This window comes from Erithacus rubecula (genome assembly GCF_903797595.1).
Source record: "Erithacus rubecula genome assembly, chromosome: 9".
In the NCBI taxonomy this organism is placed as follows: domain Eukaryota; kingdom Metazoa; phylum Chordata; class Aves; order Passeriformes; family Muscicapidae; genus Erithacus; species Erithacus rubecula.
The window spans coordinates 17960639-18032727 of NC_136660.1; the positions used below are offsets into that span (position 1 = coordinate 17960639).

General features: G+C 39.0%; 2 protein-coding genes across 3 annotated transcripts in view; both read right to left on the reverse strand.

Moving 5' to 3' along the window:
- The window catches only part of LOC306805390 (bone morphogenetic protein 5-like), a 5894-nt gene extending 3140 nt beyond the window's left edge, over positions 1-2754 (reverse strand). Inside the window, exons 1-4 of the mRNA XM_079313112.1 lie at positions 2272-2754; positions 2063-2202; positions 1211-1327; positions 1-63 (exon numbers count right to left, since the gene is read on the reverse strand). The exon at positions 1-63 is cut by the window's left edge and continues 139 nt beyond it. Coding sequence (XP_079169238.1) covers positions 1-63; positions 1211-1327; positions 2063-2202; positions 2272-2560 — 609 coding nt within the window. The 5' untranslated portion in view covers positions 2561-2754. The remainder of the gene's footprint in view (positions 64-1210; positions 1328-2062; positions 2203-2271) is intronic.
- Positions 2755-8877: 6123 nt separating this feature from the next.
- ERCC6 (ERCC excision repair 6, chromatin remodeling factor) lies at positions 8878-53110 on the reverse strand (the record flags this gene model as incomplete). Of its 2 annotated transcripts, XM_079312872.1 has the most annotated exons (21): positions 8879-11248; positions 11669-11747; positions 12072-12273; positions 12857-13543; positions 13631-13776; positions 15555-15649; positions 16630-16749; positions 17182-17292; positions 18001-18219; positions 20016-20111; positions 21498-21614; positions 22887-23063; positions 23513-23683; positions 30199-30334; positions 34012-34170; positions 37915-38040; positions 44511-45234; positions 46895-47003; positions 48942-49062; positions 51391-51824; positions 52923-53110. In XM_079312872.1, the coding sequence occupies 20 exons, from the start codon at positions 51819-51821 to the stop codon at positions 10820-10822; spliced, it is 4455 nt and encodes a 1484-aa protein (XP_079168998.1). In that variant the 3' UTR covers positions 8879-10819. The 2 variants fall into 2 exon arrangements, with proteins under 2 accessions (XP_079168997.1, XP_079168998.1); XM_079312871.1 differs by lacking the exon at positions 52923-53110 and having other exon boundaries at positions 8878-11248; positions 51391-51887.
- Positions 53111-72089: the final 18979 nt, after the last annotated feature.

Genomic DNA, 72089 nt, shown 5'->3' on the forward strand with positions numbered 1-72089 from the left:
AACGTGTGTCGTCCTTATCCAAAAACCATGGTTGGAGCTTCTGTTTCCAACCCACTTGGAAACCTGGTGAACATAGGGAAAAGAAAAAATATTGTTTCAATATTCTAATTACAGCATAGTGATTAAGCAATGTTTATATTAGGAAAAGAGAATAGGCAACAAGCTATGAGATCATAAGGACATATATTACAACAGAATGAAATAACTGTATAGCTGAGGCTCCATTGAGTTTAATATTTAAACCAGTAATTCGGCACTTAAAAATACAAAATAGCATATGCATTCCCCAAAGCTACATTTACAGAAAGATAATTAATTTCAGAGAACTTACCAGTGAACACTTGAGTGTAGAAGTTAATATTAAAATAAACTCTCTCTGACTTTCAGAAATTTATTCTTCATAGCAATCTCAACACAGTTATATGAACTCTCCAGACTTTTCACACCATTGAGACTCATGTAAATCTAAAAACCATGGCATTTGAAGAAATTCACAATCAAGCAAATTTACTTACTTAGCTGTTATAAGTACACACTGATAGATAAGGCCAGGTCTTATCATTCCCTAGCAGGAATATCATGACTTGAGACAGAACTCAACCAATCATCCAAGCATGCTCTTCAGTCTGATCTTAAAGCTTAGGCAACAAAAAACACTGTCACAGAGTAGAGTTTTAAACCATGTGTGGGCTCTTTTGTTATGGAGTGCATTCACCTACTTTAACAATTTATGGAAAAAAACCTTGAGGCTCACAAATACAGAAGTCTATGGAGGAAACTGAATGACAGGCAATCCAACCACGATAAACTCCAGAAACAATGCTGAAGCATACTGCTGTACAGAAATGTTGCCAGAATAAAAAGGAGAAATGAAAATCTACTCTTAGTATACAACCAATGCCAATTCTTTGGCAGTTTAAGGACTAACACAAGGCTTTAATCACAACGACATACTTGGTCTGACTTCCCTCCATCGATTAGTTTTGGCTTACTCGATTTCCACCATGCTTGTGCTCCTAGCAGCTCATAAACACTTCTTTAATTCAGGTAGCACCAGGTGTACTTATAAGGGTAGAGAGAAAGCTTCTCCCTCTGCTGCTGTCCTTCTGTTTGAATTAACCTCAAAACCCAGCTTAATGGCAGTGCTGGAGTTATAAGGTGACACCTTAAAAGTTTTAGAAATAAAATTAAGCCAGACTTCTCTGCTTACTGTCTGTGTGACGTTGAAGACTTCCCAGCCTTCTCCGTAGAGGGACAATAATCTTGATGCAATGAGATGTTTTTTCTGTGGCTTGTTTTCACTCTCCAAGAGCTCATACACTTCCACCTAAATAACAACAATACCACAAAACCGATAAGAAATTAATTTGATTGCTCTTACAACAGAAAAGGAGCATGAAGATTATGCAGGTTTCTGCACATCACAGCTGTAAAACCGTACTGTCACTCTAAAAGAGGTAAAAAGTAGATTTTATTCAGTTTAACAGAAAAATAGTCATTGCTACACACATATACTTCTAGATGTGTTCAGAGGCAGGATACCAGACTATCGATACTATAGAAAACAATCCTGACCATTCCTATCCTGTTTTGAACACCGGATACCATCAAAGTCTTCTGTTCTTCCACATATTTGTCTTCAGGTTTGCAAAAAGTCCAATCCTGTCCTTTGTCAGAAGAATAGATACATTCAATTTCCTTACCCGCTCTGTTTTCCCATTAATCCCTGGCTGCTATTACTATTTTTCGGACCAGCTCCAGCAGGTAAATTTCAATTCTAATTTCGAAACATCTCAGATCCCAGGAGAGTACAATTTGATTTGGCATAGGTCTGACATTGATATCTTTAGGGAAAGCTGACTGCCATAGCACAAAGGACAGCGTACTGCCAAAGCCAGAACTTTCCATTACTTCTTTGCATGCTGGAGGCAAAGAAAAAGTGAGGATGACAAAACAAACATAACAATAAAGCAGGTTTGTGTGGTAGGTAGTCGCACTCCTTATTTTCAGTATTAGTAAAAAGAGATAGCAGAATTAAGTGTTTAACTATTTTCCCACTTACTTTGCAGAAGTGTTGCACCTCGGACCTTCTGGACCGCCGTGTCCTCTTGAGCTTGAAGACCCTGAACTCGGCTTTCAGCATCTGCTCGCCTTTCTCCATGGCGCTGATGTCGAAGTAGAAGTGGTGGTGGTCCACGTGAGCTGGAACAGACGGTTCTTTAGGAACCGCGCCAGCCGCCCGCCCGCCAGGCTGGGCCGCCCCGGGCCCACCTCGGTCCTCGAAGCTGCGCACCACGTCCCCCTGCAGCAGCCCCGGCGCGCGGGTGATGCCGTTGGCGTCCGCCACCTTGTTGAAGAGATCCACCATGAACTGGGGCGGCTTCTTGCGGGGCAGCACGTCGGGCGGCAGCTCCTCGATGTCGAAGACCTCCCGCAGGCGCTGCAAGGCCGCCGCCAGCACCTCGTCGCGCGGGTCGGGGCGCAGGGGCAGCGCGCCGGCCGCCCGCAGGCTCAGCAGCCCGGCCAGGCACAGCCACAGGCAGGGCGGGCGGGTCGCCATGGGCCGCTCGCGGCCCCGCGGCCGTGCCCGCGCGGCGTGAGGGGGCGGCGGGCCTGGCGCGGCCCGGCTGGGCGCGGCTCAGCGCCGGCCGCCCTGAGGGCGCAGGGCCGCGGGCAGGGGCGGCCGCGCCGCGCCCGGGCCAGCAGCGGCGCTTAAGGACTCAATGCGCATCGCCGGGCGCTCGCTGCCCGCAGAGCCGCCGCCGGGCCGGCTCGGGGGCTCGGGCCGCCGGGGAAGGGCCAGGTGTCTGCGAAGCACCGCGCTTACGAAACCCCTGTCCTTTACATCGGCCCTCTTCATTTTCAACTCCGAAAAACGCTTTGATTTCGAGACTGCTGAGCCCATGTGCCGTTTCCTGTCGTTTTAGCAGCAATAAAAAGTATACTGGGACGTGGGCGTGAGCTTCTGTACTTCCCTGCCCGGATCCCCCGTCCCTTCCTATCCCACAGCCTGAGGGATGCCCGGGATCCCCAGAATATTCCCATCCCACAGCCTGAGCAACGCCCGGATCCCCTCGCCATTCCCATCCCACAGCCTGAGCAACGCCCGGATCCCCTCTCCATTCCCATCCCACAGCCTGAGGGATGCCCGGATCCCCTCTCCATTCCCATCCCACAGCCTGAGGGATGCCCGGATCCCCTCTCCATTCCCATCCCACAGCCTGAGCAACGCTCGGATCCCCTCGCCATTCCCATCCCACAGCCTGAGCAACGCCCGGATCCCCTCTCCATTCCCATCCCACAGCCTGAGCAACGCTCGGATCCCCTCGCCATTCCCATCCCACAGCCTGAGGGATGCCCGGATCCTCTCTCCATTCCCATCCCACAGCCTGAGGGATGCCCGGACCCCCTCGCCATTCCCATCCCACAGCCTGACGGATGCCCGGATCCTCTCTCCATTCCCATCCCACAGCCTGAGGGATGCCCGGATCCTCTCTCCATTCCCATCCCACAGCCTGAGGGATGCCCGGATCCCCTCTCCATTCCCATCCCACAGCCTGAGCAACGCTCGGATCCCCTCGCCATTCCCATCCCACAGCCTGAGCAACGCCCGGATCCTCTCTCCATTCCCATCCCACAGCCTGAGCAATGCCCGGATCCCCTCTCCATTCCCATCCCACAGCCTGAGCAATGCCTGGATCCCCTCGCCATTCCCATCCCACAGCCTGAGCAATGCCCGGATCCCCTCTCCATTCCCATCCCACAGCCTGAGCAATGCCCGGACCCCCTCGCCATTCCCATCCCACAGCCTGAGCAATGCCCGGACCCCCTCGCCATTCCCATCCCACAGCCTGAGCAATGCCCGGATCCCCTCTCCATTCCCATCCCACAGCCTGAGGGATGCCCGGACCCCCTCGCCATTCCCATCCCACAGCCCGCGGAACCGCCCCGGAGCGGCCCCGGTGCCGGGGCTTGGCCGGGCTGCAGGACGTTGTTCCTGCAGCTGCCCGGGCTCACACTCCGGCCCTACAGCTGCCCAGGGGAGGGGGCTCTAAGGACAGAGTCCGGGGTTCTGCTAGTGCAGCGCAGCAAGGACAGCCAGGCTCGAAGTAATCAGGGATAGGGGCAGGAATGCACATTCCGAAGAGCTATTTTAAGGCTTAACTATTTCCCAGAGTCAACCAGCTTTCAATAATTTGCCTTTTTCCCACCCATTGGTTGATGAAGGTGATTCCACACCCCGCACCCCAGAAGTACTAAAATGGAAAACCAACCCAAGCAAACCCACCCCGGCCCTAAGGATCCTGCATAGTCTTCCTTTTCAAGGCAAGTCCTCAATTTACAGAGCAGCAAATAGACCTTTCTCATGGCTCCTGCAGCAGTCCTTGTTCTGCTTGTGCCACACTGCACTGGGTTCTCTTTTCAGGCAGGAAAGTATTGGGAGGTATTTTCTGGGGCAGATAAAAATGTCTACTGTCTTCTCTGCTTAGCCACACGATGTTAGACTGGAGTACTTGCATTGAGCAAGCAGGTGGACCTACAGGAGAATAAGGTGGGGACAAAGAGGCCACAGCTTCACACAGTCCCATACTTTTGCCCCAAAAAGTGCAAAAGACTAGTGGAGGAAAATGAGGTGCAGTGATGGGTTAATCAAACTAAAGAGCACTGTTGCTGCACGTAAAACTTCAGTCAACTTTGATCCTCAGAATTCTCCAGCTGTCTTCTGAGAGCTGAAGGAATCTCAGCTCATGCCTAACAACAGTGTTGGATAAAATAAACCCATTCAGCTACCTTCCTGAGAGCTCACAAAGAGACTAGTAAGACAAGAGAAATCATCACTAGACTGTTTTTCAGTCAACCCTAAAAAGCTTTGCTTCCACTCCACTCCTTCTTCACATGCTTATCCTCACAAACCCTACCCTCCCCTTGGGTATCTCCATTTACTCCCAGTATCCTCCCTAGGCATATACCTTCATTTTTATTCTCATGGTGCTGCTTCCAGACATTAATGTCTGGGAACACATAGCTAGGGTTCCCAAAGAACCTTAACTCTGCCCCAGAGGCAAAGATTTATGAAAAAAATCCTCTCTGCTTAATATAAGCTGGGACCACAAACAACGAAATGCCTCTATCGTAGTGCAACTGCAGAAATTTCAGCCTACAGTTAGCCAAACGTAACCCACTGAGTGCTGTGTTCTTTTATTTTCATGTTTCTGATTAGGCAAACAACATAATGAAAGCTTCTCTCCCCATTCTTTCGTAAGACTGCATGACTCACCACTTATGTAAGCCTTATGCAGGAGTTGGTCATAGCTCCTCTGGTGATTCTAAGTCCCGGTCTGCAATTAGTGCAAGGCTTCAACCTCCCTGTTCTGTACAATAAAAATAGGTTCTCTCAGCTTACGTGTTGTGAGCACTGTGGCTTTGGGAGCCCAGGAAAAGCTGTGAATCTGAAGGGAACTATGATAGATAGTTAAAATTTTAGGTGGATTCTCTAGAGTTCAGCATTGGCATTGCTTCCCCTTCTCTCTCAAATGACTGGATAAACAGCTTGTTGGGGCTGAAGAGCTCACAATCATTTGGCTTTTGGTATAGTGTATGGGTAAGAATGGGGGTATTTATTAACAGCCTGCCACATCATCTCTGATGCCATTGTGGTGAATATATGATAACAATATTCAAAATGCATGTTACTGCATGGTAGCACTGGTGGGTTGGGAGCCTTCATTGTGCATTTCAGAACTTTACCAAATTTGGACTGAAGGGCAAGTCCAGCCCTTCCATTCAGAAAGGAAGAGCTCAGGTCAGAACTCACCCTCTCTTCTCTCATTTGTGTCACATCAGCATGAACAAGAAGAGCCCGTGGGAAGAGCAGGCTGGAAGCTGCTTCTTTCTTAACACAACTGCCTGACACTTCTTAAGTTTTGTGCTGGTTCTGTAGTTCCTAATTTAATGAATCACTACAGGTCTATTCTTTCAGGGGAAAAGAAGATTACTTTTCTGCTCTGTGAATGAAACAATGACGCTCTGCTGTCTTCCCCAGGTTTTTCAGGCAGGGAGCAAGAACAGGTGTTTCACTGAGTTCCACAGCAGCTTAGGCCCATTTACAAAAAAAAAAAAAAAAAAAAAAAAAAAAAAAAAAAAAAAAAAAAAAAAGCAAGGCACAGGCATGAAAGATGTCAGATTCCTCTTTACTGTTAGTGCTAGGAGAGGCAGCAAAACCACAGTCACCAGGACAAGTTAAGAATTACTAAGGAAAGCTTCATCTACTAGATCTCAGCTGAAGGCACAGGACTGTACCACATCAGCAATACTGTGTGTAGTAGGAGTGGTGACATCACCCCAGAGCCTAGAATAGCAGTCCCGTGAGGGCTGGGTAGATGGAGAGAGCCACTGAGTTAGTAAGCATTTAGTATATTCAGCATTTAGGCTGACTGTTGGAACATGGACATTATAAATGGCCCTAAGTAGCAGAGTGTTTTTACCATGTATCTAATATATAAATACCTCTCCCGGAGGGGAGAAACTCCCCAGTGCAGACTCAACAGCACATCCTGGCTCCTAGACATGTGCCCTATGCAAGCCCTTCAAAAACTGCACTCTCAGCAATTTTCTATTATATTTTTTTTGTGAATTAGAGTTGCTGAATTAATGATCTAGACAGTAAAATGCCATATTACCTGTTTTTCCAACCAGGACTTCTTTGTACTGTGCTGTAATTTATTGAAACATTTTTGAGGGACCTGAAAGATGTATTGCTTCCCTCCCATATCCATCAGATGGAGAAACCAGAGCAGGAATTTGAGTACTGCATCCAAAACTATCCAGAGGTTTACAGCAGGAAATTCCAGATAACCCTGCTCCTAAAAGACCAACCAGGCAGATTACTCTGCATTTTAAATCATCTCAGTGACTATGTTACCCAATGTAAAACAGGAGGAAAAAATAAGAAGAAATTTAGTAATTTCTTATGCCATACATTGGAAATAAGCCAAATTTGCAAAAAGTTACTATAGGGTTTCTTCATATTTAATTTTTTTCACCAACTTTATATGTCTTTTGAGAAGGCACAGCCACCAGTAGCACAAGACATTGCATCATTCTTCCTTGCTGAATCACTGAGATACAGCTGTTCTACTGCTCCTTAACACCTCCTCCCTTCAAGAGAGAAATCTGCTTAAGCTGTAATGACTGGGTTTTGCATATGAATCACAGTAGTATGCAAAAAGAATTCAAGTTAGATATTATCCCACCACTTTAATTATTCATCTACCCAGTTGCTTATTTAAAAAATAAAATTATTTTAGAATAGGAGAAAAAGAAAACATTCAAGTTTGTCCCTTCTGTTATAGCCTATTGAAAGGCAGAGAATTGCAATAGTAGAAGACAGTAAAATTTAGCCAAGTTTAGCAGTACTGGAATCTGAAGTAAAGCTGACCCTATGACTTGAGTACAATGGGTGACTAGCATCTGAAGCCAAAATCTGCAGATGTAAAACCCCACTTCTTTACAGCTTTATTTGGGAGAATGACATTTATAATCCGCAACAGACTCCACTCTACACAGGGTGCAGCTCTTGGAGAAGCGGCTGAGCCACAGACAGGACTCAGGCATTTAAAAATACCTTTTTTAATCACTATTTCTAATCAGTCTAACCATTCAGCATCTTACATTTCTTTTGTGGTGAGTCATTATAGTCCGGAAAAGTCAAAGGCCTTCAACCTTTAGCTAAGTATTTTTTCTCTATGTCAAAATTTAATTCTGTACCAGAGATGTGTTGGTTGGCTATGTATCTTCAGCAAAAGGGTGAACAGAGGAGAGTAATCATCAGGAATAATGTGAAAGGAGGATGGGATGGGAGGATGAGGGGAAACATCTTCATGAACAAGTTTTTTCAGCTCCCTCTTTACAAATTCAGTTTGAAACCAGAAGGAACAATTATGACGTTTTAACTTCTGCTGTTAAAGTATCAATTCAGCGTGTTTTACCTAAGCAGTGCACACAGTTCACACAACTGCTAACAGAGCAACTGAAGTTTCTGCTATTTAGCTTTCTAGATTTGTATTCAAGTGCATTTGTCTGCTCAGCTGTGTGTATGGTAGGTCACATCCCACAGTAGCATGGTGCCCAGATTTTAGCATCTTTACAGGGAAGAAATTTTCAGTAGTTCCCTGTGGTATGCTTTTTTAAATTTGAAGTTTATAATCACTGTTCTATGCTGACACATCTTTCCTTAGTAAGATTTAGTGCTTTTTTCTGAGCTTGATTCCTAAATTAACATCTGTATTTTGATTTCTTTTTATCCCCATTTTTTACTGAGGTAAGAAAACAAAAGAAAACATGCATTGTACATGAGTGGGTTTTGGAATCATGCACAAATGAAGTAGCAACTACCAACTACAGCATTAAGTATTTGGAAACTGAGACAGCTAAAATACAAAATTTGTTTGACTAGCACTGTTAGTAAGGAACTGCTTCAGACATTCTGTCAAAATGTGAAAGGAATTCACTTTACACAGGGAAAGCTAAACAAAAAAAATATCAGATGTTTATGGAATAAAGTAGAATTTTTCTGAAATAACTCTTCTACATTAAAATGTATAGTGTCTGCATTATATTCTAAAAAAACTCTTTACCTACAAATATCATATTCTATTTAATCTCATATACTTTTGATATTAACTATATACAAATATTTTTTGAACATTATATTAGTCTTTAAAGATTTTCAACAAAGGCAAGTACTGGAAAAAAGCTAGTTAGGATCCATAATTTTAAACTGTATGAATAATGGAATGATAATTAAAGATAATATGAATCATTTGGTCAGTACACAGCATACAGGTGAAGATGCATCCCTGCTCACTCTTCCCAGTGCCCAAGGACTTCTAGAACACACTTTTGTTTTTCCTTTTTTAATAAGTTCATAAAAGCCAAGAATTTACAAAAAGTACATGCAAATCTATTTACATTAACAGTTCAAGAAGCTGCAAACTCTCCTTATTACACAGGAACTATACCTTTAAAATTGGGAGCATAAATAAAACAGGACACCAAAACTAACAGATAAGGTGACAACAGCAGCTCTGCTGACTGCTGAATTCCTGGTTTCTAGTTGGGATAGGCAGAGATGCATGGAGACATGACACACAAACCAATTCAAATTCCCTACAGCTTTGAAGAAGACAGAAAAATGGGTTTGTTTTTTCTCTTTTTCTGATCCATTTCAAGTCATATCAACAGCAGTTGCAGCCCAAGTTCCTTGTTTCACTTTTTTTGGAAAGAGGGAATGTAAGTGAATATAAATGGAATAAGAGAAAGAGATGTTAGGAGAAGTTCCATCTTCAAATGCTAGTAGAAAAACAAACATTCTTGAATTGTTTGCCCTGTCCAATTCCAGCTTCTGAAAAGCCAAGAAACATCACTTCTTGCAAATCTCTACAGAACCCTTACCACTGAGCAAAAACAAGAAGAAAAGCCATTGGAAGTCTCTTAAAGGTGTTTTTTTTTTATAAAAAGAAAGTTTGTATTTTTGCTTCACCATTCATCTTTGAATATTTCTACTACCTAAAGTAAACAAGATAATTTCACAGTGAACAAAAAAGCTAAAAGTAGCTCAGCTTTCCATATATTAGGGGTAGGAAGGACATTAGGCATATTTGACTACTCCTAGTTCAAGCCATACAGTAATTTCATGTTGCTGCAACAATGTGGTTTTCTTCTCAAAATCTTCTCACATTTTCCACCTTAAAATTTCTTTATGAAGCACACGAGTGCCTTGAAGACAGACCCAATGCTGTACTTGGATTTGATACCAATAACTAGTATTAGAAATTACCCAACTGTCAGGAAACTAAGTTTTCCCGACCTATAGAAGATGAATGACATAACTTCTATATATGCTCCAACTATGCCCCAAATAGTGAGTAAAATACAGTGACACCCTTCTCCCTCTCAGCAGCTAACACCCAGTCTGTGTTAAGGTATAAAATTTTAAGTGCTAGGAGGTAACTGGCCATAAATCACAGTGAAACATATGAACATTTAATGAGATTTCAAGTCCACAACCTGTGACAAACATAACAGTTATTGTTGCCTCAGTTTTAAGAAATACTGTAGAGCAAGCACTTGCCAGTGTGTATGGGACTGTAACTGGATTGCTGATTATGGTGTTAATTGGTGTCTTGGAATTTAGTAAGTTTTCCATAATTATCAATTGTCAGTTAACTCAGTATCATTTTTGTGATTAAATCCCCATGGCATTAGAATTATTTCCCAAGTCAGTTAAACATTACAACAAAATTCTCACTACTGATGAAAGTTACATAAAATGATTCTGATGCACTTGTCAGTACAAGTGAATCTCTCATGCTAACTGCTATCATCTCCCCCCACCCCTTGTTTTTTCTTTTTTGATGGCACACTATGAGCCCTATGACCATTCAAGTAATAAACAGAAAATCAAGGAATTAGTTTTGTGGAATTTCACAGAAATCAAAGTCTTACAACCCACGGCAACATCCATGGTTCTTACTGTAATAAGAGGTCAGTACACCTTCTTCATCCCATTTATATTAAGATTTCTTTTTCAGAAAAGGTGCTATATTTTGTATTGTTTCATCTATGAGGTAGACGGCACTTTAATATAAATAGTATAAATCAGAAATTAAGTTAGCTTTAAGCCTGCAACGAGTCCTGTACCACTGACTGTTCAAGGCATTAATTAATTCAGGAATACAAAATGCTTCCAAAGTCACACAGTGTTCCTCCTTTGAGAGGAGAACGGCGGTCAGCTGGACACAAGAGGGGCCTTCAGTGGTCACCGGAACTCCGGCTTGAGGCTCCAGACGCCTTCCCCGCCGGGGCTGCGGTGGAAGGTGCAGATGTTGCGCAGCAGCTCCCTGAACACACAGGAGTGCTCTGCGGGCAGCCTGCACTCAAACTCCTGCAGCAGCTCCCGAGTGCTGGCCTGCCCGTCCACGCGCGCCTGGAACGCCAGGAAGTTCCGCAGATCCACCAGCAGCTCATCGTACTCCGCTGAGCCCTGCGCTGGGGCGGGGGCCGGCTGATGATTCTCATCACCATCACTCCTCCTCTGCTGGGGTGAAACAAGGTGGTTCCTTGCCCTCATGCGAGCTAATAAAGATGAAGAGTCCAGAGCACTGGATGACGATTCTCCAGATTTTCCATTGAAGTGCTCACTGGAACTACACTTCTTTATATTTTGTTTCTTTATTGTATCTCCATCCTGCAAATAAACATATAGATTATGGAGAAAGCTGCATTTTGAGACCCACAATCTATTAAACAAAATCTGCCTGTTGTTTAGACTTTAAATAACAAACACTACCACTCAGAACTTGATCATCTGAAATATATAATGAAGAGGTGATGTATTCTCAACTTCAGAACTTAGGAAGTGAAAGAAAAGCATTGCTGGTCTTGAACAGATAAGCAAACCACGGTGCAATTTATGACTCCTGTATCTAACTAGATTTCATCAAAACAAAAAATCAAGTTCCCAGGTAATTAAAAATTCTATAATTCTACATAAGCACACAACAAATGTGTATGCTACGTCCACAGCGTAAGTCAGATGTATCACATACAATGTAACACTTCACATGCATCAGCTATTAAAATAGAAATGTTAGCTTGTGTTCCTTACCTTGTGCTTCTTTGCAGGTGATGCACAAGTGGAATGTGAAGAAAGCAGCATGGAGTTTCTTTTCTGACCAAACCGACTCCTAAAAACCCATGAAAGAATTAACTCCATGAAAAATCCTTCTCAAAATAACTAGGATAGTTTTTTCAAAGACAAAGGGGTTTGTGTTTTAGGGTTCTCAGGAGTTCTCTGCTAAGGTCTCATCTACTGTGCAGCAATAATGCTTTCTTTGTACTTCAGAACCAACTACCTACGTTTGTAATATGCTTTCATGTCTATACTAAATATAAAATATGCACATGACTTTGATGCATGTTACTGCAAATACCAAGATAAAAAATGTAAATCTTTAACATCCTCAGCAACTCCTCTGTTTTTGGGACAGCAGAGTGAGAACTGAACTCACTTTATTCCTGATGGTGCACCTGAAAGACCACTCGTGCCTGTCCAGGTTGGCACACCAGAAGCAGCTCCTAAACACTGCTGACGAGAGAGTCTTAGAGCTCTCAGGGCGTCCTGGGCCACTCTGCTTGCTTCTGCTTCCTCCAGTACATGATCTGCATTGGAAGCGTCCATAATGGCATCATGCTTCATAACACTGTGTACCCCTAAAACCAGAGAACACAAAAGGTGAGGGAGGGCATCTCTTAATTTATGTGAAAATCAAACATCACTTTTTAAGTGAATGCCACAACGGCATTTTTCCTTCTTCAGGGTGATTAGATTAAGCACATCAGTATAGTAATTTCTAATGAGAGAACCCCCTTCTTTATCAGTTAAGTAATCAATCTGACAGCAAATCACTTCTGGTGTGCTGATGAGGTCATTACTCACAACAGATCTGGCAATTATGTGGGCAAATTGATCATTTCCATTGTTATGGACAGGACAGACAGAACTGAAACCCTTGTGTAAATGAAGGTTGATTACATCCTGGAAATATCCAGGAGAAACACTGCATATACTTCTATACCCAGAAATGTGGATCTCTCCGAACAGTTTGTGCCAAGGTAATTAGCAAATGTGTAACTGGAATTAAAGTTAACTGGAATTAAATTTAAATGAACATTTTAACTTCCACTAAAATGAGGATAATAAACATGTTTTGCATTGTAGCTCTAACCATCAGAGTAACAGATCTGCTCTTTCCCTCATTTGCATAGGTTTAGTCAGCAGCCAAACAACTGTTACCTGATTTTTTGAAAAGTTTCTGCAAGACATAGTCATCATTTTTCTTTGAGTCTTGCTCTTCACTGTTCTCCCTTCTGTATTGCTTTTGTTTCACTAGATGAGGAATACGCTTTCCTTCAAATTTGGCATCTTTGTGATGTTTCTTCTTAGACTTATCTCTGCAGGCCTCATGTGACAACATATCCACCTTGTGTTTTGTTTTTGAGATACACTTGGAATGATTATTCTCAAATTGCCCATCTTCAGTTTTAGCACCCTGCTTTTCCCAAGAGCCAGCTGCATCACAAGTAGGGCTAAGATCTGTCCTGGCATCCACAGGAGCTGCTCCATGTCCTTCACCAGCCACCATGGCAGTCAGGCATTCAGCATTCTCTGAAGACCCTGCACTGCATGGCATCGACTGGGACAGGCATTTGTCATCACCTTCCAAGCATTCCTCCTTGCTTTTATTGAGTGAATTTGTATCAGTAGCAGTTTGTGCATTCTCTTTTGCATAGCTATTTTGGTCAAAGGCTTCCAAATTTCCCTTGGTTTCCTCATTTGTCTCTATTGCTTTAGAAGAAGAATCTTTCATGTGTGTGGTGGAATAGGAATTGGAGGACTTGGTTGTCTTTTGTGAGCTGTTTTCTGCAAGATGCATATCACGTTTATCAGCTGGCTTTGGGACTTGAACATCTGAACCAGTACCTGAGGAATGAATTAAATTAGTATCCATTTAATTAACAATTAAGATACTTTTTTCTTCCAAACAAATAGAAAAAAAACCCCACGTACCTGCAAAAATTGCACTTGTTTCTGTCCCCTGAGACACATCTGGGCTGTTCAGAGTAAATAGTTCATAAAGGTCATTGGATTTGAAGAAGCGATTCTGCTTAGGATCTTTCAGCACTCTATTTGTTAAAAACTGTTTGAAGATTTGTCTAAAAAAAAAAAGTATTTCGTGCATGAAACAATGTCTAGCTATGTTTAAGTACTGAGTACAGTACTTACACAGAAAACTATAAGCACAAACATTACCCTGCAGAACAATTAAGCAGTGGGAAGATGATGTTAGCTTCCAAAAGACCATCTTGAGTTAGTAACTTTCAAACAACCAAGTAAATTGTTAAACACAGGGATTTATTATTTTGCAACAACCCCATAACACAACAGGTAACCACCATCCTGAGATGTCCTATGAGGCATCTCTTAACTAAGCAATAAATAACTTCACAGCTAGAAATTTTTTGTCCATTAAAATTGAAAAGCTTGCATATGTAACAATAAAACAACCAGAAAGCTCCTGAAAGAAAAACAAGAGTTTGTTAAAATGACAACATTGTATGGGTTCAGTTGATTGGAGGAATCAAAAGCAGCAGAGTAGCTTAGTCTGATGGTGATAACTGGACAACCACTGAAAAGTGGAATCAGACTTGTGGCTGAGAAGAAAATAGCCCACCTACAGTGAACCAAAAGGAACAAATCTCTAGGAGAACAAAGCTGCAAGAAATCTTCTAGTATTGGTAAAACTGCTTCTGTGCCACATTTGTACTACATAGTGTCTAGAGCAAAAGCTTTTACATTCTGTACAAAAAATACATCCCTAAATGAAACTGAAAATCAGTTCTCTCAAACAGTTTTTATCACACTTTTGGCTGAACTGATATTAAGCAGGGAAACTATTTTAAACCCAGTGGTCAAAAGCTAAGTTTTCATTTGCAGGCAAGAAAACACAGGAAAACAGAAAAGACAACTTCTGAAAGTTCAAGGTCCAGTCCACTGCACTATTCTGGAAATAACTGAATTTCTGATGGCTGTCCTGACTGTTAACAGTCTGATTCCCTGATGCAGTCAGTGTTGTTCAAGCAGAAGTGTGCCAGAGGGACACAAACCAAACAACAGCAGATGCTTTGTGTCCATGTGGCAAAACATACTAAAAAAAGGCATCCAGTAAGTGTGGGCATTTCATTATGTAGAGCTTTTTGTTCATCTCAATTTTCCAAGAGGGTATTTCAGTTCTGAAGAGTGAAGTCTAGACATAGGATTCCCATGTACAATCATCTGGAATTCATGTGAGTGAAGCTAACTACTGAGAAAGCTGAATGGGAAAGCAAACAAAAAAGATTTCATTGATTTTGAAAAACAAACACTTTAAAGGCTTTAGCTACATTTTGGAATAAATAACATGAATATGACTGGTAGTTATTGGGATTTAATTCTTTCACTTTGGAATGAATTGGGAATAAAATCAAATTGGGTTTGCACAATAGTAAATAGATATATGTACCACATACATCTTGATATATCCCAAGGAGAATATAAAGAACTTGATGATTTGAATCTGTATTTCAGACTTGTTGAGTCTCATGTTCTGAATAAGGTGCTCACTGTTTTATGCCTGTGTCTCATACTCTTTTTTACATTGAATTCTGGATGTGCTGGACACAGCTACTGGAACAGACTGATAAGGTACACTTAGAACATGGGACTTGCAGCTAGGGATGGAGCAGTACAGCTGGGAGTCTAGTGTGAGAAAAAGGTTCTCCATTTCTCAGAAGAAACTTTTAAAAGTTTCCCATAATGTGCCCATCATGACCAAGGTTGGGGATTACAAGCAATGCGTGCACATGCATAGGTATGTCACTGTTACACCACCTTGGATTTGCTACAAACATTTTCCTGAGCATGCAGCTGTATCCAAAAAATCATTCTGACTGACCTGTGGTATATCTTCTCCTCAATAGTACCTGCAGTGAGCAGCCTATACACAGTCACCTCTTTCTTTTGGCCTATTCTCCAAGCACGCTCCCGAGCCTGGAACACAAAAGGTTTGGTTACCACACGTGAGCCTCTCAAATGTGTCTGACAGAGCTAATGGTCACAGTCTTCCAAAGTATTTAACAAATACTTAAAGAAGTGGTACTTCTAGAGCATAAGATAACTAACTCAGCAGGAAAGGGAAAAGATCTAGAAAATCTCCAATTGTACCAAGAAATCTATGCAAAAATTATCAAGAGATATGTTAAAATCGGAACTTTAATCTAGAATATGTATTTTATATAGAGTTATTCCAGAAGGAAATTTCACAAGAGAGCTTTAATACACACCTTTCCTTTGAACTTTTCTTCTTTAACTTAACTCAAATCTTTCCTACAAACATCTTGATCCAACCACTCTGTCAGTTACTTGTAGATCTCAGAGCTACACAGGATTTCTATAAAAAAGCTTCTTCCTCTCAAACTTGTAAGCACCATATAACTGCTACATGATTTGATAAATCAGAGTCTTATCACATCATGAGACAGTGAACAACTTCTAAAAGCTTAGAGCAGTTCTCTAAGGTCACAGGTACATATCATTATCTAGTGAGAAAGCCAATTTGAGCAGCATCTGTTGTTCTTTTCTCACCCTGCACTGTCACCACCAACAGTCCTGCCTGTCCAGGAGCTTGCACAGCTGTATTTTCCCTTCAGAAACATCTGGTTTATTTATCTTAAAAACACAGGCTACTAGAACTGTTTGTTTGACTGCACTGTAACTGACTACATGAATCAACAATACTGAAGAGTGATAATGTGTAACAGCATATAGGGGATGTGGTGGGAACCACTTAAATTGGCTTTGCCACAAGCCTAATCATAATGTGGAGCTGCACCCTAAGTGATCATTGCTGGAACAGCAACTTAGGAAAGAGCAGCATAGTGCTTTAACACTGTTTGAGGAGATAAGTGTCATTTCATCTTCAGTTTAATTTCAACTTAGCTGGTAAATGGAATGTAATAAATCAAACTCACCTGTGTGTCTACACTGGGATTCCAGTCAGGATCATAAATAATAACCCGGTCAGCACCGACCAAGTTAACTCCAATGCCACCAACACGAGTTGTTAGAAGAAAAAGAAATATGGATTTGTCCTGTGACACAAGACAGACTTTACTAGAGCAAGAATCACCAAAATGTAACATTAAAATATAATTATTTCCTGGATCATTTTATCAGCATTATATGCTAAGGGCACCAAGAGAAGGAATACATTTCCTTGTCTATCTAGTATTCCTTTTGACAAATAAATGTAGTCTGATCTAAATTTCATTTACTGTTATCCAATAAAATTGCTTTTCCCCCTTCTCAAACTTGTTTCTTTCCTTAACAGAAAACCCAATTTAAATGTGAAATAAGAGATTACTTTTTCCTCCCTCTCACAGAGACAGGAGTTTCATTTCACTGAACTGCCCAGTTTTGTGACTCCAACCTGAAGTAGTATATTTACGAACAGAACAGAAAGAAATGGAAGAACTCAATCATACTCATTAATATGTATCCATATGTGGGATGGAACATCTCACCTCATTGTATTTTGTTACAAGAGGCTGTCTGGAAGCTACTGCTGTGGTGCCATCCATCCTGAGGTAGGAATAGTTTCTGTATCTCACAAAGACTTCAAGTATCTGCATCATCTGTGGGCATGGAGAAGATTGAATGAAATACAGACATGAAGACTGAGCATCTGTGTGATGAACCTATAAGAATTTCAGGTACTAACTGCAGTGTCAATCAAAAATGATGATAATGAAAAACTTGAAACTTTCTTAAATGACAGAAAACCAACTGATGTCAACAGGGAAAAAATTATTTCACAGCTGAATGCAGTGGAATATTTGTGCTTGGTTTGGAAAGCCCAGGGCTATAGCTTTAAGACAATTAAACAGACTGACTGCAGCATCTCAAGGAAATCCACAGAAGGAAGACAAAACTGTGAGAACAAAAGAAAAGCAAAAAAATGGTCACTGCCTGTGCAACTGTCCTGAAGGGAGTGATTCTGAGGATCAGACATGCACAGGCACTACACAGAGCATGCAAACTGACTAACCCTGCAACTACCCAGCAGGAACAGCCTGGTAGCACACGGGCACAGCTGACACAGCTTGGACCCAGTGTACTGAAACTGGGCCACTGCAACAATGCTGTGTCATTCCAGTAAAGCTTATTGAGTTTGGGAACTGATTATTCCAAAGGCATCAGTCATTTCAGCAACTTTTTCAGTAAGATACTAATTTTATGAGAAATACACTACAAAAAGTGGTTCTACTTAAAAGTTTTTTGGAACTGACACACGTTTTAAGTAATAGTAATAGCTAAAACTAAAAGCAATTAGCTCATCTTACCTGTCTTGACTGAGTGAAAAACAGCACTCTGTGACCTTGCTTGTGCCATATTTTCAGCAAGGATTCTACCACTATCATTTTTCCAGAACGTTTCCAATATCCAAACTGATTTGGATCCTCCACTTCAGTATCAGGCACACTCTTCAGAATTCTGGGACTATCAGCAACGAAGTCAGGGTGATTGCAAATCTTTCTCAAAGTTGATAGTCCTAAGAGAATCTAAAGAATACAAGAAAAAAATATTTCAATTTTCATGACAAATACTTGTATCTATATGAGTTGTGGACAAGAAAAATAAACAGCAATAGATTAATCCAATCACCATCAATGTTTGTTTTTAATAATCTTTTGATGCTAATACTTGTTTAAGGGAAACTTTTAGGAAAAATCAGTACAAGAGAAAGTGATTGAAATTTGACGTACTTGTGAAACTATTCTGGTGACAATATTAAGGGAATTCTGCAACAATTTCCACACTTATAAATATCAATACCTCCCTAGCTGTAAGGTCATAGTTTTCCTACTGAAAAGGAAAAATTCCACCAATTTGTTTCTTTAAATTATCATGGCTTTCCTTCCAACTCCCACCATATTAGCAGGTAACTTAAGACAGACCTTGAGGATAGTCAGTATACCCACCAGAATGCATGATAACAAAGAATATATGAGTTAACATATTTGAACAAACATACAAAACTTAAATTATCACTTTTGATGCCATGTTAGAAGGATTCTATACAGTTATTCATTCAGTAATATTACAAGTTTTCTTTATACTTCTGAATATTCTGAAAAAGGAATTGCTTGAAATTAATTTTTTAATTTGAAACTTGAAATGAATAGCTTGAAACAGTGAATCCCTCAAGCATTTTGCACTACAAGCTGGATGAGCCTGCCCATAATTTATGGTTTGTTTATACAATGTTTTTTGGCTGGGATTTGCAGTTGTCATCATAGAATATCTAATAAAAGCATTGAAATTTACTGTTCAAAATTTCAGATAACTAGTAAATATGACAACCCATTCTGTAACATCTTTGAGAAATTTCTGCAGATAGTCTTGTATAAGCCATCTCTAAAAGAACAAGCTGCTTAAAGAAATTTTCACTGGGATAACTAAAATTGCTATGCACTTGAAAAAACTTGCCCACTATACCTTTGTGAAAATTTAAAAAAGTCAAACCAGTAATAAGTGTTCTTCGTATGGGACTGCAATATATATGGTCATGCTGACCATACAACTGACTGGAGGCACTGGGTATGAGGGAGAATGGATTTCACAGTTCACAAGACAAGAAAAGGTGGCAAATTACACATTGCAGCTATCACATAATATCTCTCCTCCTAAAAACAAGGGCTAAAAGGGAAGAGTGACATTGCATACATAAAAATGTCAAACGAACCAGCTGTGTGCAACATAGGAGTCACAGGGAAGAGCAGATTCTACACAGGCAGCAGCAGCCAGCAACTGCAACTGTAGCCACTGGGTACACCTTTCACTTGGCCACAGCAATTTCAATACTTACATTGTGAGATGGAGGTGAAAGATGTTGAGAAGTGACTAGTAAGACAGTAATAAGGATGTCTGCTATTTGCTCTGCTTTCTGTTAATACTGTGAAATCATCAACTGTTGCATAACGAAGTTATCACACCTGAACTGTACTCTCAGGACTAACTATACTTGTCGTTGCTTCACTTGGACATTTAGCTGAAAGCATGCATACTGTTACCTACAACAGGTCTTACAAAAAGCCAGAATTTCTTCCTGAGATCACAAACATATTGTGAAACTCACTCCATCCCTCCTTTTATCTGGTTATATCACTACATATGGATCACTAACTTAAATACATTTCATCTAACATTTTTGAGAAGAAAAAACAACTACAAAAGCTGAACATAGATCAGTGTGTTTGCTTCCCTTACTGCTGAGAATCCAGCTAGAAGAAGGCAAAGGCCAGTCCATGACTTTATCCATCAAACCCTACCTGTCACTATCCTTATTAATGCCCACCTGCATGTCTCCATTGAGAATCTGGTAAACTTCTTTAGAGTTGATGTAATTTTGATAGATTTGACGCTGCTCCTCTGTCAAACGGCAAAAGAGGACCTGCAAAACATATCAACCACTCAAACCCAACCTGTGTGAATTTCAGAATTTTACCTGTGCTACAATGAAACTTCACAGACGTTTGACATACTGAAATTCTAAGTTAAAAGACACTGCATCACTAGAAATTAAAAAAAAGAATTTTTAGAGAATGAACATGATCGTTATGATGAGTTTCATGAGGTTTTATGTGCTCTTTCCCAGTAATTAGATCTTTGATCTTCCCCTCAAATCTCTTAATTTTTTTTGTTTTTTTTTTTTTTTTTTTGGTTTTCACTACAAACTCTTTCCACTGTGTCTGTCACATCCCTTACAACTTGCTAATTCTTAGAAGTTTAGCAGATGTGATCTGTACTGTCTTTAGACCTTAAGCATGAAATATAATGATTTCTCAGGTGCTCTGATAGGCTAAAATGGAACAAAATCACTTCCTTGTATCCTGAAAGGCACCCAGCATTATGCTCTAAATCAAACTGACGTAGTGCCCTGTGACCGACAAGAGCAAAAATCAATTTCATTTAAACTGTCTATTTTATAGATTAAGGAACCCAGACTCTTAAATATCTAGACATTAAAAAGTTGATTAATCATAGTACATAGAAATTTTAAAAATTGGGTAAAAAAAGTCATTACAATGCATATGCACAGTATGGTCTACTACTTTACTATGTACATTTTAGCAATGTCTTTCAAAGACTAACATATCCACTTCTCTTTTAGAGGGAGAAGGCAAGAAAAGAGTCAGGACAGAACATGAAAGCCTGAAGCACTGAAACCTGAAGAAGAAGCTAATAATTACTACAACCAAATGAGGATTTGTAAGAATTTCAGTTCACTAATACTTTCAATCTCCTTTTTTAAATGAAAATTTTTCCTGAAGAAACATACCATCTTGCAGTAAAGCAAACAAGTTTCACACCACCAGGCTAATATTTTGAAAATTTATTATAATGTATAGGCCAGTCAGCTTGCAATATGAACAACTGCCAGCAAGTATTTCTCTATTATTTGCTTTATTAATACATTTGCTAAATTAATCTTTCTGTGACAGGAAACAATGCTGAATTGTTTCCTGCTGTCCAAGAGGAAACAGACAGACAACTCATTTCAATGCACTTGAGACCTAAGGGGACAGTATTAAGTATCTCTGACTATACTTCATCTATCCTTTACTTTTTAGATAAGTGAGCTCATACAGACCCTGCCAAGACAGCAGTAATTTAATACTCAGTACAATGGTGAAAGAATATGAATCTTGAAAGCTCTGCAGCTTATCTTTAAACCAGCATTTTATCTGCTACTAGCACAAATAACTTCCAAATTTTCATGAAAGACTGAGTTTTGGGGAGGGACAGGACTCAGATCTAGTAGTGAAAGTAAGCAAACCTGTTCATTTTTATCTGGAAGTGAAAGGCTCATTTTTACATCAGCTTTCATTCTTCGCAGCAAGTAGGGGTTTATGGTATCCCGTAACACACAGGCACATTTGTAAGCAGTTTTTACCTGAAAAAAGGAAGAAAAGGCACAAATTGTATTTTGATTCTTGATAATAATTTTAGCAACTAGCAAAATTACATAATTAGCAATAGGAAAATCTTAAATTCATGGTAGCAACATTAAAATGGAATAAGTAAGGTTTCTTCAGATACCCCAGATTTCTCTTTAAAAGAGACCAAAAGTAAGATATTTAATTTAGAAACCAAAGAAAGAAGTGAGTTTAAATCTGTACAAAACCAAGATCCTCACAAAAAAGTGCTAATACACATATTGAAGATCAAAAAAAGAAGCCTGCAGCAATGGTGATTACTAGACAATAAGTGAAGATTAGTACTCACCTGAGATTTAAAAAAAATATCAGTACAAGGAAATCCCCATGATCACACAAACTAAAGGTCACTCTGGCCCTAAATAGAGCATATGGTTCTATAAGGGGCACTGGATGTGTGAGATAGGTATTAACTGTAATAATGGCTAACAATAACTTCATTTGTCTTAAAGCAAAGCAAACGATATAATCAATTTTTGATATATAAAAACAACTGAAAGGCCAATGTAGTAAATTACTAATATTTATACAAGAGAAGTACTTAAACTTGAAAAGAAAATAAAACTTCAGCAATGCATGCATGCAAAACATTACAAACAGTAGTTAAAAGGACACAAGTTTAATAGCATTTATATGAAACAGTCTGCAAATTATGATGCTGACAATTTATTTACTATCTAGCTAAAAACAGAAAAATATCTAAGCTGTCATCAATACTGAGAACCACAATTACAAAAATTAACAGACAACTATTCAAAAGAATTTCCCAAGTAATTTTTTGCTTTCAAAATTAATTTATCTACTTCCAGACTTCGAACACCTGATTTAGCTTTTTAAAATAAAAACTGTTTTCAGACTGGATTTAAGGATTCCTCTTGCTTCATAATTTGCCAAAACATGATAGCAAACAGGAAAGTTTTATTTAAATACATCAAAATGTGTGATCAGTCACCTCCCAATCCAATTTGTTTATATGCATATCAAAGAATACTTCTAAATACTTAGAGCTTTTGAATGGAATGCCTTGTATATAAGCTGCACTCCTGTATCAATGGAATGGTCTCAGCTGAAAGATTTTTTTACTCAACCAGCACTAATACATACACAACTATTTTTTTGGTTAGTGTCTAGAACAGACAGCATTAAGTATATTTAGATATCACACTAGAAACAACATTAACAGTTGGAACAGTTTCCTTCAAGCAAAATGTTATTTTGGATGCATTTACCTGGACAGGAGAGGCATTGCAATATCCTCCCATGGTTATTGGGACAGAAAACTGCTCCATGAACACAGGCAGTGTTCCCAATTTTCCTGGGAATATAAAGTCAAAGAGGGACCAGAGCTCCTTTAGGTTATTTTGCATAGGGGAGCCAGACAAGATGATTCGATGGGGTGTACGGAACTATTAATAAAAACCACAAAATCAAAAGAAAGTTATTTCATGGTTCCTGGTGTATCCTGCCTCCTGCCTCAGAGGATATTCAGTTTCACCATCAATAAATTCTCATGTCAAAATATGTGGCCTCACACTCATGAAAAAAACAGATTTCTGCAATACACTGTTCATAAACTGTTAGCAGAAAATTCACACCAGCAATCTGATATTTATCACTACTGGTAAATTACTATACAATTTGAAATTTCTATTTTGTTTTCCTCTACCATACACCATACTTCTGTAAATTTACCCACGTAAATTCATTAAAAATGTTAAATAGTTAAATAATCAAATACAAACCATTGTGTTTTATGCTTTAATTCTTTATTAATGATCAAACATATATTTTTATGATAGGCTATTAGATATTGGAACCTCCCTCCAGAGCATTTAAATTTATTTTTATAAAGTACCTGCTTGCATGCAAGTGTGACTGCAGCGTTTGGATTTCGGATTTTGTGACCCTCATCCAGAATGACATAATGCCAATCATAGGTGTGGATGTTGTCCTGCATCAGTCGAATGTATGAGTAAGATGTAATTAAAATTCCATGGCACGAAGCAATTTCATGAATTAGTTTCACCTAAAAACAAAGGTGCACATTGTCAGTGAGACAGAATCCTCAGACCTACACACACACAGATTTGCTGTCCAAGATACATATAAAAAGTATTATAAAAGCAGATCTACAATTTACTTTGCAAAGAAAATAAGTACATGCAAGATTTGATTATATAATTCTTAGCTCATCTGTCAAAGATTTGAGCACTTGAATACTGTGTTATAGCAAATCAGAGTTTATCAAAAGCCTGATCAGAAGGAAAGAGTGTGTTTTATTTTTGATTTTTTAAAGGCAATGTCTGAAAAAACAAACATTGGATTTGATTAAGGTAATGAGTTTCTTCAAGTTCTTTTACATTTACTTCATAGACCCAGCTTTGTGTACTGCAAGAAGATCATGAATGTTAGAGCAAAATTAAACAAGTGAAATACTTTAAAACAAATACAAAAATCTATTTGTTTAATCCTAAATTCTGTCCAATCTTTCTCATTATAGGATGAATACAGTTGCTATCAGTCTTCAAATTTTGTGCTTCTCTTGTAAGCTTTAACCTTCCCTCAAGTTTTTACTAGCCTTTATAGCTGCAAGTTATGTAGGGCAGGAACAGTCTATATCACTTTTGACAGTGTCCAGGACTCATCTTTATTGCCTTTATCCTCCATGTATAAATCTAGAAGACTTAATAGCAGATGATGAAAAGGGAAAAACAGAAAGTACAACTGCCAACAAATTTGCTAAAGGAAAGACAATCCCTTTATTACTAGAAGTGCCTTTAATTAAAAAAAATAACCCACAAAAAACCAATTAAATAACAAAACAAAGGGGAAAAACCCATGTCAAAAACTCAGATGGTGTCAATATTCATAATCTTTTACTGTAAAATTACTTACACACACCCCAAGATTCAAAAACCTCTTTTCAGTTTAACTGTACAAGAATATCTGCTTTCTGATTATCATCTCCTGATAAAACCACAACACATTATTTAACGTTATCACGAGTCTCAAGAGAATATGTAATCTTTAGAATAATTTGTATTACAGATAGAGTAGGATTTCTCTGCAGGTGTAGACATCCAAAGCTTAATTCTACCTGGTACATTATCCACAGTCTGCAACTTTTCTTGAGTCTCAGCAATGGTCTGTCATAGAATATTGTAGACATCTCTACCCAAACACTTAAGACAAATCATCTCGGGTGATTTAAAATTAAAAGCTTGTAAAATATGTAACCTCTCCTAATTTTTGCAATTAATAGGGTATGTCTGCAATTAGTCTGACTTACAGAATGCTACACTCTTGTCATTAAAAGATGTTTTGTGAAAGTGCTGCTGTTATTATGGAGGCTCAAGAGACCAATCCCTCCTAGAGGGCAAACAGTGGACTGGTAGAAAACAACAGCCATAAATCACGCTGTCAGGGAGCAGAGAGAACAGAAGTGAAACACAGGCACATGAAGGCCATTCATTGTAAACACACCAAGGCAGAATCCTAGTCAGGATTTACTGAACCTGGAATTAATTAAAGTTTCCTTCAAGCTAAATTTTTAATAAACAAGGATTTGTGCTGACAATGAAGAAATAGATGAACACAATTTTATCAACTCACACTACAACACTAAGTCTCATTTTACTGCATTGGGTACGTTTTCAAGGTAGCCTTTGCTTTAGGTGCAGCTTTGGAATAATTCTAAATATTTTAAAACATGGTAACAGATCTAATATTGGATACAAACTCTTGAGGGTGTGGTGTTTTATAATTTAAGATATATTACAATGTATTCTTTAGTCCATAGTTCTTGTTTTGTTAGATTAAGGCACGCCTAAATTTTAGTTTTTCCAGAAATACACTCCAATGAAATATTTCACTAAATTTAAAAGAGTGTGCTTGAGAGAGACAAATCCTACTAATGCCAGATTACACAAACAGTTACCTAATTTTGAAATTTTGCACTCTAGCCTTTATCTGATGCTAATGATAGAGAAACACGTGATTAGATTGAGTAATTATGAGCTTGCATTTTTGTTCAGCACAGTACTTCAGGCCTGTACAATTCAGGGACAGTATTTTCTCATCTTGGGTGACAAGTTGATGGTGTTGTCTTGTCTACACTGGAGCACATGAGATGTACAAAGATTGGATGAATTTGGGCAAGCACCATCTCTTAAGGCTAAAAGGTTTATGATTTATTCTAAGACATATCTCTAAGCAAATTTTTTTTCCTGTTGGTACCTCAATATACCTACAAGCTTGTTTCTGAAGGCACAAAACCCATGTAATATTTCTTTTTTTTTTAGTCTTTTAAATATATTTAAGAGGACCTGAATCTCATGTCTTAGGTATTTAAAATGGTAATTTTCTTAGACATAATGTGCATGTTAAGACTGAACTTAAAGAAATAGACTAGTGATAACTACAAAATTCACTACACCTTTGAGGCAAGGGTGAAGTCAGAGATAATATCTAGTCACTTATCCAACAATATATCATTTGTGAATCAAAAGTGCATTCTTCAGCAGGCTTATCACCATCTCACAACTAACCATTAGGTCTGAAGATCCATAAATTCAACATATAAAACCTCTTTATTATTTCCTTGCCCCAACAAAAAAACCTAAATGGTACCATGAAGAGGCTTCAAAAGAACACATTATAATGTTTAATAATGTAAAAGTTGCAATAAAAAGAGCTAAAGCACTTATTACATATTTAACAAGAATGCTACTTCTTGGAGCTTGATACTAATTTTATTTGAGTTTGATCCTTAACTCAGAAATAGAGCCTGTGGCTAAAATATATGTTCCATATGCAATCATGCCAATAACTGTAACCTCCTGAAATTTATTTTCTTTACATGGAGATTATGTACTCTACTTGAGGCTAGAAGGTCTAAAATTTTCCATGTGTAAAGTCATCTTCAAAGAGATGGCTTCACAGCTGCAAGCATCATGAACTGCATTTGACCAGAATAAGGGGATGCAAAGTTACAGATTCACAAATGGTATGTGACTAACATCAGAAAGAATTGTTAACCTCAGTGATACCTGTTCTAAAGATTAAGAAATTAAAAGTTCAGCCTTGAACTTAAAAAATACAGACTCCTTCCATACATGATAAAATAAATAACCAAATTTCATGTTGTCTCTTACACTCTATGGTTTACAAATGCTCATGTGCCAACGGAAGTTTTAAAACAACAGGACAACCTCTTTGCACCTAAGGCTTTTTTCCAACATTATTAAAGATTTTTCTTCTTACCTTTTATTCTATACCAGAAATAAAAAGCACTTGTGATACCCTAGATTACATTAGATTTACTTGTTTTTCTTCTCTCATGCTTAGAAGTCTCAGAGCACTTGATGTTTACAAACCAGATTTGAGTGTACACCATAGTAGGAGCTTAAAAGTGTAAGAGAGCACTACAGGACATTTAGCCACAAATGCTGTACCTTGTTCAAACTGAAAGCTGACTTCACAGGGGAAGACTTAAATCTGGTTCCACCTACTCCAACTTAAGCACATTTATCATCATAGAAGAGTACAATCTTCTGTAATCACAAATAATAATTATTTTTAAAAAGAGCAATTTTTACATTTCATCTGAATGCCTTAAACTCAAAAGTCTTGGAAATCCCTCCAATTTGCTACTGTGTCTTCCTTTCATCATCTAAAATACCAATCTGCCTTCCCTTATAGATAGCTGAAGGCCTTTAGCCATAGTCCAAGAAATTTACCTCCTCTACTGTCAAAATTTTCTACCATTGTTATTTTAGAAAAGGAATAACATAGTCTCTCTTTTGAGGCTCTAGCATATGCTAAAAACTACATGTGTGATAGCAGTGAAATGTCTCAATGACTCAACTGAAACAGGCTGACAAGATTTGAAGCCAATCTGGTGCTTACAATTCAGGCTGTTATTTCACACTATTATTGTGAAAATCCTGTATTATTGTGAAAATAACTGTTTGCAAAGAAAATCAAAATAGACTGGTAAAAAGGTTAAAATCAGTGTCTTTCACTTATCACATTGCTCAAAGTTCATTTGTAACACTAAAGAAGTGTCACTAATTGAACAGATGTGGGAAGTATTGCCTAGAATCAATTTATGATGAAACAGTCAGAACAGATGTCTTCTCTACTCTTCACTGCCAAGTGAAATACTTTTATGGGCAACTCTGAAGCACTGGGAGACAGGCTCTTGCATCAATGCTTGTGTATCCTAGCAGGTACACCAGAAAATGCCTGTTCATAAAAGTGTAGGATTTCACCGATGTTGAAAGATTTAGTATTTGCTAATATTTCAGGATTCCTAACAATGTTATGGCAAAAATTACATCCATCCATCTCACCTAAAACATCAACTCAAATTTTATCAAATGAAACTTCAGCTGTTGTCCGTTCTGCTAAGAAATACTGTCTTGCCTTATGGGGCATCTGCCATTGTTCAACCCTTTTTCTCCAAAATTCTCATCCAATAGCTTGACAATTAATCTTGGGTCTTTAGAAATCCCCTACCCCTCTTTCACAGACCTGTAGAGAGAACAAGCTGAAATACTGGGTTTTACCATAACCTGCTGGCCAACCACTATAAATGACGTAGTCCTCAAAATCCATTAAGATTTTCAATATCTGATGTCCAGGTAGTCTGGAAGACAATAATGTTCCTCTGCTGGTTCAGAAAATTGTAGCCTCTTCAGAGGCTGAAAAAACCTTTCTCACTCCTAAGTTGATAAAGTTCAGTTCCCCAGTCCTCTTCTGGAGCTGTCCAGCACAAAACTCTTCTCATTTACTTTGTGATAAACTGTGATATACAAATAGAACAGGTGAATCCTGGAACTGTCAATTAATTCCAAATAGGAATGTGGAATGTGCAACACTGAGACTGCAGCTGAGCAGGGAGTTGGCTTTTGGCTAAGTAAAATTATTCTCAACGAACTTATGCAGTCTAACCACTATTTTTATATTTATTTATTTAACTTATTCTTCCATGTCTTATGCCAGAGCTTAAGGGCAGAATGGTCCCTGGATGATATGCAAAAAAGATATGTAAAAGTGGTCTTCTGCTATGCCACAGATTATCAGCAGATGTAATTGTTCTAAGATCAGAACTAAAGTATTCATAGAAAGAATTTATATTGAAAAGAAATCTTAGGCAGGAGTAAAACACCTGCCCTGTATTTTATATGATATATTTTCAGTGTACAAGTGTTGCTTATGCTAATTTACTAGTAGCAAACTCTTACTGCAGGTATAAGGGAAAGTAGAACGGGAAACTTGGATTTTTTCCCTTACTTTAGCTTGCTCTTCTCTGATTAGGAGGCATCTAGGAAAAAAATGTGCATGAAATTAAGACCTTATCAGCAATGACACTTGTTTAAAATACTTCTGCAGCTCTTAGAAGATGATGAGACATTAGTTTCAGTTCTCTAAATCTGTTTGGAAGAGCTTATATCTTTAATTTTAAGTTGTTGAATACACTTTTGAAGGATGACAATGGGAAGGTGAAATCTTGAAAACCTTTCTATTCCTGCAGATTTGAGTCAGACTGTCAAATCCATTAATTAAGAAACAGCCCAAAATAAGCATCCATGATTTAATTTAGGAAGACATGCGACCATGTTATTGAGGTCAACAGACTTTTAGGGCTTGAAAACACACCAAGTTAATTGAACAACAGGAAGCTATTAGCACATTAGATTGTGCTACTCCTTTTTTGCCATGTACTGTAACTGCATCAATTACTCCAGAATATGTTTAATCAAGTGCAATTAAGCACCATGTAATCTTAATGTTATTACAAAAAATTCAATAAATATTTAAAGAGAAATTAAAAAATGCTTTGCTGAATCCTGAAAATCCATTTAAACATTGAAATATAAGGCTAGGGGAAAATAAAAATCTAAGTATTCCTTGTTTTGTTCCTACAAGGTAACAAAGTCAGAAACTTTAGACAAGTCAGGCTTTCCAACTTAAGAAACAGACTAGAAAGAGACTGACAAAGTAAACTGAAAGACAGAAAAGACATGGCTTGAAACAATGAAAACTAATAAAGTAACTCTGTCATTATGAAAATGAGACTAAGTGATACCAACTGACAGCAACCAACTGAAGAGAAATTGCCCATGCATGCAAAACACATTAAATATCAGAACAATGACACAGTGATGCAAAGAAATGCAAGAAGAGAATGCACAAGTGCTACAAGCATTTATCTGGTGTACAAGTACTCTAGTAATAAACTCCTAGCATGGACTACAGCACAAGAAAAACTCAAGTAAGAAACCTGTTACTATGTTTAATTTGTTCTGGGGAGTCTTCATCATAATATACATATATTCCATGTCATCCCCTTTTTACTCCAGTTTACTACCAAATCTACACAAGACAATGAACTTTTTGTTCTTTTAATACATTCAGAGAAAGGGCACAAGCTCTTTCCTACACAGAAGCATTAAGCAACAGGGGATGTTTTCTCTGCTGGTGACAAAAAAAAAAAAAAAAAGCCTCAGGAATCACAAAATTAATGTCAATCATTACCTTACTCTTTGTATAAGAACCAGTTTCATGGAGCACAGCAACTCTAAATGGAGGCCACCAAGTGTGGAATTCTTTTACCCACTGATGCAACACAGTAGCTGGACAAACAATCACTGTTGGACCCAATCCCTGGTACCTAAAATAAGAGCATTCAAGAAAAAATCCTTAATGTGAATTAAATAATCTGTATTAAGTGGCTCATTAAAATATACACATATTAAAAAGACATACTTCATGGTTTAAGTGGAATATGAGAGCTATAGAAATTAATTGGCAATTTGTTTTCCTTCAAGTCTGTTTTTCAAAGGAAGATGAAGAGGGTACTGCTAAAAGAATCTACTCACTGAACAGTTAAATGGATGCATCTATCAAACTAAACAGGAATAGAAAAGCTACAAAAAATAAGGCATAAGGGAACTTCCTCCTGTGATGTTACAAATCAGGTTTTAGTGACTGCTGTTTCTATAAGCGAAAAGAAATCATTAACAAGCAATTATTTTATTACTTCTATTATACAGAATGTGTAGCTAGAGTCTCACAAATGGACTTACATACAGGTGTTGTGCTTCATGTTGGTAATATACTGTACTCTCATCACCACAGTTTATGGATAAGACAAGGACTCTAAAGTGGCAGACTGTATCATCCATGGAAAGTTGAGATCTGAGCTTGGCTCAAACTGTCTCACAAGTTTCTTATTTGTTATTATATTACTATTTCTGACAATCACAAAAGTGGTCTGAAACAAAGTCTTTCTGTATATTAGATAAGGTAACCGGATCTTAAGGTTAAGAAGGGAAAAATCCCTTGCACACCAGCCAAATAAAAAGTACTACTGCCACAAATAAATACCAACAATCCTGTAAGAGATGTATTAAGTAGTGGAAGCAGTTCCTTTTCAAGTGTATTTGCTCTTTTGAAAATGGAACAAAACGACTTTGCAAACAAAGGCAATAGCTTCAGTTTCATACACTGATCTCTGTCTATGTAATATCCAAGTGATAATAGATAAACAATGCAAAAGATCACAGTAAACATTCAAGATCACACATCAACAGCAACAAAGGATTTCTCAGACACCAGCAACACTCTGCTTTAAAAAAAAAAACAACAACCTCTTAATGTCTTCAGAAACTGCTGACATGAAGAAATAATATTCTTTATTAAATGTTTATACATATGCAGAACAACAACCCAGATGTTGCTTATTATGAACAAATACTATAGCACAACTTTACATAGTCTAATTTAAAAAATCCCTGCAATCCAAAGTGAAGAACTTGGAGACATGAAAAACAGCTTCAACTATGCTATGAATCCAAAAAAATACCTACAGCAAAAAAGCCAACTTTCCCAGAACATACTAGTTTCTCACTCTTCATGGGTAGTAACAAAATACATCTGTTTATTCCCCTGGTCTGTATAACACAAGCTCACACATAAGGTTTATCCAGATTTCTTTCCCCCCCTCAGCTTACACAGAGTTCACACCTCCTTGGATCAATTTTCACAAACTCCACTCCTCTACTTGGCTGTGTGAAAACTCTTCTGTGTTCTAGTCTGACTCTCAACACTTTCCACTAGCCAACATTTTATTATTCTCGTGAGAGCTTTTATTTATTTATATAAAAGAGTCATCTAGCTTCCAGTCTGAGCTGTTTCACAAAACTAAACAAATCATATAGTTCTGCTTGCTACACTTAGGAGGCATCCTTCATTCTCCTAATCACTGCAACACTGTGAGATTTGCTCTGCTGCCCATTCAATTTATATTTGCTTTCCTGGAACAAAGGTGACACTTAAAACATTCAAAACCAAACTTAGTGCCTTGTACCAAGATAATAATATTGCCCTGTTCTTATTCCAGATACATTATCATATTGTCCCTTTTTTTGTATTGTCATTCTGTCCTTTTTTCATAGCTGCATTGTACTAATCGCTTATGGTCAATATATCCAAATCCCTTTCTTCTTCTGTTTTTTTCTGGCTTATTAAAGGCCAAATTCACAAGTACTCTTTATTTGTTGTTATTCAATTGGATGCAATTAGAATTACACTGAAGTTCCTGTCCCTGCAACTTACTTCCAAGAAAAAGGAAGCTGAATTCACACTATATTTACAATCTTTAAACACTCAAAAAATTAACATAGGAAAACATGTTTCATTATACCTGAATGTTGCCAAGGTCTGGCAAATTATGTTTCCAAGCTGAAACAATAACTAAATCATAGTGAAAATAAGAGAACAGGGCAGCAAGAGCAACACACTTTTTCTGGAGCAATGGATTTTTATTTATCTAAGCACCATGGAAATTAATCTCTGCCATTCAGAATAGAGATTGAGCTGTTTATGTTTATGTCTCAGTATCCTGAAGAGCACAGTAAATAACCAGTGTATAAACTTTCTGTCAGTTTCTCATCTGATGTCTCAAATAAATGAAGGCAAGTGTGCAGCAAAAGGTTTTAGTTACACACCAAGGTGAGGAGATCCCAGCTAGGCTGGAAGATTCTGACAGTGCTGACAACACAATTTTGTCCCCTCTCAGTGCTGGCTTCACAGTGAGGTTGCCCAGAAAGCCTCCTGCCTATCAGACTACACTTTTTCTGCTGGTTACCAGCATTACTGCCTTCTCAGCCCAGGGGAGGAAAATTCTTGACACTATGGAAGATGAAGTTGTTTAGACTGTCTGCCTTACAGCACACAAGCTTCACCAATACATTAAACTTTGCTTCCTCCCACAGAATTACTACTGTGATGGACTTAATGACATGCACCAGCCAAAACATGAAACTCAACATGTTATCTTATATGCAAAAAGAACACTACAACTTGGGTGGGCAAGTTGATTTTGGGTTTTTTTTTTTTATATTAAGGCTATAGTAGGAAGCAACCAGAGAGAAAACAGGAATATTTTCTCTTTAAAGCATTATTTTACAACTCATGTGCAAGCTGAACATAATTCAAACACGCCTCTTGATAAAGGTAATTATTTTTGTTTAGTAAAATACTATGATAGTTGCTAAATTTCATGTTTACTTCAGGTAAACAGGCCAACACAAGGAGAAAAAATCATGTACCATACATGTGTGCATTTGCAAATCTGAGGACACAAACAAGTATCTTACCAGTAATTCCATCTATGAAGAGGAAATTATAAAGAATTGTTCAGTAACAAAAACCCATAAAATATCTTATAAGAAAAGGCCAGTCACACGAGCATGTGTTTTGAAAAGCAGCAGCAACAAAAAACCAAAAGCAGATGGAAATTCCTCTGTATAAGTTACTGGTTTTACTCTTACTACTAATTTTTGGCACAGGTAATTCACTGCCCATCAGAAACTCTAAATTTCATTGCAAATCAGCTTGCTACTTCCTGTAAAACATTTACCTGGTGGCTTGCCAGAACAAATATTTTAATGTAAAATTTAATAAATGGAACTAAAGGTATTACATCTAATTTAAAATTCCATATTGTGTAAACTATTGATATTAATGTAATTGAGTTTGTAAACAATCCATTTGTGGAAGGTAACCTTAGACACTGTATTGACCCAAAATATCTAGCGTGGCTCATCTGCAAAATGAAGCATCAATGCCTGGAATTCATTAAAAGTGTTACATGTTTAATTTTTCCTGCCCTACAGCTCCATTGTCTCGTAAAATTTTTCCTTTGATGTCCCCCACTAAAAGAATTAAAGGAATATTGTAATTGAAATGTCATTAATAATTCACAGGACCCTCCTCCACCAGTAATACATCTGATGAAATATTAATTGAGCTCCACAGACTGACAGTCTGCAGAGAAGCACTTGCCTGTAATTTGAACCACGAGTCCTCATATTGCTGTAGCTCAGACCTGCCAAGAAGGCAATTATCTGAATGGTCTTGCCCAATCCCATCTCATCTCCCAGAATTCCTCCTGCCTGCTGGCAGTGCAATTCCCAAAGCCACCTAACACCTGTCTGCTGGTACCTAAAACAAGGAAAAAGAAGATGGCAAATGTTTGACAATACAGATCATAACAGAAAGTACTCATGAATTAATCATTTGGCAAGGTTCTCATACCAGTTACTGTAACATGCTGGATGTGTGTTTTACATGAGTGCAGTATTTACTAGGTCATACATTTTTGATGCACTCAGACATTACATGTGACTTTTATTCTTTATGCAACACTAAAACATTTCTAATTAAACCGACAGTCATTGTAATTAGAGGCTATTTTATTTCATATATATTTTAAGTGTTAAAAGCACCTTGGAAAGTTACTCTTAGGAAGCATTATCTTTTCAGAAAAGACAACATGCAAGGGTCTAGTAAATAATATTACTAGGAACATATTTCTTGAACTGAAGGAAAAGATTGACTTTTAAGGAGTACAGACTTCATACTCCACTGCAAAAACTGATCTTGCTTTTCTTAAACATAATTTATTTAATAACAATTAGTCTCTTTCAATGAAAAAAAAGACCAAAGCTAAGCAATAGAAAACACTGCAGTGCATGGGATACAGCAGAACAATATGTGGGAACATCAGGGCAGTTTCTGCTCCCAGTCCTTCACTGGAAATCATACAAGCAACAATATAAAATACATTCCACTTAAATGAAGTGGACTAGAAAGCAAGATTTATGACAGCAAGCTAAAAAGGTGAAGATAAAATGCTGGGCTGAGAATCACTTTAGAACATATATTTTTATAACTATATGAAATAAGGAGACTGGTAGGAATAATACACCATGTGTGGGGGTTAAGTTGAAAACAAAAGAAATAAATGAAAAACCATATCTTTGAATCATATTAAAAAGAATCAAATGTTTCAGCACTCAGTGCATTGGAACTTACAGGAAAGAAAGGTTACTGATAATTTTCCTGATAGCAAGCATTTCTGGAGTGCAGAACAGAGAAAAGAACAAAACACATTTTTTTTTAAATAGGGATTGTTCATTTTAGGTGATTTCCTGTGTGCATTTCAAAATCCTGTTTCCATCCTTGAACAAATAATATTTAGGACTACTGACAGCTAACGACACTAGTGTCTACAAAGTACTATTAAAAATCAATTTGTGATGAGCTTGGTATGGATTTAGAGAATGCTAAATGGAGACAAACAAATGGCTTGAGTAGTTAAAAAAAGATGATCAAAGAACACATCTAATGGTTCAGACATCACACTATCTGCTGGTGTCTCAAAAGCATTATGCCACAAAGCCCTTAAGAAACCCTTTTATTAGAAATTAATTCACCTTAAAATGCAGCAATCTATAAAACAGCTATGAAATGGCTCGCAGGATTAGCTATAATTGGATTAAGATGCTATCATTACTACATTTTATGAAGACAAAACATCTTCTGATAAACATTAAAGAATTGAAGATAACCCTAATTCCAGTCAAAAGGTGCTCTCTCAGACAAATGTTCAGCATGTCTCTTCAGAAGACAACCATTCAATAGCTTCCTAATATAAATTTGTATTATTTTTAAGATTACATATAGAGCTTTAAAATTAGATGAATTTATAAGCATATTTCTCTCTCCTTCTCCTAAGAAAGTTTCACAGCAGACAGTTAAGCTTGTGAAAAATTCTACTCCCTGGTTATACAAAAACATGAAATATGCAGGTGCTTTCTTTGTATAATTGTATAAACATGCAATAACTGTAACTATTCAAAAGTTAAAGGAACACACCTTCCTCCATTTTTGTGGCTACATGGAAAGATAATTATTTTTTTTCTACCTTACACTTTTATTGCACAAATTTTTATGGTGGCTCTTTTCTTGTTTTGCTTCTTTTCTAATCCAAAAATATTCTGGAAGTAAATAAAAATGCTGCTGGCCATCCAAAATAATTATATTGTAACGTATTTCACATGAGCAGTCTTGCTGTGATGCATCCTTCAAAATTTACCATAGCAGATGCCAGAGTTCAGATGCATTGTTGCAGAGACAAAATTGTGTTTCATATTTATCAGGGAAATCATATGCTGGAAACAAATAGTGATGAAAGCTGTTTTCTTTTTCATACAGAGAGTGTTCTCTCACGCTTAGTGCAGATAGAGTAGGTTATGTTTGCAGGTCTGCTCAGATTTGTTCCACAGCAGCATCTATTATTATTATTATTATTAGTAGTAGTATTTATTCCTGCTCAATGTTTAGCAAAGCAGACGTGTGCACAGAAGAAACAGACTCCACTTTACCAGGCTTACCAAAGAACCAATCTGAGGGTCTCCTATTTCCAGCATGAGCCAACTTCTTAGGAATTTAACTATGCAGGAAGATCACTTAAAGTGCATGCTATACATGCCCTTGGGTCAATATACTTCCATGTTTTGTACCAAACTTGCTCAGAGCTCAACAGTTTAATGCCTATTGACTATGGGCTTTCCTACACCGGAGATCTCAGCATTTAAGTTACAAGTCAGACAAATCATTCAACTCAATTGATCTTTCTAACCACTTAAGAAGTTCTGCCAACTGACTCATGCTTGCAGGGATACCCTTCATTAGTGAGGCTTGCATCTTCAAGATTAATTTTTAGTGACTGCTCTATTTCATTTCCCTTCGGGTTGCTCAGACCACACATCCGTCCTCAAGACGAATACTTGTGCAGTACCTTCATATAAACAATGGAGACCACATATTGGCTCTGTATGGTCCCAGCAACCAAGCCATTAATTCAACCCCATTTCAGAGCTACTGCTTTCCTGCTTAGGGCTACAGGACAACAGTAATAATTTCTTTGAGGTCAAGACTAAGTGGTTCTCTTGGAAGGGATACCACACACGCCCATTATAAACCAGGGCTTTCTACTACAATAAGATTTCAAGAGAGTTTGCTTTTGAAAGAGAAGATGTTTTTCCTGCTGGGTGAAATGTTGCCAACAAAACTGAATTCAAGCCCATTATGTATGAAATTTAAGGGAGAGATTATGGATAAAATTAACCGGTCAGCTGCTAACTTGCAATTTATTTATTTATGTTTTTGAGATGAACTTGAAAGCATCATTGGACACTGTTTTAAAAAGATGAAAGAGAAAATAGTTATGTTGAAATCTGTAATTAACCATTAAATAACTAAAGAATGAGTTATCGAGTGTTTTCCACCTACCAGAGAAATTAAGAAATCACTATATTTTAAAATTTCACCTGGGAAAATGTTCAGGATTATTTTATAATATGAATTACTAGTAGGTACTTTGAAAAGATTTTCAGTAGTTACTTAAAAGTTCTCCGTATTTTTTATTGGGAGAAAATTTCACTCCACTCAATAAGAGAAACACCATATCTCTTATTTTCTTTTATCACATCTTGCCAACATCTTATGTTTCAAAGTAAAGTTATTCTACCACTCCACACCTGAATTAGGAGCAGCCATATATCAATAAAAGAAAGAATTTATAAAAATAGACAAGGAGACCTTCTCAATTCATAATTTAGCTAATACACATTTACAATCATTTACACATCAGCCAGTAATCACCTGCATATTCATATAATTGCATTCTGTGTTCACAGTAAGTTAATTTCATTGATGTTTGATCCTGAAATCTTGATTAAAGAAAGAATCCTACTGAAACAATTGAAGCAGAAGTTGAGGTATCATTCACTGAAGTAAAAGTTACATCAAAGGGCATCTGGAACTCACCATGACTATTACTACTAATATTATTAACAGCATACAGTGGCAAAATATTGAAATAAAGTACACAATACATACTTAAAAAGCTTTTTGAAGAGAAATCCTGGTACTTTGAAACCCTCTTCAAATTCAACATCACTTTCTTCAGAAAGTTCTTCAGCTGTTTGATGTTCTTTGTCCTTCAAACGTTCCTTTTGCCACTTCCTGGAATGACACAAGGAATCAACATTCAATTACAGCATGGAAAAGATACTGTACGAAAATGACACTGAATTTCAATCAGGTAAAAAGCCCAACAGAAACTCATGAATTAAAATCGTAATCCTTTGTAGGAGAGAATTAAAAAGCAAGTAAATGCTTGAAATATCTGATATACTAAGGTTTATTATAAAAGGTGCATGTTTTATAGCTAGTTACAATTTTCTATAGACAAAAATACTAATATAATGGAATCAACCGTTAAGAGCACCAAAACCTGGCAACTTTAAACTCCTAAATCTACCTCCCCTTACCCCTTACCCAAAATATTGATAAAGTTTAGGTATTCCAAAGCTATTTTATTAATTTAACCAAACACTGAAATGTGAAGCAGTGTATAATCTTATCCAGAAGACTCAGTTGGAAGCATCACCATCTTCAGGGTGACATGCTCTAAATCTGTAAAGCAGTCATTATGAAGAGAATGAGTTTTATGAGGTTTTGAAATTACAGTGTGATTTGTGGTTTGTAGCCCTATCTTATTTGGACTCCAGGCAGCTTAGAGAAGTTCCTGTCCCATTATTCCCCCACTACTGAAAAGGTATCAAAGGATCTTCAATATTCCAATGAAATTATGAACTTGTGTTTCAGTGACCCAAACCCATGTGCCTCTTATGGTAAAGTGTACTCTATGTACTACTTAACCAACAGCAATGACACTGACAATCTGGGTTTTGCTGGAATTCTCTCCTGGAAGTGCCATTTACTGCAGGCACACTGAATGTGGTAAATAAACTGACAAAATCCCTACAAAAACTGGCAAGATACACAACAGATTAACATCCATATGCTACTGTTCTGAATGCAGTGCAAAAGCAAACGTCCTCTTAAATGGTCTCTGCATATTTGGCAAATTTGTTTAAAACCACTTGTTAGGAATCAGAAAGCAGGGAAGAAGTTCAGCATTTCATGTACAAGCAACACAATCATACACTCCTTCTCATGAAAGAAAGTTAATTATATGAGGTTTCTAGATGGACTTTTCAGCAGTACCTTTTGAGAAAATGCTTCAAGTCTGTCTTTAGGAACTAGTCACAAACTTGGTATTGTTCTAGTAACTCAAAATGTTCACCACCATCTCCAAACACACATAAGGTACAATCACTGCCAAGAATGAAAGCACTGAAAAACTAAGACAACACAATGCTGGTCAGGTTTAGAGAGTCAGTTTCACTGAAGCATATTTTGATCTCCTAAGTCAAGATGTCTTCAGAAGCAAAAATAATTATGGAGAGAAAAAACAGCATATACAGGGGAAAAATTAGATGAAGCAAGACAGTCTTCAGTTTGCTGTTTAAAAGTGCTGATTTGCTAATGTTTATATTGGAGTCTTTTTATTTCAGTACGTGAAATCATGAATTCAGTTAAGTAGTAGAAAAGAACTTACTAAAATACATTAAGTGTCAGTGTTTTCCTCTTTTACAAATCTATCCTAATAGGAATGGAAATCTCTATCTTAGACTAGTAGTCTGCTAAATTTTAAAATTATACTCATGGTCTGGAGCCTAGCAGGCAGATGTGATACATTCTAGAGTCACACATAAGAACGCATTTAATTTTCTTCAGCACTACAGTGTTACTTTATCAGGCACAGAGGGTCTTATTTTTTGGAGTTCCAGAAAAAGGAATTTAAGTTGACAAATAGTGATAGTCATTGCTTCAGACTGCATCACTACTGAACCGAGACATTCTAGCACTTGGTTACTTCATCTGACTGGGTTATGACAGAACTCAAAATCAAGGAAGGAAACTCCTACTTACCAACCTAAAACCAAAACAACTATAGATTACAAAGCTTCCAAAGAGACATCTAGGTAAAGAATCCATACTAAACCCAAGCAGGGCAATAATCTGTACAAGAGTGTGCTATTAATTTTGTACTCAACACGAATCACCACCAGCCAGGCACCTCCCCTGGGAAGGAGCAGATTGCCCTCTAGTGTGCATCGGGAAAAGTGATCCAGAAACAACCAAGAGGGAACTCTGAGATTAACTCGAAGCTGTCCAGAAATTTAGGCACTTCACCTCCATATAACTACTACATTTTCTTCAAGAAGTGTGATTCAATATTGGCATTTCTCCTAAAATTATACATGGAAAATATATACATCTAGAATTTGAACTAATAAACACTGTACTTAATTTTCCTAAAAAACGTTTCCTTTTTACATTCTCTGTTACTTCACTGAAGTACTACAAATCTTTCAAATGTCTAGAGGTTTTTAGCCACCAATTACCAGTTTAAAGAAATAACAGCAACTTGTTACCACAAGCAACTTTCAAAGTTTGAAGAAGCTATTAAGTTTCTGAAAGGCTGTGAACTTTAAGTAACACACATCATTGAGATATTCTACACTGAAAAATCATTATTTAGGAAAGTGTAAATATCCAAATGTCTGAAGCCATGGGAGGACAAACAGTATTCAGTCTGTTGGTTAATCTGGTCCCCTACCTTTCCCTGGAAGTCAGACTTCAGAGGGAGAAATAGTGGTCATCAGTTTTGACTTAAATACACAGTAACTTACTGTCCATTGAGTCAATATATTCCTTACACACATCAGTTAAAATCATTAGTAAGCTTAAACAATCAGAAAATACAGGTTTCACTTTAAAACAGAAGCATGACCTTTGAGAAATCTGTCTTATATTGTCCATTGTCACTGACATAAATGCAATTTTATCTCTGAAAGTGAAGTATGAAAGCCATATATCATACAATTAAATTTCTTCTTAATATAAGAATGTATTCAGATCCTAAGCCCATTTCCCACTTATTGCAATACCCTAGAAAGAAATTCTGCACCCAAAACAGTAATGAGTACAATTTGACTTTTTTTTTAAAAAATGCAGTCAGGAACCAAGCTGAGTATTTAATATAGTTTGCATTTGTGAAGCACAATATGTTTTACATTTTATACAGCTAAGAATCCCTCACAGATTACTCTAATTTGCTAAATTGACGCATTCAGTATTGTTTTTTTGATCTAACTTTTTATGGTCTATATGGGTGGATTTAATTGGTATGTCCTAACAGATGAAATACATGCAGTTAGTACCACAAGCCTCCATAAGTAAATTAAGACTGATGTAGACAATTACACACTTGAGTTTAGAATGAAAGGTGTAGTCAGTGAGTGAGAGAAAATACATCTTCATTTGTGTCCTGGCTTTGTCACTTTAAAGAGCAGTAAGAATGCTTTAAGAAAGTATCTTTCAGGAAAGGTAGCATTTAATCCTTTTTAAATTTATAACTGAAACATTGAGAGATTCAGTAACTCAGATGCATCAAAAAAAGCTAGCACATGAAAACTGATCTATGAAAACCAATTTAATTTAACACAACTTTTTTTCCTTATGAATCAACTGTTTTGAATACTGACAATCAAAACCTCCTGCTGCTTAACTGCCTGGGTATCACTTGAGAGACAAGAAAAGAAGCAGCTTTCCTAGCCTTACCTCTGTGCACTTGACAGCAATAGAAGTCCAACAACTGTACTCCACAAACTATACAGAACACACAAGAAAACATAGATATGATCTCCCATAATATGACATACAACTTCTTCCTTGAAGTTGCAGGCAGATAGATACTGACAACTGGTAGGGGAAGAGGGTACATAGGACTGCTAAGGTTTATTCTGACTCCAAGCTATTACCTTACATTGACACCATACTGATGTTAACAATGTAACATATTAACTACATACAAGTAGAAAATAATTACTTTTTAATATTTATGCTTGCCATTTTAATACATGTAAGGGAAAACATTAAATAATATAAACAAAATCTTGTTATTTTGCAGTTTCCATATCTGCAAAGCTTGAGAATAATACAAGAAAAACACGTAGCAGTTTTCTTGTTGAGGAAAATACCAAAAAATTTTACTTCCTACACATTTAGTAGGCATTTGAGCTTACTGTTGTTTTGTGCTTCTAGGTGTAAGAAGTTGAAAAACAGGCTCTTTTTCATCCTTTCCACAGTCATCAAATAAACTGCCATGACTCAACGTGCTTGTTTTGGATGAAGTAGAGTTAATTTTCTTCACAGTGGCTGGTGATTTGGGTTTGTGCTGCACACAGGGCTGATAATGCAGAGATGCTGCCATCTGTGTGATGCAGGGCTCACACAGAGCCAAGGCCTTTCACTAATAATATACCTGTTGATGAGGATCAAGTCTCTGAGACATTCCAGTACCATCCTAGAGACTGATTACCTTAAGCTTCTGGGATTAGCTGGTAATAGCCAGTATGATTGATAGCTGGAATGACAAAATACTAATTTTCAGTTAATACTTGAATTAACTATAGATGAATGACAGTATCCTATTTACCTCACTCTCCATAACCCTGAAGTTCCCTGGAACTGTTCACTATTCTAGCAAGCTATGAATTCACCTTAGGCATTGACCTTTCAGAACAGAAGATTCTGTTCATCTGCATGTCTACACAGCAACATGGCTCCAGTAACAGTAAATAGTGAAAGGGAAGACCCACACAAGGGAAAAAACACCTGAAATTCCTGATAGCCTAAGCTGATTCTGCATAGCTAAATTTCACTTTTTCATGTTCCATTGCTCACATCTTGCTTTGAATGACTAGGACAACCTCTGGAAGTAGCCTTTAAGAAGGACAGAAAGAGTCAGCTGCTTTGCTGCATTTCCTACAGACAAAGCTCCTGTTGTGACAAGTCTCTTGTTCTAGAGATGCTCTGCAGTCATGCAGTTAGCTAATTATTGTGCTTTAACAACATCAATGTAGTTTCCCCTTGACACAGACCAATCTCTTGAAGTCCCATCTCTGAAAAGTTTTAATGTTAAGGAAACTCATTTTCAGTCTCTAAGATGTAGGACCGAATTCATTGCCAAGCACAAGACTAGATGTTCAGAAGAATAAAGTAATCCTGAAGGACTTTGCTCTGCCTCTCTCACGGGTAAAATATACCATAATCTCACCCATTCGTTTGCATTCAAAAGTAAAACTGACATGAAGCAAGATATAAATGTAAGCAAATGACAGCATTTCTATAGCATTCTTAATATGTTTCTTAATTCACTACATTTTATTTTCTCATGGCAGTTCCCATAATGAAGATTACCTGGGGGTGTCAGCATAAAAACATCAATGTGGACAGCTGCAGCTTAACAGCCACAATAACTGTAGCTATGAAATTTTTAAGAGATGTAGTGTTTTGGTAGCAATTACAGTTATTGATATTTCTAAAATTCATTTAGGCTTTTATTGTAACTTCAGTAACCAAAAGAAATGTAGTCTGTGAGATGACTTTGCTAAGGATAAATTGTCACAATCTTAACGTTATTAAAAAACGTTTTTGAATGAATTTAAACTGTGAGTCATATTAAAACTTTCAATCAAAATAAATTACTCTTGATGAAAACACTGAATTAAAAATGATTTAATATTGGTCTACTTTCAATGTGAAGAATACAGTTTTATTCAATAAACCAGTAAATATTTTACTGATTAAGAACAATTAGTTTTTGATAATGCATCCCATAGAAAACATATTTCTTTCTGACCCTTTGGACATTGCTCAGATTAGCCTCTTGCCGAAATTTCTACTCAAGAGCAATAAACTATGCTTTAATTTTGAAAAGCAACATCCTGGGATTGCAAATTGCCTTTTATCAGTTCCTGATCTGCTTTTGTAACCTGAGATGTGAAAATGAAGTTGGGCTCCTCCTACTTGAGATTTCCTACAACTCAGAGCACTCCTGCTACCAGAACATACTTCTTCCTCCACAGCAACCCAGGCTCTCACCACAGGAGAAATGGTGTTTATACCTTTACTTCTTGATTCCTTCTCTGACACAGCACCATTTAAATCCATAAGATTTTAGATTTCCATAGAAGTGTAAAATTTGAGTCTCCAAGCATTAATCAAGTTCCTATGCCAGGCTTTATCACTACATCAGTCACCCTTCACTGACTGTCCTAATACATGTCCTTCCTTTCACTCTAAAGAAGCTGTTTTCAAATTCCATGATTTTCTAGAGGACTATGTAACTACCTGAAGGATATTCAGTAATGGTAACTAATTAAAAGTACATATGCCATCAACCAACTAAAGTTTATTACATGAAGCTCAACCCTTCCAGTAGAAAAGTGACAATATGCCTGTGATCACCAACACATAGGTTATACAAATTTCATAAATCACAGATTAACACAGGTGATCTACAAATAAGGAGCAATAACAACAAGAAAAATTTAACAGGAAAGTTCTTGTAATGAAGCTCCATGTTTGAATCCTTCTGGAAGGCTGTCTAGGATCCTTCTGACTACCTCATTTCTCTTACTTCAACACACCCCCTAGCAGTCTGTTATAGCTACTGTCCTTTGTATGTTCAACATACTAATTTATTAGTATTACTAATTAAAATGTCTAGGACTAACCTTAGTCTCTGTTTATAGTAGTCCACATCTCCATCATCTTTCCATCGTCTCACTTTGTGCTTCCCTGGTGTATGCTCTTCTTCCTCAGAGCTTGGAACAAAGTCAGCATCATTTTCAGCTTCTTTAAAACCCTTCTTCACCAGATGTTTTCTTTTTCTTGACAAACTCTTAATTTCATAATCAGAATCATTCTCATCAAGAGAGGATGCCTGTTCTTCCTCTTCTCCTGCTTCTGGATCAAGTAGCTCCTCATCAGGTACATACTCAGATTCCCCACTATCATCCTCTTGTTCATGCCTGAACTTCTTGGCCTCAAGGTATTTCTTCTCCTTTGGAATCCTGGCCTTTGAATGAATCTGAAGGGCGTGCTTCTGAAGCTCTCTCAAGTGTTTTTTTAAGCGTTTATCTGTTTTTGAGAGGGCTTTACCACTTTTTTCCTTTGTAGCAGCTGCAGGAGCCACACATTGAACATTTTTGGCCTGTGCTTTCTTCTTTGCTCCTCTGTGACGGGTTAACTTCCTTCTTTCAGATGACAGCTTAGCTTGGTCTGCTAAGTACTTCTCAAAATCAGATGCCTCATTTAATCTTAACTGTCGTGCCTTCCTCTCTGGCTTCTGAGGTATTTTAGTTCCAAATGGAGTCATCTGGCCAGTTCGAATGAGCTCTGCCCACTCTGTTTCCTGAGCAGGCATAAGCATACTGCCAAGGGATGATGGACCAGGCTCTACAACAGAAGTCAGAACATACAGCATGCCTTTAACATTTTCTGTGTAACTAAAACACAGGAACAAGAGTGTTACATGTATTGTCAAAATGCAAATACTTCTGAAACAGCATGCACCAGCAAAAACTACCATAAAATTACAATTCCCAGTGATACACGAATTCTTATGTACCACTTATGTGGTCAGTTCCACACATATCACCATGTTCAGTACAAGAAATCACCATGTTTCCATTCTAGCAACACTGCCCATTTCAATTTTATTATTGATTTTTCAGTCATACTCATAAGCTTGAAATTTGGTATTTTGATCACCACACTAGGACAGACACAAATTTCACATAACACAGACTATTCTACCATGTGCTTCAAAAAAACTCAACAAACAAACCAACAAACAATAAAACCAAACCAAAATCCCAAAACCTGTCTTCCTAGCTTACAATACTGATATGAAGGTGACAACTTTAAAAGTCAGACTGGCTGCACAGCACTCTGCCACAAAAGAGCACTTCTAGGTGCACTAACAGTTACTATACACAAACTGTAACTGGTGTTTGAAAGCAAAGAGAAAGAAAAGTTCTCAAATTCAGGAAGCTGAAGGGTAATTCTGGCCTGAAATCTATTATTAGAGCCCAGAATTTCAAAGTAAGTTTATCAGAATTGCCAACACACTTTAAAAGTCCCATTTTAAAGCACTGTACCTATCATGTTTAATGAGTAATGACAGTGCATCAGGCATGACAACCCCTCCATCTCCACCCCCTCCTACTGGAACTGCTCCATTTTGTTTGTTGGGCTCCACTCAGTTCTTAGTTACATTTCAACACACTGGGCACCTGAGTTTTGCTGTATGAGCCCTCCAAAGAAAATAGGATCTAAGATGCTTTTCTACTGAGGAAAGTTAAATGAGGCTTTGACTCCTTAAAGTTTTGTCGAATCTGGAAAGAAGCATGAGCTTTGTGAAATGGGAATCTAGACACGTGTGAAAGAGTCAAACATCACAAAGAGTTTTTCACCTCTGCAAATAACAATATAACCTAAAGGTGATGCACAGACACCAATGGGACCCAAACTTGCCCTGCAGAATATTGCAGGCTACTGACTGTGGCCAAGCTTAGTTTGCAGAGAGCAGAGAGAAAGAACACCTAGTAAAACACTCAGCAACATACATCCTGCTCTGGATGGAATCTTATTTTTAATTTTAAAAATCATACTGCAGCCTGAAAAGAAGAAGCACTTCCCCCTCCCATTTCTAGTGATACTTCCCAACAGTAAGAAAAAACAATTTTGTTAATGCTGATTGATAGCATCCAGCATATAAAATGTAATTCAATCATGATGTTAGTCATCTTTATCAAATTAGCTGTGAAAAAAATGTTAGGATTTCCAATTTATTAAGCCCAATACTCTAATGTGCCTCAGCCATCCCTACACAGCTAAACACAGATTAACATCCATTTTTTAAAACTTCCCACATGAATATGCCAAGATTTGCAAATATGCAGGTGTACGGAGTAAGTGCTCTTAACTCTCTTTGAAAGCCAACCACTAAAATTTATTTCCTGACTGGCAAAAATCCTACAAAATAGCTTCAAACAAAAACCAACAGGCATTACATCAAAGTGGAACAGAACTTTCAGCCTTCTCCTATACATACCTTCATCTTCCTCATATTCAATCTCATTTGCTTCATCAGCAAACTCTGTTAAACCAAGTATTCCTTGAAGACGTTTTTGTTTTGCTTTTATCTTCTTCAGCTGTTGCTCCTTCAACAAGAATTATATAAGTAATTTAATTTTTAATCCACTTTATAAATTCGTTAACCTTTTAAACGACATTTCAATCAACATATTTGCAGCATCTTCAACCAGAATCTCATATTCAAATATTTACAGTACCACACTTGAAGAAAAACAAAAAGTGCAAATACAGTGTCAACACAATACCTGCAGGGCTCCAACCCACAGGAGATGCACAAGTTTGGGTGTATGATTATCTTACCATATGTGTATAGTAAGATTGGGCTGTTTACACACACAAAATTCATGTGCACACTGCATTTTTATGTACATTTCTTAAGGCCATTTTATGTGTTGATTCCAGTGAAGGAAGCCCATCAGACTTCTGAGATGCACAGAGAACACCAAGAGATTTATTCATGATTATAAGACTGGGTTCATGATTACCACACCACAAATAACAGCTGTAAGATTTACTAAGATTTATTCATCACCCCAGAAGTTTTGGAATGTTTTGTTACAAATGAACTGAAATTGTAAAACAGTCTAACATCCTGATAGGTGTCTGTATATGGTTAGTTCAGGAGTGGTCATGACTAATTTAACAGCAAAAAAAAAAGTGAATAGACTTCAAAAGATCAATGCTACAGATTATGTAAGAAGTACAGTTTATTACTGCTATGAAAATCATTCTTAGTTAATAATTCCTCTGTTACACCTTTTTTCTGACTGTAATATCCACAACAGTATATCTACAGTTGTGATGGTATGATTCCTTGATGTTACTAACTTCATTTGTGAAACAACACATTCCAACCAGTAAAACAAAGACACAGGCAATGTAACCTTCACATTTATAACTCTTTACTTTGGAAGTATTTCCTTACCTAGAAAGGCACATATTTCAGTAAAAATCAAATCCACTGCAAAATTATGGCATATGATTTTCAAAGGGAGATTTTTTTTCCCCTCACTTCAAAGATGGTTAATAACAAAGTTGCAAGGAGGTCCGAACTTCCCCTGCAACTAACATATGTGCAAATCTCTTCAAGCAGTATGAAAATATTCAGAATAGTGATCATTCTTTAATGGCAAGTCTTAACACATTTCTTCCTATCACTTCCAGCTATTTTTCTCTAGTCCTTTGCCACTGCTCTGTACTGTCCCCATCCCCTCTTAACTGGCTAAATTATGAGCACAGTATTATCCAGGTTGCTGAAATTATCAAGGTTAAAAAACTACAAGTGAATAAGTCAGTGGCAAATGACCTAAGACAGGCTTCTGAGGGCAAAGGACAGTAAGTTTCACAGTCAGGTTTATCATTAGAGAAAGTATTAGGGTGAATTTCCAGAAGTGAGCTGATCAAGGTGCTACATTCCTGAGTAGTACAAGTTTCTCTTTTCTCAAATCTCTTTCCTACTCACAGCTGTAAAGGTCTATTGCCTACATCATCCTGATGCCATCTGGATTGCTCTACATATCCCTTAACTCTGCTCTGGCAGAAAAAAGCAGCAGCAGTTTCTGACAAATCATTGAGTAAAAGAGGCTCATGGACAGAAACTATGTATATTGACAAGGTACAGATAATGAAAGAGGGTTAAGAAAAGCACACAGAAAAACCATGAGACCCGAGATTTAGTTAAAGTACTGAATCATGCCCTAACAAGGTTTTGTCAATTCTCCAAATACCACTGTGAGGTTTTTAATTAAATTAATGCATATCAATCTTCTGAACAGGTCCTGGAACTTCAGTTTTATATCTTGTTCCAAAACTTAGAATATAAAAAAAAAAACAAAAAACCCCAGCACTTCAAATTCTTTAAATTACTATGAAACCATTTCAAAGCAAAGGAACAATTCTACACTGACTCTGAACTACATAATTAAGAACTATATCAAAAGCCAAAGCTTAAGACAAAGTACAAACTAAGTAGTGTAAAGAGGAAGTTACTGTAATCCAATTACCTTGTTATATTTTTGCCGTTTTACAGAATCCAGTTTTCTGTTAACATTCTTGTTGTCAGCAGCTTGAGGTGAAAGTTCCTCAATAATTTTATTTATATGTCTCAGAGATGTTGTACATGATCTGAAAAAAAAATAAGATTGCAATGAGCTGCTAAATTCTAGAAAGAAAAATAGCACATTCTCAATTCAGACAATTTTAAAATTCCAGACTTAAAAAGGTCTAAAGGTAATGTTCTGAATAAGCATAATATATTTAAACAACACTGGAAATACTAAACACTTAAAAAAGTTGTACATCATAAAATATTTTTAAACTAAATTTTGCTAATAGTAAAATTCCAGAAGAATGTAAACTGAACAACCACTGTAGTATTTAGTACTTGAAAGTTACAACTCTGATGATAACAAGCAAGAGTGGTTGCTTTCATTACTCAAGGTAAACAAATCGGTTTTAATGCTTTGATGCCATTGTGTAAGGAAACCTGTATTTTCTATCTTTTATGCAAAAAGTAGATTACAAGACAAAAATGCAATTTCACAGACAGACTAGTTCAAAGATATAAGAGCACATCAACATTAAATTTCTCTTACTCACACACTACCATTCTTCATGTTTCCATATAAAATACGAAATTCAAGCAGAACTTCAGAACCTAATATGTTTCTGCTGTTAAATTCATTTGCAAGGAAGAAGGAACTGCCCCACCATCAAAAGCAACAAATCTAGGTTTGTTAATTAATGTATCAGAATACTTCATAAGATACACAAATGAGAAGCTCAAAGCATTATGAAAAAAGTCAAAGACAACTGTTCATGGACCTGCAAAGCAGCCATTATTCCCCCTGTATGCAAAGAAAAGCACTAAGGAACTCTCCTCCATTGACAGGGAGGAAATGTTTGGGCCACAGTTACTTCCAGCTCTAATCTGAGTTCTACCACTGTTATCTCTCCCAGGAGATACATTCTACTGCCATCCTCACTTCTCCATTGTTTTTTAACATTTTTGAACCATCCCCTTTCTTTCTCACTCTCCTGCTGTGTTGCTTTACAGTACACCATTCTCCTGCACATCTCCTAATTTTGGCTTTTGCTTCCTTGGCCCTGGAGTCTCTTGACACTCTCTTCTTCCACAAAACTTTAATTAACAGGACTTTGAAAAATAAACAGGATTTAACTTCAAACATTTTTATTCTCCTTTTTGTGCTTAAATTTGTGTGCATATTATTGAATCATTCAGTTTCTACCACGAACTCTGTGCCAACTACTCAAAAAACGCCTCTTGCCTGACCTTTTCTCTAATCATGCATTCACTGTGCCATAGGATTTTAAGCAAATCTATAATCCTCTACTCATGTCTAAGTTTTGTTAGACTCTCTGCTCAAAGTCAGCTATACCTGTTAATTTTCTCAAAAATCAACTTTCAGATTCTCACATCTTATGCAGACAAGGCTCTGCAAATCTGCATAAGCCTTTTGCATTTCCTCATGTCAATACGGTTTTAAGACTTGAAGCGAAAGGTGAAAATAGTGGGATAAGAAAAATCATATGATGCTTCTGAAAGAAAAATGGGAAAACATAAACTAATGAACAGTGCTGCCCACCACTCTTTCAATAACCACATATTTTAATTGCAATGGTTATGTTGCTCCATTCTTTTTCTCAATACCACCTAACTCATCATGTTCTGCCAAAATTAGATTTCAGTGTTGTAAACTTATTTAATTTTGAATCTCCACACCCAAGCTGGAAAATTAATGAAGTGCATATACTTGAGACCTACAGCACTCCTAAGCACTAAGAGAAAAAAAAAAAAAAAAGCAATACAGCGAAACATACACAGGTAGAATAATTTACCTGCAATAGTTCACACAGTAACTCTACAAGGAGACTAGAAACAGAAAGGGAAATCAAAATTTGAAAGATTACTGGCTCCTATTCCTCAAAGTCTTCTACTATCAATAGTGTCCGTTACTTAAAAATTTGATTCTTCTAAGGTATCATTAAGAACTTCCCATGTGATACGGTTGCTTTGGTTGTAGGACATTCATGAGATGGAATCATCCAAGTTACAGAAGGAACATAACTTGAAGCAGATGACCCCAGAGAAGACAAAGAATTGAGGAAGTGACACTTTTTCTGCTGCTAACAACAGAGTATAATGCCACTCTCCACCGTCCAGAAAACAGATGCATCTTGATGAGGTAGGAGACAAAGCAGAAAAAGGAGATGCACTCTAACCTCCTGCCTTGATACATGACTAGATCAGACAAATAAGAGCAATGAAGCATTGTCTGATGTGAAAAATATTTTCTTCATTTCTAAAAGGTGACTCCAAACAGTATATGTGATCAAGCACTTCAAAATACCTTTTCCTCTTAAAGATTTTAAAACCAAATCTCATTAGATTGTCAGTAGCAGAAAGGAACAGTAAGAAAAACCATAATTTACCTTAAATCCTCCAGTACTGACTCATACTCTTTTGATGCATTAGCTATTTTTGCTGCTTTAGTCGCTTCGTTAATTGCATTATCTACTTGCTGAAGAACTCCTTGCTCCAACACGTCCTGGTCATAGACATCAACTCCTAAATCTTTGAGCTCAGCAGCATGTGCACTACATGAGACAGACTGAATCTGCTGCCTGTTGATCTGCAAAAGGGGATGTGCTCTTCTAGGTGCCTCCAAAGGAACAGCCATGGAAGTGGAAGCCTGGCAGTCAGGGCTGGGAATTCCAACAGTACTACCCACACCATTGTCACAAATGCCATTTTCCTGTTCAGTTCCTGAGTTCTCATCATTATGCAAGCAATCATTGCTTGAAGTAGTGGCAGACTCTTGTTCTTGGATACTGTCTGGCAGGACACTCTTGTGTGTTGGCATCTTCTGCTCAAAGACAACAAAGCAGCACGTTATCACAAGAACATCCACACTTACAAAGCTCCTCATGAAGACTGTGCCCCCCCCCCCCCAAAAAAAGTAAGCAATCCAATGAAGAATGTTTATGATAAATTCTTGTTTCAAAACACTTGGTAATCTACTTCTCCATCAGTCCTCCCTGCAGAGGCATCGCCACACCAACATCCACAATCAAGAGTGGCCAAAACCTCTCAGAGACAACTGTTTAACCCTCCTGGAAGATGTTGACATGAAGACAAATAAGACAACATGTAAAAATTACTCTCCTTGTCAGACAGTGAACTCAGTCTTGTGTGTAAATGGTCATGCTCCAGAAGACTGCGACATCACAAAAACATATGCAACTTAAAATACCCAAACCCCAAAAAGAAAACTTTTGGAAACAGTTCAAGACTTGCCATTGAAATGTGTGTAGTTTGCCGTAAGCTTTAGTTTGACAATTCAGCTTTAAAGTGGTGCATAAAGAACCTCAGTTCTCAGGAAATTAATGCTGGACTGACTTACTAAGGCAAGCCTGGAGTTGGTGTGGTGCAGCACCCTCTCCTAGCACGGCAGCCCACAGATCCCAGTCCTACGGATCCCAGTCCTACGGATCCCAGTCCCATCTCACGGATCTCAGTCCCACCTCATGGATCCCAGTCCCACCTCACGGATCCCAGTCCCATCTCACGGATCCCAGTCCCACCTCATGGATCTCAGTCCCATCTCACGGATCCCAGTCCCATCTCACAGATCCCAGTCCCATCTCACAGATCCCAGTCCCACCTCATGGATCCCAGTCCCACCTCACGGATCCCAGTCCCACCTCACGGATCCCAGTCCCACCTCACGGATCCCAGTCCCACCTCACCGATCTCAGTCCCACCTCACGGATCCCAGTCCCATCTCACGGATCCCAGTCCCACCTCACGGTTTTCTCCCACCCGCTCGGAACACGCCGGCACAGGGCTTGGTCCTGCATTCAGACAACAGGTACCACCCCACATCCCGGCCCCTCCGAGGAACCCGGGGCGCTCCGCCCCGCCTGCACCGAGCGGTGCCGGGCAGAAGCGGTGCTTCTCCCACCTCTGTGTGCGAGCAGGGCTGGGCTGGGCCGAAGGTTGTCTGCGCCGCGGCGGGCGGCAAAGCGCGGCTGCCACGGGACGTGCGGGGCTCCGGGGGGCGCCGGGCCGGGCCGGGCCGCGCTGCTCCCGCCGGGCTGTGCCGTGCCGAGCCGAGCCGAGCCGAGCCGAGCCGAGCCGAGCCGAGCCGAGCCGAGCCGAGCCGAGCCGTGCCGGGCCGGGCCGGGCCGCGCTGCTCGCACCGGCAGGGCTCGGCTCTGCGCCTGCGGGCGCCGCGTCACTTCCGCAGCGGCGGGACAGCGCGGCGGGCGTGGCGGAGCGGCCGCGTCCCCGGCTCCCGCCGCTCCCTCGGCCCGTTCACCCCATCCTGCTGCCTCCCGTTTTCAGCGTCCTGGAACTCCCGCCTCCAGCTCCCCCTCATTTGGCCGCAGAACTGAGTTTACTTGCCGGCAGCTTTGGTCCAACTGTGAGAGGATAAATATATAGCAGAACACGTAGATATTAATGAACAATTCCCATAAATGTTGATGGCTTTTCCCCGGCTTTATTCTGAACTAGAATTTCAAGTCTTTGACTAAAGATGTACCTTCTTTTTCATTACCTTATTCCTGCCGTGTAATGTCTCAGGAAAACACAGGATGGGTTCTCTAACAACATTTAAGACCTGGATCTGAAAGGTCATCAAGCAAATAAAGCAGTACTATGTTAATAATACCTTGTTTGTTTCCTTTGCTCTGAAATACACTATTACAGCAAGTATCCTTTAGCATTCAGTGACTACAATGAGGAAGCCTTTTAAAATCTTCATTGCCAAGTAGAAAGAATGATGTTTTGTACCATCTGAAACAATTTAAAAGGTGAAGTGCAAAGTCTTTCAGCAGACTGAGAAAGGCACCAGCCAGGGACATTTAAGGACAGAGCAGTGTCAAATTATTGTCAAAACTAAACTATGGTATGGAAGGATATGCTCAATTTTCCAGAAACTGATTAATGATGGTCAAAAGATAAGTTGTCCTGTGAGCAGAAAAAAGGGCTGTGTATTATTAGGTAGGAGAAAAGTTATCACAGGACAGGATGCTTCTTTCCTAAGCCCAGGAGGAAATGGAAGATTTTCCTACATGTTAGCAGACTTCCATGGGTTAAGAGATCACTAATGTCAGAGGTGGTGACTGCTAAGATCAGAAGAAGGGCTGTAATCCAACATTAAATATTATTGCCTCAAAGCAGGTACTTGCAAAACAAAGCAGTTATGATATATCCTGACTGACTCCAAGGATCCCAGGCAGAGCTTGCTGATAAAGATCCCTGTTGTGCTCTGTATATAAGGGCATATATGGGACTGAAAATGGCCTTTCTGGGAGTGTTTTGATACCATTATATAAAAATGTGGGAGTTGCTTTCGGTGGTTCATCAATGGCATGATACCATGACATCATGACAATGTTTCATCTGTCCATGAAGCACCATGGGTTCTGGGAATGACATATCAATAAAAAGCAAATTGTACAACTAGTCTGGGCAAACTGGGTCAGGCTCACAGATTGTGTGAAGGGAGGCTGTTTGACTGAAGTCTGCTGAACCAGATCCTCCAGCATTTGAAAGTCTATATTGCTCCATTCAGGTCAAAGCAGTGAGAGATCCCATAGGCTTTTAAAGCTTGTTCTTGGTGCATTTATAGCACTATGCCTTTCTTTAACTTTTCAACCTTGACACACACTTTTACCCAAGGAGGGGAAATCTATCATTTCCCTCTGTACTCAGGCTCACCTATTACCTGGAACAGTCCACTGCAAAAATGGTAAAAGTACAAAATCTGTATTATAAGACAGAATGTATTTGAAGTTGTATTTTCAGTGCAGTCATTTTCACACAGAAAATTATCTTCTAATGAACCAAAATTTCAGTTCTGGCTTTGGCTACATATGCATATGGCTTCTGATATTTTCATATAGCATGTATGCATGCATGTTTATCTTTTGCTGAAGTATTTCATTGCATTTATGTTCATTTTGTTTTCCTGTTTTTTATTTTTCTATATGTAGATTGCTTGCTGCAGTGCAGCTTCTCTACTAAACCACTGGCAGTGTGGTTTCATGGCATGACAGGTTCTGCTTGTTTGATTAGTTTTTTTTAAAAATGCTGTAACACAGCCACAGTCTTCACTCCCCCTGTGTGCAAGCATTAGTGATGACAACAGCTGGAGCTGGTTTTGGCAAGTTTTTATATGCAGATACTATACTTGAACTAGCAAGACTGGGAAGTTAAACTGTGTATCTTCCCATAGGATTGGCCTTGTGGGGTTTCTGGAAAAGATCCTGGCAGATCATGTGAAGCAACAGCTCAAAGCTCAGCTGTTGGATCTGGAGGGATGTGAAAAAACTAAATAAACTCCCCTGGAATCTAAATAGAATAACAACTTGGGAGGGAAGCAATTTGTTTATGTGACTCTGAATTATGTAATGAAAAATTAGGTTATGTAAATTATGGTCAGTGATTAGGGGGAAAGGGACAGTGATTTAATTTTTAGTCCATAAATTTTCCAGTTTCCTGCTCTAAAGATATGCCTATAACTATGGTAAACACATCCCAGGGATGCACCCAGTATAAGCAGTAGCAAGTTACTGTGTCTAAGTGCTGGCTCTTAGCAGGAGATGATCCTCCCAAGCCCTTTGTGCTTGAGAGCCTGCTTGTGCTGTCAAGGTGTGACCTGCTGGCAGTTGGCCAAATCTCCATTCTTGCTTTTCAAGTAGGCCTTTTCTCCATAGATTTTGGTATGTATTTTGACATACTGGGGGCCAAGGAAGGACTTTGTGACAATATATTTATAGATTTTCTTCTGAGGGAATGCTGTATGTGGATTATTACTGATAACAATGGAGCAACCACACAGAAAGGCTTAGACTGATGTCTAAGAAAAAACTAATCCAAATCAGTACATTTTCAGAGTTAAGTGAGTACAGGATTTGAGCATCTTTGAGCTCTCATCACACCAGTGTTTACATGCATTAAGGTGACCTGGGATGGCTGAGCCTCAAGGCATGTGACTGCCACTTTTCTTTGTGGAGCTGTCCCAGTGGATGCAGAGCTTTGCTAAATATTTAAAGATGTTCCTTTGTCCCAAAGTGCTTATGCCTAAGATTTTCATTTATTCATAGAGCTTAAGACCAGACAGGACCATTAGATCATTCTTTCTGACCTCCTGTGTGGCACTAAAAACACTCACTCAGTAACTTCTACATCAGACCTGAGTCTTGGAGATGAGGTGACACAGAGGGCTTGGCAGGATATCATATTTTGATTTAAATACACTGCACAGTAGAAAATCCAGTACATGTCTTGGTAGATTGTTCCAAGGACTGATCCTTCTAGCTATCTTTCATGTAGCCTGAAACACATTAGCTTTAGATAAAATGTCATGTCCTGAAAAGAGAGGCTGGTCTGTTAAACACTGAGAAAGGAAAAAATCCAGTACATGTCTTGGTAGATTGTTCCAAGGACTGATCCTTCTAGCTATCTTTCATGTAGCCTGAAACACATTAGCTTTAGATAAAATGTCATGTCCTGAAAAGAGAGGCTGGTCTGTTAAACACTGAGAAAGGAAAGACTTCAATGGAATTTTAGAATTAGTCACAACTTTGTAAAATCTTGAGGCTGAATTTCAGAAGAATAAACTTTCCCTTACCTGCTTAGAGTCCTGAAATGGGATGGACACCTGAAATTTCACCTAAAACTTCCTAAGCCTTATGTGCTTCCCTATTCTATTGCTGTTCCTAGAAATAACTGCTTTTGTGGCTGAGCTGATCAACTGGCTACACTTGTCCTGCCTGAGGCCAACTTAGAAGCTGAAAATCCCAGCATTATTCTAGAGGGGTCAGTTAGTCAGGTATGGAGTGTCTTAGTGCCCACAGGCAGCACTGTTCTGCTGAAAAACAGATGGCAGTAGCAGATTTTAATTCATATCAGTTTAGCTTCTCTATTATTTTTGATCCTTTCCTGATGCAGTATCAACTGTGGGTCTCATCCAACACCCTAGGAGATTTCTGTGCTGGTGGTGAAAATGCTATACACTGAGGCACACTGATACTTTTAAAACAAAATGCCCAAACTGTGAAGTTGTGATGAGAATAGATAATAAATGATTTAAGGGCTGCATTACTTCTCAGGAGGGCACAGAACTGCCAGCAGCATTGGCAGAAATGGGAATTCCATCCACAGCAATAAAGCATCTGTATCTCTTTGTACCAACGAGTTGAGTGGCAAGTATCTCTCAGAGCCATGGCAGTGTAATAAAGCCAATATATCAACCTAAGAGAGATGCTAAGCTCTTTGAAAATAATTGTGTAGTTGGCAAGCAATAAATGTTACTCTTTATATTGCAGAGAAATAAAATTGTTTTTTTTTTCTTCCCTCACTCTCCCTGCTGTGGTGCATTTAAGAAATTAAATGCAGAAATCTACTCCTAATGCACTACTAGGTTGGAAAACTAATGACTGCAAATGGGAACAAATTCCAGAAGTGAATTGCTTTTCTGTGGTTAGATTGCTCACCTTTGTACTTCCAACAAATATTACTAGACAGCAGCTCACATGTAAGGAAGTTCTTGATAATACAATTTTTTAAGGAAATCTCCATGTGGTTATTTGGGCTGTATTTTTCACCAAAGGAATTAAAAAGTGACTTTCTAGGTGAATCTCTTGCATCTTGTTAGAGGCCTTTTTCTGAGCCTGCAGCCAGATTGTTGCTTCGTGTGTGTCTTTGCTATGTATCTTTCACAGGTGTGTGTGCACAACATTTTTAAGGCCCTGTATACAAAGGAGAAAAAAAAATTACAGAAATTTTAAGAATTGAGTAAGCATGTAGTAGGTTGTTGGCATCACTCTTCTGCAGGCAAAGAGGGAAGACAAACCTGGGTGTTTATTAACTTTTCAAGCCAGCCTTTCGCATTTCGTATAGTTCATAGTCGTTCACTGAAAAGTTAGGATGATGCTCTGGCTTTGCATCCCAGAACCAGGATCTTCTGCCATCTTCTATCTGCTGTCTTACCCAGACACCCAAGGGCTGCTGCTTTTCCCCTGCTGCTGACTTGTGTAGTCTCCTTGCAATGACTACTGGCACCTATGATGATCCCTAGAGCTTGCTGGCTGAGTCCTGCACAGGCCATGGTTGAGCTGTCAATAGTGCCAGGAAGAGAAGCATAATAAATATTTGAGTTCTTGAAAATCTTTCACCTCCTCAAACTTGGGATTACAGAGACCTGGTGGCCACCTGCTGGCTTTAACACTAGAGGGAGGCATCGCCTAAAAGAAATCACAAATGCTTCCACAATAGCACAATTTAAAATGATTTATATGTCTTGGAAGGGAACAAAACATTGATTTCTTTTTAAAGCCTCTGTTTTTATTGGAATACATTATGGGAGGCCTCATTTGTTGCTGAGAATGCTCTTGGCCAGAGTGAAATCCAAGCCTCCTGATGAGGTAGGCAGATTCAGCCTGCGCTGCTGTGCTTTGTCTTAGCTGGGCTCTCCTGGGACAGTGCTTTGCTCCAGGCCTGGAGGTAGTGCAGCCTCTATAAATAGCCCATTGCTGAATTGTTGTGTGACCAGATTCTGAAGGGTGTGCCAATAAATAAAGAATTGTGTTGGTTTTAGTTCAGACTGACACACTCAAACCGATTTTGCTGTCTCACCTCAGTCTGTACTCAGGGCAGAGGTCAGGAAGATGAAATGTCAGTGTTTCACTCTGTATTCAATTCTCCCTAATTTCAAGCATACAAGCAAAGTAATAGGGATTGGCTTCATGATGGTGGCTATGTGGGAATGGTTGCTGTCCCTGAAGAAATTTTCCTTCTCCCTCTTTACTCCATGAGCTTATTCTGTTGCAGCATGGATCCTGTGCCATAAAAATGGGAGGTAGTGCACAGCTCCCTGATTCATGGTAGACTTCAATGCCTGTAAACTGCATTTTTCTACATTGCACAAAAAGACCATAGAAGAATGGGAATAGTTATTTTTGGGATCCACAGCAGTTGGCAGTAACTCAAGAGTTGTATATACCATATATTGTACTGAGCAGAGAGCTGAGAAGGAAAACAGTGTGAAAGAAAGGGCCCAGGAGCTCTGGGTATCCTCCCCAAAGCTTTCAATCTGTCCTGTTCAGCAGAGACACTTACTTATTCTCCTGGAATTTTATCTGCCTTGACTCAGTTGGTGAGCACAGCTACACCTAACAGCAAAGGTGGAAAAAGTGGTCTGAGGTAAACTTCCAATCAGGTGAGGGATTGGAACACTGCTGTAGGAGCAAGAGAGGCAGAGCTGAGATGTGCAGGTGGGGACAGAAGTGTGAGAAGGTGATGTGTAGATGGGGACCAGAGAGGAAACAACAGATGTGAAGAGTGAGGGAAGGCCTCTTGTGAAATCTAGGGACCAAAATTAATTCCTGAGAAGGACACTGCATAGATAAATAGGTGATTGCTTTGAGTGAACTTAAACCTTTGTATTTTGAGGTTTAGCACACATGCTGATGAATTCAGGTGCTCAAAGATCACTGAGATGGACGTCTTGAGAGACAGTCTATTGTCAGAAGGTGCAAGTTACAGACGCTTCAAATGGATAACAGGAATGTAAAGGAATAATAAAATGTGTAAATTACAGCCATAAAGACTCTGTTTAGCGTTATTAAGCTGTTCCATTAATTTATCCTTTAACAAGTTCCTCTTGTCCTTTTGGCAGCACTTAAAGAGTCCTGAGTCTCTGCTGGAGTAGGACTTGGTACTCTGTTCCTATTGCATCATGCTGCTCCATCTCAGCCCTGGATTTTTTCTAATAAAGGAACTTTCACAGTGTCTATCTGCAGTTTTATTCTGTTGAATCCCTTGGATCCTCATCATCTGTGTTTCTCACCAAAGGCCTTGAAATATGGTTTGTTAAACAGCTAAAAAAAAATTCATTGTGAAAGCTGCTGATGTAGTTCCTTTTGCCTTTCAGAACATAATCCAGCAGATTTGTAGTTATTATAGCAGATCCCTGTTTAAAGCAAGGAAGATTTCTCAAGGTGCTGTTTAAAACTTCCTGGTTTGTGCTGCAAATTGTTAATCAGTCCATGACAGCATAAATAAAATTAGAGGGTTTAATTAAAACTAATGAATGAGTGAATGGAGAATACACAGCATGTTTCACTTGTAGTGCACTGGTGCTGTGAATAATTAAAATGTCAGAGTAGGAGATGTCTTAGTAAAATTGTTAGAGCTGCAAAAATAGAGGCCCCCAGACTTTGGTAGTTTGGGAAGGTTTTGCTCTTTAAATTGTTGAAATAAATTTATATAAGTTGGGGGAAAATAAAATTATATATACAACTCTGATTTTTATTAGGATGGAGTCAAAGTTGGAAGCTTGGTAGCCAAAGAAACCCTAGTGCATTTTGGATAGGTTTGCATGTCTCTGAAGATCTAACTGTGTTCATACCATATTAATCCCACTACCATATCACCCAGGGGATCAGTTTCCTCTTTTGACTTATCAGTGACTCCATTTTTGCAAAGTAAACTTATTATTATAGGCTATTATATTGTTGTTGCTTGTTAATGTTCCATCTACTCAATTCACAAACATTCTTTTGATTTGAACCCAAACCTGAACCACAGGCTGAATTGGATTTGCCTCTGGCTGAGATTTGGTTTACATGACGTGGTCAGGTACCAGGCCAAGAAAATAATTTTAACTGGACTGTTTTAAATAGATCCAGGGGGCATGAGGTGAGAAGTAGAAAGATGAGATGAAGAAGCTGATTAGCCTATTGTAAATCTTGGGATTGCATACTAGATCCTGAGTATAAATGCTCAGAATGACATGAAAATGTCTTTCCTCTTTCTGCTTTGCAGTGGCTTGCTGTTGCCTGTGGTACCATGTGCCTTACCACCTCTCTGTGTCTTATTCTTAGGTTGGTGTTCTTCACATCTCTGGACTTTTTGGAAACCCAGATCTGTTCTGCTGACCCTGTGACATCTTCTGAGGCAAGGAGCCTGCTGGAACATGAAATAGGGTCTGGATAAATGTTCTGGCTGCTGACATTGCTGATGAAATAGTAATGCCCTTACAGCTTGCTTTCTGTGTCAGAATGACCCAAGGTGAGCATCAGTGAGGGATCTTACTCAGTGTAGGGGTTTAACTGTGTGTATTGGGAGGTTTTAAAGGCACCATCCAATGCCTATAGAGGTTGTGATCTAATGGTAGGCATTACTGGATGCAAGTTAGACTGGGTGAAAAGATCAAAGTCATCCATGAGGTATCTATGCTGTTGTATAATCCTAGCACTGTATCATTAAATTTCTTATGATGGCTGAATAAATACAGATAATTTCCATCAATTAAGCCTGGTCAAGATGACAAGAACAGTGCAAGCTTCCAAGTGACACTATGGAATTTTCCATGTCCAGGCTGGAGGTACAGTCTTGCTACTAACAATATACACAATATATTCCCTCTCAATGCTTGGCTGCCTGTTTAGCAGAAGATCAGACCAGATTATGACAATGGTCCCCCTGAGCCTTAACCATGTATAAAGGAAGAAGTAGATTTTGTCAGGAATTCAAATGATTTCCTAATGTTATATGAAATATCATTTAAAAGTATGGCACGACTCTAACCTGTTCACCATTGGCTTAATGCTTTGGCATCAAGAGTGATAGGGGAAAAAGAAGTCCCAAAAATCAGAAGAAAAGATTTTGAAGAATATGGTGGGTTTTTTGCTTAAAGTTTTCTTTTTCCATATATATTTTTGGGCTGTTTTGATTCAAAATTAACATATTTTGGAAGCAGAACACTGAGAGACTAACTAAAAAATAACTTAATTCTCCTTTGAATGTGTTTAAGTTGAGGAAAATTATACTAAAGAAAACGTGGGGCTTTCAATTATGCTTTAAATCCCAAGTATCTCTATGTTGTCAAAATAGACTGAGTTTTATTTTATGGCTCAGACTATAGCATTAAGAGCCTTGCTTATTTGATTTGAAAAAATAAGAATTAATAACCAACAATTTGAGTTAATTAGGTATGCTCAATTCCTCTCATAAATTATACTGATTTATGTGAGTTCTTCAACTTCAATGTTTACATTAATAACTCACTACAAATTAACAATAATCAGAAGTGCAATTGAGAAAATATCTTCACACTGGTTACTTTAAGGTTTGCATTCAATTAAAGTGTTTGGTATTCTTTTTCAATCAACCAGGGCTTGGATCCTGCTCCTGGTGACATCACTGTAAATCTGGGGTGAGGTTTTTATGAAGTTAATGGCATTACTCCAGATTTACATACATCTTGCCAAAAGCAAAATAGAGTCCATCGGCTAAAGCATTCCCTTATCTTCAAAGGGAATTGGTTTCATCTGTAATAAAATATCTCAGGGCAGCCTGGGCTAAGCCTTGTTATTTGGCTTCACTGAGCTCCTTTGTGTGAATGAACTTTTTTAGATTTGAGCCCAAAAGGTTGAAATCCATAAGCAACCTTCCCTTGACTGCACTAGAGCAGATCCAGGCTCTGTAAAACCTCTGCTAAGATGCTTTTCATTATGACAATATGAAGTTAAGGCTGCAAAAGTTTGTTGGGCTTTTCATAAGAACACATGTAAAAACTTGTATTTCCTAAATTCCAGAAGCTGACAAATATGATCAGAATGTAGCTAGAAACAGGGACACACGAGATATTTGGGAGTCTATTCATGCTGGTTTCTTTTTGCAAGGGATAGTTATAATTAGCTATATTCTATTGTTGTATATATAAAATAAATTTTTCCCAAGTATCAATCAATCAATTCTCTTATTGGTTTATTTTTTAGTTAGTTTTGAAGTGCTCAAGAGGCAAAACTTCCGATCAAGATACCTCAGTGAATAGTCCTATATTTTTAACTTAGGTTTTTTGAGTTTAATGCTTGCTACAGTGTAGAATATACTGTGTATACTTTTAGAATGTAGGAGCTCTGGCTTGTATTTTGCCACGTGGTTGGGCAGCAATATCTTTGTTTAGGTATCTACAAAAGGTATTGCTATGCCTTCCTTCAGGACACACTAGGAACTGTGAGCCAGTAAGTCCTGCATTAAAATGGATGTCCCTGCCCAATCTATTCAGGATGTTGGCACACTTCTTCATTCCTGTATCTTTCTGCAAGAATAAGACAACTGATCAAGAAGTGGTTGACAGAGCCCAAGTTTTTTTCTAGTAGAAGCTTTGCATCCTTTCCATGCATGGGCATGTTGGCACGGTGCAGCTTTCCCCTCACAGTCGGGTGGGATGTGTGATACTCCTGGAAATGTCTGTCTTACTGTGTCTCAGTATCAGTGTAGGGAACGTGGTCCTCCCAGAGCTGCTGGGTGAGGGGAGATGGCTGCACCATGCAATGCACCAGTGAGGCTGGAGAAAAGATCCCTGGGTGTAGACTCCTGACACAATACAACCTTGTCAGCGTTCAGTTTGCTTTCCAGATGAGCAGACAGAGCTAGCAGATCCAGGAACTGATAGCTCCTGCACCAGAAGGAAGCTTGCAAGATTTTTTTTCAACATATACAGGAAAAACCATGGAATGAACAGGAGAGAATTCCTTTGATTGTGTGGGATCCACCTATCACTGTTAGGAAAACCTTTGTGTTCTCTGAATGTTTTGGGTAAAGCTGTGCTGTTTTATAATCCTTCTCTCTGTAAAGTTGCTGGGGGCAACATTTATTTATAAGTGAAAGCATTATAACGATGTCAAACACCAAGTTTAGGCTAAATATCAAAGAACTTAATGATCACTAAATTTATTGCAGTTAAGTCAGCTTAAAGAAACATCAGAAAGCCAGTAGCATGAGTTGCACACAACCATGATATACCCAGACCTGAGAGAATAACACGTGAGGAATAATCTTAGATTCTTGTATCTGAAAGATAAAGAGCAGTAAAGTAAAACACTGGGGCAGAGGTCCAGAGGAGTTCAGGTATCTCCATCCTTAGTATGTAATTGGAATTGTCCTTGTTGCACCTTGTGTATTGTGCTGCTCATAGTATTCATCTGATTTTAGACTGTTTATGCCAGCAGGCCATAGAGTCATGCAGCTGTGAATCAACTCCAATAACTAGAGTAGGATCAATATCTAATTCAATAAAGAAATCCTTTCAAAAAAGGCAGGAGACCAAAGCTGGGATTAATAGAGTCTTCCAGTGTACACCTCCAACTGCTCGTCAGAGAGTTGTCAGTATCCCTGACACAATTTACACTGCCTCAAAAACACAAACCTCAGCAAGTACAGAAAGTGAAAGCAGTTTTGGAATGATCTGTGCTAGAATGATTCCCTCCACAATAGGCCTAAGCTAACCCAAACTGATGCTTTTTATACAAATGATTATAAATAGAAGCCAAAATTTTGTCAGACCAATAGTGCAAACTTAACATATTGGCCCCTTGGTGTCATTTGAAGAAAATTAATGCAGGGGGCCAAAGAGACAGAGTCTGCAATATGTAATGCTCCAGAGACATAGCTGAGATTTTGTTCCTAGTGTAGCAGAAATAAATGCTCTTGGCAAGTCATAGGGGAGAAATAAGACATGTGCATAAGTAAGATTAATCAGTAAAGCCAGTATCTATCTCATGAGTCATATCTGACATCAAAAAAGCCAAGGTTGTTGCATATTAAATTTGTGCTACTACAGGAAAGGAAAATAACAAAGAATCTTTTGTGAAAATTGTGCTGTAGATTTGGATAACTGGGAAGTGCTGGAGAGAATGGGGGCAGGGGATTTCAATATAAAACTAAGTGTGAAATCGTGGCCAAGTAAAATCACTGACAGTGCGGCTGTGGCTTTTAGCAGGGTCAGGTCCTGCATATGGTTTGTACATACTGGGTTACAGTGGAAAGGCAGAATTTCTTAGCATTTTCTTAGGTAAACTCTCAGAGAACTAAGAAGGAATGACAACAGGCCAAAGAGCCTCTCTCTGCTGAAAATGCTAGATCTGTTAAATCAGAGGCAAGATAATTTTTTCCTCAGTGAAGGTCGAATGGGCTTTTGTGAGCCACTATTGTGCTACTGAATAATAAGGGGCTGGGGAGAAAGAAGCAGAGGGTGCCTGAGTGTGCAGTTCTGGCCCCCAGGTTCCCAGCTCACCTTGCCTTCCCCTAGTGTGTCAGAAGTGACCTGATGCAGAAGTGTCTCTTTTCATGTGCACTGAGCAGTGATGGCTCAGCGTGTGCTGCTTTCCCTCCCTGTGCAGCAAACCAATCCACTCTGATAGCTGTGTGCCTTTTCTGCAAGGACAGGGAAGTGTGAAGGACAGAAGAGGGTTTTCTGAAGTATTCTCTGTTTCACTCCCAGATTTCCTGCCACAGTCAAACTTTGTGATGGACTGGACATGTTCTTGCTTTGCATCAAGGACAAATCTCGACATCAGCAGAACCAAAATGCATTCTTTCAGCACATGAGACAGAGATGCTTAGTCTTGCTTTTTTAAAATATTATTTTGAATGGAACAGATAAAAGGTCATTATCTGTTTACTGCTTTTTTCCCACTGGTCTTACTTTCAGAGCTTAGGGAAATTGTCAGGCACAAGGCACCCTCACTGGTCATAAGAAAGGGGGCAATGCTTTCAGCATAGAATAGATGACTGTCAGTCAATGGAAGGGCTGCACTTCCTCCTGGAGAATCACATTTCGAGCTTCTGCCTGGATCATGCAGCTCAGTGGTGTTCCCACATGGGCCCCAGCCTTCAAGGCACAATCTGGCTCTATTAGTTTTGTGGCATGGTTGTCTAGGCAGATTCCCCTAGGACTGAAATGAGAGACCTTCTGTGCTGAAAGCACTTGGGTCTGTCCAGATTGAGCTAAAGTGGGCTCTGCAATTATGGTTTGTAATGGCTTATATCCTTGGGGAAATGACTGCAGGGTTCAGGACATGGCTGAACAAAGGCTGGCCAAGCAGCTGAAGTGCTCAAATGTGTGTTAAATGTTGAGAATGCTGGGCACCAGGGCAGGAGCATGGGTGGATAGGGGTCTCCATTTCATTTGTATGATATGTAAAGCACTGTGGAAGAACATTTGTTACTGCAGTATCAAAACCAATCTGTTAAGATAGAGTTTTGTCTTGCCCTCTGTGATTATCATGCTGATTTGCTTCTCTCTGGCAGAGGGAAGTCTAACACTTCAGGACATTTTCCGTTTTTCAAATCCATTTTTCACTTCCCAGTTTCCCCAGAGCAGGAAAACAAAATGGTACCCTAATACAGTTTAGAAACCAAGGACTGTACAGGAAAAATAGGAGTCAGTGGAATAAAATCAGAAGGGGAAAGCACCCTGCTTGCACCACAAACTTATCATGTGAAGCATTTCAAAAGGGTTTTGGATGCTGATGCCAGTAAGGAAGAAACCATCACCCACATGATCCTACAAGATGGGGAAGAGCTGGAAGGTGCAGCAGGGCTGGCAGATGAGCCAGTGGCAGTGCCAGCAGGCTGAGCAGCCCCAGCCAGCTGGCCAGCCTGAGCCTGGGGCCCTGCTCATGTTCTGGCTGTGGCAGAGTGCCAGGCTCGCTCCCCGCGTGTGCATTTACAAGGCACCAGTGCCCACTTTATTTGGATACAAGAGGATGCTTTGTGAGCACTGCACCCAAACTGGCATGCAGATAGAGAGCTTTATAAAAGCAGCAAGCCTTGAGGAGAGCTCTTGTGTGTGTGGGAGCTGTTGGGGTAGGAATGTGCTAGCTGTCTGCTGCTCACTGATTCATATTAAGTATTTTAAATAGAAAATACAGACAAGAGGTACTGGCTGCCAAATACATTGCTAGATAGAAGATGTAAAGATGGAGTTAAAGATGAGGTTGTGTATCAGTCATTTAAAGGTTAAAATGGTGCTTTAATTGGCTGTGCTGTTCCAGGAACTTCCAAATACACATTGTATTGGCAAGACAATCTGTCATGTTAAGAACATGCAGTTAACATGCAGTTAAAGCTTTTTTGTCTTCTAGTAATGAGGATGAAAGTGTGATAAATATGGTAGGTCTGGATTGAAAAATCACCATCGCCCAGCCCTGCCTTGCCAAGTTGTGAGAAGAAAGTCCCACTCATATGGCTAACACATGGATTTGTGCAGTGAAGGGACCTGTTAGATACCCTGAAGTTTATTTCTTAGTCTTTGTAGAGCCACTCTGTGCTCTTTGGAGGGAACAAATGGATGAATGTGAGTGCTGATAAACTTTCCTGCTCCTGGAGTCCCTGCATAGTGCAAGTGCCTTGGGACAGAGTACTTGCCCTGGGTTAGAAAGTTCGGTGACTTTTGCCTCCCTGTTTTCTGGTCTAGCTTTGTGTTGTCTCATAGCAGAGACATCCTCTGCTCTGCAGCTGTCATAACACTTGCAAACCACCCACTCTTCACAGGAGCAATTACATGTAACCCAACCCCTTGCTGTGTGTGCAAGCTGATCTCTCCCAGTGCCCTGGCTCAGTCTCCACAATCCCTTTGTTTTGCAGCGCTGTCACCTCTACAGCAATCACAGTGGACCAGCTTCATTATTTTCCAATTTGTGCTCCGGGCTCTGAGACCTCAGACCTGCTGGCCTTCTCCCAGTGGAATTCCACTTAGGCAGTCAGACAGGGTGCTTTTTGCTGGACATTCCCTTGCCTGTAATTTACAGGCTGATTTATCTTTCTCCTAATTATGTCAAGTTATTTGCAGCCATAACTTTTGTTTCTGATTTAATTGTCTCCTCTCTACCCCATAGCAGAAATTTGCTGTAGGGTTCACTTCATTTGTGCTGATTTGTTTTAACACTTGTTGCAATTTACCATGGCTTGCCTTTCCATTCCTGCACTGCCACATCCCCTACTGTGTTCTGTGCCAGTTTGAATGGGGATCAATCATGTGGAAGAGACCTGACAAAAGAGGACCCATGAAATCCAGTTAGTTTTGTATTGTTTCCTGTGCTTCTAAATCAGGAAATTTGCTAAGGTGGCCAGGCCCTTGGGGCTGCAATTGTTGCCACTGTCAGGTTTACTTTCTCATCCGGTGTTTGATTTGAGCTGAGATGTTCTGCTTGGAATCTGGATTTTGGTTGCTCTGAAGTTTGACACTTGTACCCACTCCAAAATTAGCTGTCCTCCTGGAAAAAAAAAAAAAAAAAAACCCACAAAGTTCAAACACAACTACTAACAGATTTTTTTTCTAGAAAAAATATATAATAAATACTTATGGTTGACCAGAGCAACTTTTATGTTTCTCCAGAAACTTCAATTTTAGCTCGAACAAAAACACAGTCTATACTGTTTATTTAATTTCTTCCTATATCAGGGAAAGTTAATTAACAATTATGACCAATAAGCTTTATTTTTCCAATTTTGTGCAGCTTCTGCTAAAAGTCTTTGGAAAACTACTGGAGCTGGAAGTGCTTCAGTGATCACATGTGATAGAAGTGGTCATCCTGTGACTCACAGGAGGAACTGCTCGGGCAGTTCAGAGCCTTTCTCATGTCCAGTCAGGACCTGAATCACTGGCTTTGCTCTGGGAAACTGATCTTGGTTACCTGCAGCAGTGTCTTTGCTGTGGGGCTCTGAGCCTCTCTTAGGTTTGTACACAGCCAGGTCCCCCTGGCTTTGCTGGAGGCAGACACTGAGCAGGACCTTTCAACCTGTTTGACTTCTAATGAGCTTTTCCAGGAAAGCGCCAGTGCCACAGAGTTTGGAGGTGACTTGGGTCAGCCTCCCTGGGCAAAAGGACAGAATTAATTTAATTCTTGTGCATTCATGGTGTCTCTAATAAACACAACTGGCAATTAGCAAAAGGTATTGAAAAGATACTTAAGATTTCTTTCCTGTTTCTGTGGCCAAAAGTGTTAGTCAGCTCTAATGAAAGTGTTCCCGTGGGAGATGTGTTTTGCAGTTAAAAGTAGGATTCATGGGACAGTCCTCAAAATCTAAACTTGGCCATCTAAATAGAGATAGCCTAAAGATAAAACCAGTTTGGAATAGACATCCTCAGAAACATATACATTCTGGATAAAGCAGTCATATATGGGGCTGCTGACAGTGTCACAGGAATAAGGCACAGATGTGAGCTAACCCTCTCCTGTCCCTTCTGTGCAGATACACCCAGGACAAGCTGTTGTGTGCATGGAGAGAAAGAGGCTGAAGCACTGATGAATTTACTCTGTGCCATGCACAGACAACCACCAGGTGCCAGTTTAACACTGGTTTCACCAGTGTGGGACACTGCTGATTTGTGGGATGGAATTTTGGGTAAGGGGTCAGTGTTATCTAATACAGAATCGGAAAACACTGGTAGCTTGGTTGTGCCATGAAATCACCAGACCAAGAGGTCATTGGTGGGGAGGAAAATGGCATTGCAATAAAGAACTGGGACTGCTGTGCAGTTGCCCTTGGGTCACACTGGCTCAAGCCAGACTTTCTGTTGAACACATGGAGAAGATGTCCCTGGATGGGTCTGTGTGTGCCCTGGCTGGAGTGTCCCTGTCCCTGCAGAACTGAGTGCACCAGGCACATCCTGCTCTGCAGAGCCGGGACTGCCCTTGGTTTGGGTCTGAAAAGTGAAAAATTGACAATCCAGCCACTTTTCTGGCCAATAGATGGTGCTCTCCAGCTGATTTTCTCTCTTGAGTTGGCGTCTGGCAACAGTTTCAAGCAAGTCCTTTCTTATTGTTAACTCCAGTAAATCTTTGCTGGACTGGGTTGAACTTCCCAATTATGAAACTCAGAGCAGGCTTTTGGAAGCCCTTCAGAACAGCCTGATTGACTAGGCAGATTTTTTTCCATTCGCAATTAAGATTTTATATAAACTTAAACAATGGCGAAACAACAAAACGCATCGTGCTGCATGTACAGTGTGCTGCTGGCAGCCTGACAGCTTGTGACTCTTAAATTATACAGTGATGACCCAGTGCCAAATAGGAACAGAGCATGTTCATAAACATGCTATCAACTAGGAACACAGCATGCTTTTAAACTCCCTGAAGCCTTGAATAATTGCATTGTGACAAACTAATACAACCAGGTGGTGGCTAGATCAGAGCAGGATAGCTCCTTCCTGGCACTTGGGACCCTTGTATTGGACACAGAGTTTCATAGCTGATTTAAACTCTTTGGCAGCTCTGCTGTTGTGCACCCCTCTGCTGCTGATTGGGTGTTTGCAGTTGTTATGCAACTGCTTCTCAGTTTTACCTTATTTTGTTAAGTTTTGTTTGACAGTATTTAGTTTAACACACTTTTGCTGAGAACTGTGTGTCTCTTGCTCTTGATTCTGGTTGTGTCCTCCCTCTCGTTACTTCTGCCAACTCTACTGTTTGTTGGGTTCATCTGTGACCTGGTTCAGTTCACTAATCTTGGTGAAAATTATCTGTGGAGAGTGTCAGGAGCCTTTCACTCTCAACAAAAATGAGCCCAGTAATCTATTTAGTTCTCTGAGGGAACTGCTGTCAGAACCTTCAGCAATGATGTTCACGCTGAGGTTGACAGCAGAATTCCACCTCACGTGGATGCCATAGGAACAGTCCCTGGATTCCAGTTTTGCACATGGTTGTGTGACACATCCCAGGTGTAGGTTTTTTGCCACCTTGGTGTTAAGCACACCAATATGTGCTTCAAACAGCTAACTGTTGTCTGTGTATGTCACCCTTAGGAAAGGAGTATTTTAAAGGACTCACAGCTGCCTGTGGGAGGGCAGTATATCACAAGGGAGAGATGCATTCCTTCAAAGACAATGCTCTGCAAATGCTACATCTGAGATTAACTTCCCAATGCACTCTTGATTTACTAATAATCAAGGGCATGTGAGCTGCAACTTCCTTCCTTTACTCTTCCTTGTCAGAAGGACCTGTTTAATGCAAACCTCGAAAGTATGACAGGACGTTTCTTTATGCATTGCTGGGGGTTTATGTGGACAGCACTCACTTGAGTCACTCTGTTGGAGGTGTGGAGCATGTCCTCCTGTGTTAGCTCAAGAGAAAGTATCCGATGTGTTCAGTCTGGCAGGCGTTTCATATTAACTCCCCTTCCCCCAAAAGCGTTATCACAACCATCTAATGCATTTTTATGGATATAAAATCTTCCCCTGATTACTGAACTGAAGGGAACATGACAGCAATTTGTTCTAGTTAATAACCAGGAGACTTAACTTGAAATAAGTTGGAACGAAAGCAAGATTAAACCAGATGTGGAGAGAACAGAGTTGCAAATTATGGGAGAGGTGCTTGAGGTTTCTTGTGCTGATTTTTCTTGAAAGCTGATGTATGTTGAGAGTGCTTTTCAAATCCATGGCTTTCTTCTTCCACTGTGAAAGCTCAGTTATGCACTGCTGAGAACAGGGAAATGCCTTGCTTTGAACAGCATGTGTGAGAGCACATGGAGATGGTTGGATTGCACCATTATATTTTTGGAATGGGCTTTTCAGTGGCTGTTATAAGCCAGATAAACACACACTGCTGCTTCCCCCCTCCCCTTCACCCAACTCAAGAGTCAATAAGGAATACTCAGTCTTGGGTTTTGCAAGACTGTTTCTGCTTCTTTTTGCTTGTGTTAAATTATGAACTCAGTTGAAGCACATAGATTTATACCTTAGTTTCCATATGTTTGCAAAAGTAATAAATCACAAGGAAGTCCAATGGTTATTGTTGATTTTTTTTTTTCTCCAGGATGTTGTCTAGTTGCTTTCATGGCCAGAAAGTTTGCATCAAACTGGTTACTTGGTGATGTCCTAGAAGTAATTTGAATGATTCAAGGACCAAGAATATGAGTTTATTGAGGTGAAGATGGAAAATTTTCTACACTGTCAGATCTTGTTTGTGTTATGGTCTCCATGTTAGGGAGCATCAGTAACATATCCTGGAAGAATGTAAAGCACAGATCCTTGCTAATGGTAAAACCTGCCCTTGGTGCAATTGCACATTAGTGTTTCCATTAATGCAGCTGTGCATTGGTCTGAGGCACAAGGTGGTCACTACCTAGAATCAAGAGAATCTGGGGAGGCTCAAATCATCTGCTCAGAGGCAGATGTTAACAGCAGTGTGTAGGACCAGAAGCCAGAGGGTGTTGACAGCTGACTTGGGGTTGCATCTAACAGCAGAATTTTTTAAAAGTATTGGATTGATGCCAGAAAGGGAACCCCAGCTCTGGTTGTCTTAGCAGCACATGAGACCAGTGCTTA